A 72,089-nucleotide genomic window follows, 5' to 3' on the forward strand; every position below is an offset into this window, starting at 1 on the left:
GTGCATCCTGGGGCAACCTGGTGTTTATATCCTAGTGGTCAGTGTGGATTAAACAACATCTGTATTCCAACCAACTACGGAGGACTAAGGGGCAAGCAGTGACGTGAACGTTAAAACTGGTTACAGACGTTCTTCAATGGTTAATTTACTGTACTAACCATAACCAAGTGCTAATTGTTTTCCCACAGACAAGGCAGTTCTTATATGAGACAGCATCCATGGCCGATGAACCGTTTGTCATTTGTGGTAACATTTACGGTCACAAACTATTAGCTGCACAGGTGCAAACAGATTCCTCAATGTGGCTGTAAGGCTGGAAATTTCACTCAACATCACTCCCCTCGCTTGAGTGGAACTCAAAGCGACAATCCATCCTACTGAGCTCAGCGTTCCAGAACTATGGGCGTGCACCAAGTACGCAGGACACAGTGGAAGTACTAACCCCTGAATGGAGACTGAATAGCCTCTTCCACTCCTCTCAAGAGGAGACAAACAAGGGGAAAAAAACTACACTACCACCTTATGTATTAAGCTGTTTTAAATCAGAGGTTTGTGACTACGGTCTTTGATACGTAAGAGTACCGGTCTTTCTCGATTGGAAGGATAGCCTTGAGAGAAGGCAACCTGTATGCACCATGTGGCATAACATGAAGTACACATGCAAACAGACTTTCAGTGGGAAAACGGAAGTAACATTATGGGACGAGTGGAACAGATGTCACTGCAAGCCTTTGCTCTGTCTTCTGTATCCTCTGTGTGCAGTAAGAGCTAAATGTTGAGTTACCTCAGCACTGAATTAATTCTTGGGGGTACAAAAGCTCTATGAGAGTTAATTTAACAGATTTTACAGTGAAGTAGCAACTAATTAAAAAAAGCTCATCTAACCTGTTTAACTCATTTAAATTTTCTGCTACAGCACTAATTGTAACTACAACATCCACATCCGAGTTGTCTTTTCCAGAAATGGGAACAGGACTAGGGGAATGAGCAATAATGGCAACAAAAGCACACCACGTACAACATATGGCCCAACCTGCTGTAGTTCATATGTTAGAGGAAAGGACATCAGATATCTTGTGTGAGTGAGTGAAGTATGAGTTTCAAACGCTCCAATTTACTTGATTCCAGGAAGTCCTCCGGCTAAATAGCTGCTCAAAGATTCCCATCACACACACACACACACACACACACACACACAGATATACAGTGATCAGCCAAAACATTGAAACCACCTGCCTAATACTGTGTAGTCCCCCTCATGTCACCAAAACAGCTCTGACCCGTCGAGGCATGGACTCCACAAGATCTCTGAAAGTGTCCTGTGGTATCTGGCACCAAGATGTTAGCAGCAGATCCTTTAAGTTGCGAGGTGAGACCTCCATGGATCAGACTTGTTTTTCCAGCACATCCCACAGATGCTCGATTGGATCGAGATCTTCGGAATTTTGAGGCCAAGTCAACACCTTGAACTTAATTTTTGCAGTGTGGCAGGGCAGATTATCCTGCTTAAGAGGCCACTGTCATCAGGGAATACCTTTGCCATGAAAGGGTGCACATGGTCTTCAACAGTCTTTAGGTAGGTGGTATGCGTCAAAGTAACATTCACATGAATGCCAAGACCCAAGGTTTCCCAGCAGAACATTGGCCAGAGCATCACATTACCTCCTCCGGTTTCCTTCTTCCCATAGTGCATCCTGCTACCATCTCTTCCCCAGGTAAATGATGCACACACGCCCGGCCGTCCACATGCTCTAAACGAAAACGTGATTCATCAGACCAGGCTGCCTTCTTCCATTGCTCCATGGTCCAGGTCTGACGCTCACGTGTCCATTGTAGGCACTTTTGGCAGTGGACAGAGGTCAGCGGCTATGCAGCAAGCTGTGATGCACTGTATGTTCTGACACCTTTCTATCATGGCCAGCATTAAGGTTTTCAGCAATTCGTGCTACAGTAGCTCTTCCGTGGGATCGGACCAGACAGGCTAGCCTTTGCTTCTCACGCGCGTCAATGAGCCTTAGGTGCCCATGACCTTGTCACCAGTTCACCGGTTGTCCTTCCTTGGACCACTTTTGGTAGGTACCAACCACTGCATATTGGGAATACCCCACAAGATCTGCAGTTTTGGAGATACTCTGACTCAGTCGTTTAGCCATCACAATTTGGCCCTTTTCAAAGTGACTCAGATCCTTATGCTTGTCTATTTTTCCTGCCTCCAACATCAAATTCAAGAACTGACTACCTAATATATCCCACCCCTTGACAGGTGCCATTGTACTGAGATAATCAATGTTATTCACTTCACCTGTCAGTGGTTTTAATGTTTTGGCTGATCGGTGTGAGTGTGTGTGCTTACACGTGAGGGAAAAACTGCTGTGTTCATGGTGGTGTAAAATGTAAAACATAAAACATGAGGAGTACTGATGGAATGAACTGACACCTCAGACAACTTTCTAAAAGTATTTAACAGCTTGTTAAGAAACAAAGCTACATCATCTCTTCAACATGAGTAGCTTCAGACCATGCATACCCAAAAATAGGACTATAAGTGTAAATGCTATTACAAAAATATGTGAAATTACATCAAAAACATGCATTTATCTAACCTTACAGGTTTTTATTTTTTAAAGGCATATCAGCACTTTCAAACTGTCAACAAAAATAAATTAGATTTTTTTGTGAAAAATTCAGACTTAGAAATGTGTATTTAAACAAAATTATCCAATTAACACTGATTTAAATCACAATACAGTACATCTCCACTGACTGTTTCAGCCTGTTTGTCAGAAGGACGGCAGCAAATGCTGACTGGTTTGTCTGATGTGTATCATGGAAACGGAATGTTGTCATTTGTAGTTTTCATGCAAATCCATTCACATGTGTATCTACCCATCAACCTGGATGCCGACCAAGAAGTCCAGTGAATGCTATGTCCGATATCAGCCTGCACCAGGATGAACCACGTTTGTAGGATCAGCTCAGTTCAGAAGCATCACTCTGTGTAAAGAGAAGGGAGGCTTTCCGTTGAACTGCAGGTCCAACAGGTCTACAGCAGCTCTAGCTGCAGGGTATCACTTGGCCTCTGCAGGCATCTTGCACATCATCAGGATCTGCTTCAGAGCCTTCTGAACATCTTCATCCATCTGTCCCTGCAATTGGTCAGGAAAATAGGGCATACCTTAACTGCTCTAGGAACAGAACCACAAAGTCTCCGATTCATATATTCAAAGAGGAACTTTGTTTGGGGGGTCATACTGTGAAACCCTAATAATGACCATAAATAGTCATTCTTATATATGCTGCTTTAATTTACTGTCCAAGGACCACAAATCTAGCACATCACAAAGAGGTGACGACGTAACCCAACCTGGACAGCATATAAAAGGTGCATCCGGTAGACAGAGACAATCTCGTGGTGCTGCTTCTTTGATTCCTGCAAATAACCGGAATAAATGTCTTCAGTAGATCACCAAGACATCTGTGGTCGGCCCTCAAATTCTAGATCTTTTGACTCACCGCAAGCTGGTACTGGAGCTGTTTCACCTGCTGCTGCAGTGAGTCCAACTGCAGGTTCTGCCTCTTGGGGGTGCCGGTGGCGTAGGACAGCTGGGACAGGCTGTTGAGGGCCTCCTTCAGCTTGCTGACCTCCCGCATGAGCTCATCAATCTGGGTAGAAAGGCATTTGTCATGGGGGGCCTTCTAACCACAAACTATGGCATGATAATTTCAAGCTCAATGCTTACACTGCAAACCTGACACATTTTGGTCACCTTTTTGTTTTTGTCTCGCTCTGTACTCAGGAGCCCCTCTGTCTGCTTTCTCAGCATGGCAATCTCTTCTTGAGCCTCCTTGTATTTGCTGTTGAGCTCACTGTGCTCCTGGTCTCGCTTGCTGCGCCCATCCTTCACCTCCTGCCATGCAGCAGCCGCCTCCAGTGCCATCTCATCCTGCTTCCTTAGGGCATCATGGAGGAGCAGTGTCAGCCGCCCCACCTCCGCCTCCAGAGACTCCTTCAGTTGCTCGTGCTCCTGCTGGGACACTGAGCTCTCTGGCGGCACCTCTTTCATCGCTAACAGCTGGTTTTGAAGGGTGTCCACCTGGGAGGACTTCTGGGACAGCTGCTCCTGCAGGTCACTGACCTGGGCCTCTAGCTCTTTGATGGCATTACCCAGGGAGGACACCACTTGGGTGTGGTCAGCTAAAGCTACAGAGCCACGAGCTTGAGCCTCAACCTCCTTCCTCAGAAGGCCCACTTCCTCCAGGGCCTCCTGGTACTTTGCTTCTGCTTGGGCAGCAGCAGCTCGTGCTTCTTCCAGCTTGCTTACGAGCTCCTGCAGCTGCGGCTCCTCCACCTGCTGGGACTCCAGTTTTCCTCGAACAGCACTGAGCTCACTCCGGGCCTCGCTATAGGAGTGGGAGAGTTCCAGCAGTCGTCGTTGCAATCCCTCGATAACCTGGCTCAGCTCCCCTTTCATCTCCTCAAAGTCCTTGGCTGCAGCCTCTACTGGCACTGTGCCCCTTAGAGCCTCCTGCAGCATTCTGATTTCCTCCTGTGATTCCTTTTGGTTTTCTAGCAGCAAGGCCTTCTCGCGGCTGCTGTCCTCCATCAGCTGCTTGTATGAGTGCTTCAGCTCCCGCCACTCCTCCTCTGCCTCCAGCCGCGTCTCCAGCTCTCGAATGAGATGCACATCCTTCTCCCGTTCCTCCAGGACCCGGGTAAGTTGTGCCTTTAGCTCTTGCACCTCATGCAGGCCTCTCTCTCGCAGGACCTTGAGCTCTTTGACAGCCTCCTGGTACCTGTTCTGCAGTTCTGTCATATCATGTGGTCCAGATTCCGCTTCCGCCTTGCTGACGTGGCAGGGCGAGAGCCGAGCTTGTAGCTTCTGATTCTCCTGCAGGGACTCCTGAAGCTTGGTCTCGAGGCACTCTAGTGCCTTGCGCAGAAGCTGGATCTCCTCCTCCGCCCTGCTCTTTTCCTCTTCTTCCATCTCCTCTTCTACCTTGTGCCTGGAGGTGCTGCTCACATTCTGTGTGGATGCCTCAAACACGTCATCCTCCTGCCGAATGGCTGTCTGGTCAAAGTTGGCATGGGTGGAGTGGTAGGAGGTGTTGGAATCTATGCTGTTGGGACGTGAGCTCTCTTGTCCTCTCTCTTCCTGCAGGGATGAGCGTTTCTGAAGCAGGGGGAGAGTCACAGAAGGTACAGTATTATTGCTATTATTTGAGCATTCAGCTGATGCTTTTCTCCAAAGTGATATAGAATGATATGCAGGTTTCTATACTGTGGTTTGTACACGATTAGTGACCAAGCCCCATTTACTGGGGGAAAAAAATACAGGTTTAGTGGGGAAAAAGGAAGTCAACGTTGTCAGAAAGAAATTGCTACAGATTTCTCACTGTGACTCAGAGACTGAGCTCACTTTGACAGATACCATTTCTCTTGTGATGAAAGTCGATAAAATAAACGCCGTCCATCTGTGTGGACAGGAGGCCCTTGGAGGTTTGGCCCTTACCTTCAGTATTTGTGCCAACTGCTGGTTTTCCAAAGAAAGGGAAGCAATTTTGGCTTGTAGTGCTGCTATCTGGCCCTGGTCCTCGACTCCACCCTGTCCAGAGAGCACAGCACAGACAGACTTACTCCCCTTTCACTGTGGAGGCAGCCAGGGGGCAGGGTAGCGCTAGAGGGTAGCAGGACTTTAAAGGAATGTGCTTATTGAATCCCGATCTTCTTTTAAGTGTATCCAGTGCTCTGAGCATCTGGCCAGACATAAGAATCATAAGGATCTGCAGCAGTGCCAACCAGTAAAGGCCAGCACAAAAATCAGCCACAAGGGACTGTATTACAGTCACATATTTATGGGACCTAATGAGTGAAACAAGGGACCAGTTATGTACCTAATGGGGAGAAAGGCAGGATCACAACAACCAGAGCTCTGAATGAAAGACCCAAAGCTCTAGTAGAATGTCACTCAACATTATGTCAGTGCCATGGATTGGACCATGTTGAGCTGGCCAGGAGAAGGGAAATGGAGGGGGAACAATACCTTGGGCTGGGTTTGCTCCATGATCTGCTTCAGGTCCTCAATGGTCTCCAGTAGCATGTTCTTCTCCTCCTGCAGCTTCTCCACCTCCTCCCTCAACACAACACTTCTCAGCTCTTCATCCTGTCAGGACAGTGATGGAAATGGAACGTGAAACACTTTCAGGTAAACACAACCACCGAAGCAAACACTCTCCTGTATACAAAAACATACACAAATGCACAGGTCCTGAATACTCAGCTAACAACACAAAGACTAACAATCAGACAAGTACACACACACAAAATGGGAAACATGCTAGAAACTCCTCCTACTACACAAAACTAGAGCAGTAAAAGACTTCATTTTACCTTGTAGTTAAATCTCTTGGATGCTTCGCTCCTGCTAGAGGGCGGCGTTTGGGAAGGGGTCAGGTAGGGGGGAGAGGCTACATCAGCTGGCTGAGAGTCACAGAAGAAAAACACGTCGGATGCAGGCTGAGAGACTCTGCTGAGTAACCTACAAATAGTGAGGGAGGGGTCCAGTAACTGCACGCATGCAGTCAGACACACGCAGACGCACATCGAAGACTGAAGACCCACACCCAAAGACATACGCACATAAATGCACACAAATCTACAGGTGTAAACAGTCACAGCACGCAAGTGTGTGCACAGTTAAACAGAGACACACACGTGCCTACAAAAAGACAGGCTGACAAACACGTTTACCTGAATGGGGCTAACAGGGGGCGGAGGAGCTTTTCGTTTTTTGGGAGTGATGCTCTTGTCCTCACTTAACCTAGTGACCTGATCGTGCTGAAGAGGACAAGAGGGAAATCGAGAGAGGAGAGAGAAGCCAGATACAGAGGACAAACACAAAGAAAACAAAAGTGCACCTACGCTTTAGTGTGGTTAGTGAAAAGAGATGAACAAGAACCATTCTTTCTGGCCAGGTCGATCAACAGTCGAAGGTACAAGGGCCAAGTATTTTGGAAATTGACATATGATCCTGCGGAGCTAGGCACATGCAAGATTGTGTAGCAGCAAGTGTGTTTTAGTGACCATTAGGAGGGTGAGCGAGATGTGGATAGACACTATGCTCTTGGTTTGAATTTGACTGAAACAGCTATGTGAGCAAGGTCACTAAATGCAGAAATTGGCAATATTACATCTGAAGACTGAGTGCCTTGTTTCAGAATAACAAATCTGGTTCACACACGACACAACACTGATCAGTTTCAAAATCATTTTCCAAACTGGAAGTACTGTTCCAGTGCTCTATGTGGGAGCAAAATTTAAATGAAATAGACAAAAACTTACCTGGAGTGCTTTGGGTGACTGTGTATCTGTTCCAAAGTGAAAGGAAATCATTTCAGCAAGGACCATTTATCTTAATTCATCTGCATTGCACAGTTAAAACAAAAGCATCAGAACAGTATAAATCTAATTCCAAGCACATGGGTTATTAGATTCGTCTTCTTAAACTCAATTTGTGTACTTGATGGCATACAGTCCTGCACACACCAGTGAACCACTGTTGGTCGCAGGAGAATCACTAGGTGGCAGTGTATGAAAAAGCAATAAGAAAAACTCAGTACTAGCAGTTACCACAAGAGGGGCAGGGATCATACAGTTTCGATCAAGCAAACTTGCTTTTGGCTTTTTTCCGTTTCATTTTCTTTCACATCCATAGTATTTAGCCCCATAAAACCTTGAATCTAATAGTCTGAAAAACAAGTATCCAGTAAGTGCAGAAAAGCAAATATTGGGAGGCTGTACTCAGCAATTCAAACAGGAAAAACAGAATTGTAAATGATGACATTCATCCAGGCACTTGAAGGATAAATTATTCAGGTTTGAGTATTTCTGCCAAAGCACCATGGAGACACCGCCAACATGCTGGAAAGGAATGGCAAGGGCTGGGTAAAACCTGGTGGTAACCATGGAGACCTTACCCGAGTCTGGCTTGACCGGAAAGAAAGCAGCGCTGACTAGGGTCTGGACATCGCGATTGCCTGAGAGCTTGGCATAATGAAGAACATCCTGTCCCATGGAGTCCACTGTATGCAGATCTGCTCCTTGCTGCAGCAGAAGCTCCAGCACAGCCAAACTGCCGCTCTCAGAGGCCGCCATGAACGCCGTCCTGCAGCACAGCAACCATCGTTGTCATCATCGCCATGGACAGAAATGACCAGAGGACAGAATCACGTAATCAGTCTTAAGCATCATCGTGCTGCTGATGGTATGAGGTCTTGTAACTGTAGAAGATCTCATTTTTGGAGCCTCTACAAGCACCTTTGCCTTGCCACACTAAAGGTGGTACAAAGGTTGGCACGCTTTTATACAAACATATTATTCCCCTGTTAACACAAATGGTGAGGAATCTCAGACAATGAGGTTCCGTTTCAGGCTCAAGGTATATTTAAACACACACAGAGACACAGCTGCTGCTGCTGACGCAGGTGTGTTTGCTCAGTTCCTGTTGCTTCAAGGTGGGTATATGCACATGCAGGTGAGTGTGTGTGGGCAGGTGAACCTACCTGCCACTCTTGTCGCAAGCATTGATGTCAGCACCCCATCTAAGGAGACTGCGGCATGCCTCGACGTGGTTATGTGTGGCAGACAGCTGCAGGGCAGTGCAGCCCTCCTGTGCAGACACAGACAGCATAGATACACTCAGACCACTTCCTGTACCTGTACTGCACTGAGATAGTCAGTCAGAGGGAACAAGGGAAGTCACTGATAGGATCCCCACCCAGGGTATGTTCCCATGGAAGTAGATGGAAGAACTCAAAGTTGGAACCTTTGAAAAAGCATTTTTCTTCATTAACCCATATGAAGAAGGAAAGAGACAACACAGGCCATCTCCACTGCTGGACTGCGGTCTAAATAGGAGAGCAAACCATGGATACAGGGCTCCCCCCTCCCCCAGTTTCAGTCCAGCACAGATTAATAAAGCCAGTGGAAAGGTCTATTGTTCTAATGTTTCCTTATGGAGCTTGGCAAGTGCCCTTGAGACTCCAACTCGACAGCAGGGAGCGTAGTGGCTGGGGACCTGGACTGTTACTCAGCGGTCGGAGGCCTTTCAAGAAGTATTTACAAGAATTTGCTTTATTTCAAACCACCATGAACAACAGTGAGAGGGCAGCAGATGATGTAGTGGTTAGAACTGCCTCCTTTGGACTTGAAGGTTGAATCCCACCACTTGCTGTTGTACTCAAGACCAAGGTACTTACCCAAAATTGCTCCAGTAAAAAAAAAAAAAAAACCCCAACTATGTAAATGTTAAATTACCTTCAGTTATTTAATCATTGTAAGTCCTTTTGGAGAAAAGTGTCAGCTAAATGAATAAATCTGAATGTAGCAAGCAACATAACACAGTAACATACTGTATTTTAATCTATAAATGAAATCATGCAGTACTTCCCAGCTGAAGTAAGGACTTTCTTAGATTTACAATCCCTCCATCTGATCGCAACTCAGAACAGTACAGGTAGGGTTAAGTCTGAGAATGGTCTGCAGAGCAACACGATGATGGAAAATACATAGGAACAGGGATAAATGAAAGGAAAACAAGCGAAGCAGACCTAAGAACAGCACGGCCTGGCTGATGACACACTTGGCTGATGGATTTAACAGTCTGACATTGGAACTATTTGTAACGTTAGCAGTTGGCATTGTGTGAATGTGAACCACAAAGTGTTATGATTAGGGCTTAAACCAACATTGTACAAGTGGGGTGGGGGTAGGATATTTCCAAATCATTACAGAAACAGTGGAGCATGTTCCCCCACAAACACTCAGTCTGGTCTCACTCTTAAACCACATGGTTTCTATCCACACAGAAGATACAACAGTTAAGTGCCTCACATTGGAAGAAATGTACTTTTGGTGAGAGCGGATATTAGACTCCTATCCACCTTCAGAATTAATACTGACACATCTGGCAGACAGGAAGAATTGAGATCGAAGAACGCAACAAAAGAACCCAAATATGGCTAATCCGTCTGCGCACTTAACTCAGTGGCTTTAGTGTTTAGCCTGTTAGGAATTGTTAAAATCTTTCTGTAACAGGACCTTACAGTGCCAGTGATGTCTCAGTGTGTCCAATATCTTTAGTACATGACCATCAGAGATCACTCGGTTTGCCGCTTAACTGTTTAGTGGGATATTCTCAATATTTAACATCCTTTTTTTCTTTTTTACTGCTAGCATGAAAAATATGCGCTAAAACATTTTATAAACCATTCACAGAAGAAAAATGAGCTTCCAACCCTCCCTCTTTAGCAAAACGGTGTCAATGCACCAGTCATAGAAACACTGTTTGTACAATGAGGCCTTCCTTGTGGCATCTCATTAAATCATACAGCCAAATGGCATGTCAAAGGCTTCCAAGCTGGCCTGCCACACTCCAAGACACAAGTGGGAACTGGATTCCAGATGTAGGGTTTAAGCTGCAGGAGGTAGCCCTCCAGCAGTCTAATTACTGTAGCAGTTAATTATCTGTACTAATCATAACAATGCGTTTCAGTTTGTATACAACACCAAAATAGATATAGCCAGACCTAGCCAAAAGATGCCTAACAGTTAAAAAAGAAAACCACAGAGTAACCACAGACACCGCGTCCTTTGCATAAGAGCCTCTATCTTCCATTCTTTAAATACAATTTCAAATTCAGTTTCATGAATGCTAGGAAACAACCAGTGAAGGTTTCATAAAAGATTCATATCTTTGGATAGATGTCTAATTAAAAGCAGGGCAGGGAAATAAAACCTTTCAGTTACTTCGATGACTACATTGGGCTGCTATGTGCCCTCAGTTAATAATGTCAGGATTTACCTTGAGGGATTCATCTCCCTGTGGCCTACAGAATTTGGTCTAATGCCACTATCCACCATGTAAGGTCAGTGCAGGCTTACTTCCACTGTGCCTGGACCTGTTTAATTGATGCCCCCCCCCCGGCTACTTTTTTACCATACTTCCATTACATTTATTCATTTAGCTGATGCTTTTCCGCAAAGAGACTCCAACGTTACATTACTTAAGTTACCCTGCAATTCAGGGTAAGTATCTTGCTCAAGGGTACTATAGCTGAAGGTGAGACTCAAAACTCCAACCTTTGGGTCCAAAAGGAGCAGCTCTAACCACTACGCTACCAGCTGTCCTTAGCTCTTGCTTTACCCCTTCCCTAAATGTCTCTAAATTAAAAATCACACTGCATCATAACAGGGGGATGCGTTGCACCATGAAACCACAACACTTCTTAGCAAGACCAAGAAAACCAAAAGGATTCGTACTGAAACAGACAAGGCACAGCGTCCCCCATAAACCCCCCTCCATGAGAGCTCAGTCAGTGCTGTCCTAGAGCACCCCCTACAGTGCAGATAAAAGCAGCACTGCTGATACTGCCTGCACAAACACTCCATGCTCACCAAATCTCGGACGTCCACGGGGCACTTGTGCTCACAAAGAAGCTGCACAATCCCAGCATTCCCAGCTACAGCTGAAACCAGAAATTCAGTCAGTGATTTAAGAAGGTGATGAGTTTATTTACATTTTAAGCAGGTTAAGTTAAAGCCCCACTAGTCCCACATTAATACTGCCTACGCAGTAACTGGTATAAGAAAAGTAGGGTCCACCTAACTGTGTGTCTGCTTACCTGCATGATGAAGAGCTGTCTTTCTGGAAGCATCTACGGCATCTACTAGACACTTACTCTACAGGGAGAAACATGTTAAAATACGCACACACTTTAGGGACAAACCAGCACAATAAGAGTACATACACACACTCCTCATTACTGAGAATTCCCACTTAAGCAATTCTTTTGTCTCATGGAAAATAAACCCCCTAATGATGACACACCTCTCTTACATGACACCCTACAGAAAACAGGCTTATCTATGTGTGTTCACAGTAACATGGGAGTGTTTTAATGAGTCTTTTCACCCCCTATGGCAGATCACCTGACTGACCACAGGGATAAAGAATGAAAATCAATGGTCACATGGTGTCAATGTTGTGCCAGAGTAGGCTTCAGTCTCCTCACTGTGGAGACTAGTCAGGCACTTGACTGGGCACAGTAGGGAACACCCAACTGATTTGTGTCATGATCATAAGACACTCCCAGCATGCCTCTTATCAGCAAGAATGTCAAACCCCAAAACCACTATGCTGAACTTTAGCTGGAAACTTAAAAGGATGTTTCTTGGAAATTTCCAGCCTTTTCAGCTTCACGAGCTACCGTGTGAAGACCGAGGCGCACACACATCTAGGGAATTATCAGTGAAGTTCTATACATCTAGATAAACATACTTTCAGTCAGAAGTGTGATGCATTCCTGTCCTCCACCAGTTTAAAAGGAGATAAATCCCAGCTCTCACCTGAATTAACTTCCTAACGCACTCCTGATGGCTGTGTTTAGCTGCAAGGTGTAAAGCAGTTAGACCTAAAGGAGAAAAGTACAGTCTTCAATGACCAAATGCCATTATAGGAGATGTCTTCCAGCTCACATGACCAGTATACAAAGGCAGTGCCTGGTAGAAGCCACACCCAAAAAGCTCATAATGGTTTTGCAGGATGGAAAACTTCAAACACATGTGGCAGAATTTAATTAAAAATATGAAGAACCAGCTGGTGAGGCTGAAATGAAAAGCCATAGATGACAGGTGGGCTTACCTGAACCATCTGTCACAGACACATCACCGCCTTGGGCTAAGATGGCAGCCAAGCATTCGGTTTGACCCCGCATGGCAGCCAGGTGCAGACTGCAAACACACAAATGGGGAAAATTTCTCTAAAAGTACTGCAGCCAGAAGGCTTCTGATAATCGGTACAGTATCAAATGCTGTACATTCACATATTATGGTTTATTTGGTTCATGTTACATAGATGTGAACTCTCATGCACCTCCATATTACTACTTCACGCACAAACACAATCAAACCATCTCGACGACCCCAGAAAACCAACACAGAGCTTGTCCACTTGTCAATACCATCCCTCCACACTCTACTAGTTCATGGAAATGGCATGATTGTTAACACAGCACAGCCAGGCTGTGCTCATGCTTCCATGGAAAGAATGCCAAGTTAGAGTGTTGTAAATGAGGTCAGCTCCCAACAGTGACTCGACCATTAGCATGTTTGAAATGAGGTCAGAGCCCAACAGTGGATTGACCGCTGACTGCCTGAGGCCTTCCTCTAAACATGCTACTGTACAACTGTTACAACAGCACCCGTTAGTTTTAACTGTCAGCTCAGGATGATGCTCCTTTGAAAAGCCATCAGCAAGTTTCCAAAAGTTATACGGCCTAATGGACTGATTCATACAACTGCAGGAACAGAACTATAAAATCTACATGTCAGCTTCTAGCAGATGTACTGTAGAGAATCTTCCTGCTTCTGTTTGAATGTATTAATAGTAGTCCAGTCTGGTTCTGCACCATCACCTTGCTTCCCTCACCAACGCACACCTCCAAGGATGGATGCTCACACAGATTACGTGTGGCAGGCTTGCTGGAGGGAATACTGCTCTCTCAAATGTACTGCACGGTCACTTCACAGAAGCAGTGCTCAAATGCAAGCATTATTTTACACGGATGTGTTACCACACAACTTTATAATGGCCTAAAGCACTATGACTATCAATTACTACATTAGTACAATGCTAACAAATTATGAACATTTCCATAAAAGTATATTATCATGAATGTATTTTGTTTATTGATGAGGATGTGGGTATTTACATACTGAGGTGACCGTGTCTTGGCTTTTGAACAGGTTTGTGGCACCTCTATTAGGATAATATCATGGATTGCAGAAGTGGACACAGGGAGGATGATGGATAAATAAAGTAGCTAAAAAGACAGTCTGTGCTACAAGGAAAACGTTTTAGGTGTCTGGAATCAATTTTTTGTGCATGTATTCAGTTAACTAGTTTCTGCAGGAAATCAGTTTACATCTCTTGCCAGCATTTCTGCTACCATTCCCAGAGATGTAGGGCACTTGTAGACTGCTTTGCTGACTTCAGTCTAGTTCATTCTGCACAAGTATTACCTATTGTACTCAAACTTTTGACTACTAATAGAACACGTTTATACAGTGAAAAATGCAGGATCGTCATGTACGTATTAAGAGTTTAGTTCAGGTAGAAGATGAACAGAGCAGTAAAGGTCAGAGGCTAAAACTAATACTCATACTCACTAGGGTATAGTCTCTATGGTTACCATGACTAATTCGTGCAACGAGCAGACAGAAGACCTTTCTTTTCAGTATCCCAGGTGTTGTGGAAATCTGTACTGTGGCTCATTAGAAAAGTATCTGTCCTGAGCACAGGGCTGACATGTACAGTCTAACATGTACAGTTCTTCCTGATGTGAAGCTGAATTATAATAAAATAAAAACTTCAATTCCACTCAGACTTATGTAATATTTGCCCCACAAAGAGTTGCTAAGTGTGCAGCTCCAGAACACTGCTGTCATATGTCTCCCCATGCAAGTCCCACCTCCTTCTCTCTTTGTCCCTAGGCCCTGCCCCACCCATTCCCCGAACCCTGAGCTGCTACTGCCCCGCTCCCTCCCAAGGACCCACCCCTCCATCTCCCAAGGCCCTGCACCCCATACTCACGCTGACTTGCCCTCGCTGTCCAGCTTGACGGCACTGGCTCCCTTCTTGGCCAGGAGGGAAGTGACCTTGTCGGCCTCACCGTGCTCCACGGCACTGAGCAGGCGCTCATCATTCTTGCTCCACTCATGAGCCTGCATGTGGCAGGGAAGGAGAACAACAGAGAGGGTGTTCTGTTACAATAGGTGTCATTCTGCAAGGCAGCTGCTCTGAATCTAAGTCCCATTCACACCTAATACGCTGGTGCTGCCCGCTAATCTGGTTTGTACCATTAGCAAATGCCACAGATATGCCAGGAAAAAAAGATTTAGCGGGGGGGGGAAATCACAGTAATCCAAACCTGAAGCTTCACAGGATTCACAACGCAAGACACGTACCCAGCTGCCTAAGAGCAGGAGGAAACCTTAGATAACCAAACAGGTTTGTTTGTTGTTGAAAGCGCAATGGCTACAAGGCTCCGAGAAAGTGCTGATCCCATCTAATCTCCTGTAAGAAGAATCATCCCCATTAGGAAACCCTCTGAGCCGCCAAGGTCCGGGGAGAAAAAAAAAAAAAAAAAAAAAAAAGCATAGGTGCCGTGTTGGAACTGGCATTGCAGCAGTGCACAGGGGGTCTAGGGGCCACGTGTTCTCCTATCAGCCTCAGCACACTGTTCTCTCATTATCCATAAGACCTCTTCTGCACCTATAATTCAGAAACAATTACAGAGGAAGACTGTAATCTGGAGTTTAAAGTTGTAAACATGAATATGCATGGAGGTGGGAAACATGAAACAGAAACGCCATCACAGCCAACGTGGAGTGGGTGGGCTGTCTTTGCAGTGCTGAGACAGCAATGATGGCACCCAGAGAGTGGTAACTCTTTCCCAGTCACTATCGCTTAGTCCATTGTGACTGCTGATGTTTCCTCACTCAAGCAGAACATCATCCAGCAATGGATACAGAAATATGAAAAATAAGCAAATTAAGTTTTCCAGATGCCAGGTCCTGACAGCTTGATTTCATTCACTGCGGTTTGTGATCCCGTTTCACCCTCCTCCCCTTTGACCTCAACCGTTCTGCTGATCGTGCAAGCAGAGCGCTTTGGGAACTCTGCTGTGTGAAACTTGATCCACAAGCTCCTGCCAGCGCACTCCGTCAGGACTGACCCTAACAGGGAGGCAGCAAGACTAGTTGAAGCAGCAGGAGCTGAGATTACTGAGAAGCTAAGAGAGCACCTCCTGTAGGACCCATTTCTGGTTTGCTATTTGGCTGCATCTACAGGAGATCTGTCCCAGGACAAATCTGCACAGACCTACTGACATGGACAAGATACAACCCTACAGTGATCAAGACTGGTCTCTCCCAGGTCCTGCTGCCATTATCCCTGAATTCCTGCTTTCACACAACACACCTTTCCTGCTAAATTGTCTGCATGTTTCGCCTTGCTGAGTGGGCAGCCACTCTGAGAACGGACATGCAGCTGCAAAGCTGGCGCAGGGTGTTTGTCGTCTTTGGGATGCTACGCACCCTTGCCCGAACCAGGTCAAAAAGGGGCCAGTGTGAAGTCCTGAGGGGAGTAGGGGATCAGTGTACACCCTGGAGTTCACAGCACAGCAAAAACAGACTCTTAGGCAGGAGAAGCAAGATATTTCTGTCCCCCACTGGGCACTAGACCACATTCCACTCTTAGCTGATGTAGTCAAAATTAGTCATAAAACACACACACACACATCAGGGGAGTTTATTTTGTTTCATTACTATTTATTCATTTAGCTGGTGCCATTATCCATGTGAAGTTTCTACACTAATCTCCATTAAATTGTTTCTCCATTTATACAGCTGGGTAATTTTTACAGCATCAATTCAGGGTAAGTGCCTTGATCAAGGGTACTGAAGCAGGATTGGAATCTGACCCCAAGGATCTTTGGATTTCAAGACAGCTCTAACTACACCACCTACTTTACACATGTGGACATGTTTCCACTTGTTTCATACACCTCACACAAGAAAACTATCAGACAAGAAACAACTGTCAGTTTGTCTCTCTCTCTCTGACACACACACACACACACACACACACACACACACACACACACACAGAGAGAGAGAGAGATAACGTAGGCTCTCGTCAATTCACTGTGGGACCCAACCACTACTCTCAATGCACTGCATGCAAAACGTGGCAACACAAAACTTATCACATTTCTCGCATGACAAAGTTCATTTTGACAGGAATGAAAATATAAATTTATTTTCAGAATAGTCCCTCTTCATGAAACAATGCAGAAACTGAAAAGTGGAGCAGCAGTAATCTGTACCCGTCACTAGTTACAGTTAGGTCAAACCCAGAGCGGTTACCATTCTGTCATTTTTCAGGACAGAATGACATGGGAACATAGCTCTTCAATAAAGAATCGTGAATAAATAGACTCACAATATGTTTAACCAGCTTAACCTTGACTGTTTTGTTAAACTCTGCATCATATGAATTCTTGGGAGGAAGTACTCTATCAAACCCCCCCAGAATCCAATTCAAAACACCAAGTGTTCATTTATGAAATGTTCCTTACTCTGAACTCTATTACTGTAGGATACAAATCAGCAAACAGTTTGTCTGACCAGCAACAAAGTAGTAATCTGTAAGATTACACCAGACTATGAGCAGAACTGATTAATACAGCACAGAAAATAGCAGTGGAATTCGTCCAATCTCTGAAGCAGAAAGAGTGCAGCTCTTGGTAAGTCTCTCACTTTGAAAACATTACAAAACTCCATGAAACATCAGAAACTGCGAGATCAGCAGAACAATGCAACATCCAATGGTCCATGCGCTGAATGGAAAATGGGGAGGATCACTGATTCAAGGGAGGCCTGTGTGAAGAGGCCACACATGCACGTCGGCATTCTGGACTCTCCACCTTTTCAATCTAAAGTCCAGCTCCTTAAGCACTACATCACATGCTGCCCATTCTGTTGCAGCCTATTTATTGATCCCAGGCCAGTGTTTACCTTTCACTGAGCAAGGTAAGCAACCAGCTAGGGTGGGTAAAAGGTTAACCACCTATTTTTACAACATGCATAGCTTTGCAGACATCCATATTTCAAACACCATGACAAATGGTTGAAAGCTACACCGCTCAGAGACAGAGACGCATACTTAAAATAGCTTAGCCTCTTGCTCAGAACCTCCCAGCCGCTGCCACATTCTTCTAGGCTAATGACTGTCTAAGACAGAAACACAAATAAATTCCAAGGTTATATTTGGGTTAAATAATGGAAATGAATGGTCTCCACTGCTCCTAGAATGACGGAATATAACAATGTCTTCAGAAGCTGCGATAAATCCCATCCCCACTGCCTTAACACGGCCTGCAACCTCACCTTATGCTAGTGCCCATATCCACACTGCCCATTCTCCTGGTTGCACAGCTGCAGTTGTGGGCTTTTTCATCTCTGTATTTCAGCCTCAACCTGTCTTCTCACATTCTGAATACAGCATGGCAACTCCATTTGGGGAATGTGGAGATCAAAAGTACCTCAAGGCTACACAAAGCATGTCGTTACAGAATGCGTTTCTGGCACCCTCCCCAAAACCTCAGCAATGAAAACTTTATTTCCCCCTGATGAAGTTGTAAAGCAGGAATTTACACCCATACAACACATACCAGTTATTCAGATTCATGTAAAATAAGATCGTCATGCCAAAACTAAACACCAGCGTTACTGGTTTTGAGGGAGGGAGGGAGGATGGATGGATGGATGGATGGATGGATGGTCATGGGCACAGGACCAAGTGGGACGGTGCTGGGGTGCTTCCTGCCAAAGGATCTAATTTACCATCAGCAACAGGTACTACTAAAGAAACTGGCCTAGTTATGTTCTCTGCATTCCCTTTTGAACTCTCTTTGTGCCAGGTTCTGTAGTGGGTCAGTCATGATCAGATTAAACTGGAGTGTTTACTCAGAGGGTGTGGGTGCATCTGCAGAGGGGGGTTCTATGATGCCTCCAGGCCCTCACCCCAGATAACACTAAATGTTTCCTGTTTTTGCAGGATGCTCCATGCCAGTGGTTCTGCCAAGGTCCAGTCAAAGTGTGCCTGCTCAGACAGAGGATTGGGCCTGGGTACACCAGGCAGTCACTCATGCATCCTGTTAGTTTTTGTAAACCATCACAAGGACAACCTGATGGCTGCTTCTCCACCCGATGACCTTCAGCTTATCTTGCTTGCAAACGTATGCTTACACACACAGGCTCTGAGTAGCCTATCCTTGTCCTGAGAGCTGGACTTCCTGAGATTGAGGACTGAACGAACAGGAAAACAACAGGTCTCCACACTCCTAATGTTTCACTGTAATGGGGGAAGGGACAGAAAGGAGTTACTGATCTGGTTTTCAAGCAAATCTAGAACAGCCACCACGTAGGTGAATCTGTGAGGAGCATGTACTTCACCCCCACAATTCTCTGCTGCAAACACACCACCACAAACATGCTGCAGTGTGGGAAGAACAGTTTGTGGAGTGCTTTTAAACATGTTGGACTTGCTCTGTCCTGCTGAATGTGTTTACCTCATTTGCATGCCTATGCAAAGCAGGACATGTATGATTGATGAGTGCATCCCACACTCACAGAGGAAGTGTTGAATCTACTATAAAACATGGTTAACTTTGAATAGCTTTTTTTTTTTTTACCTTTTAATTATTTCAGCCACAATTAAATTAGCTCCTTGGCAGAATGAGGACTATCACAACTGTTTCCAAATCAGCACCTGATGCCAGCCCCTCAAAGCCACAGCACGTCTGACACTGCCTGATCAGCCAGGCTGACCCTAGCAACAACCTCCGAGAAGAGTCAGTGTCGAGCCATGCCACGTCCTCTTATATGCTCCACTAGGAATTCATCTTTTAATCCACGCATTAGCTGTTGCTCCATTTACCGTAGCTGCTTGCAAATCTAAGCGTTCCACTTCGATTTCACGTGGTGCCTGACATCCAAGCTGGGGGAATCATGAGTCGCCAGCATTTACTTCCAGCGTTTCAACTGATGAAACTTCCAAGCATTTCTGCTACAAAATGGGCCACTCAAAAAGCTCAAGGCCTGGCATGGGTAAAGCTCAAGTCACTAGACCCCAAGCTGCTTCCCCACATGGCAGTCTAAGAAACATAATGTTATCTGTAGCACTAAGAGTGGTGCTACACTCACTACTGAACTCCCTGTTTGTTTAACTCCTGCATGAAGCTACAGATCAGATATGCAGCCATAGGTATGAGGGTAAGGAGCTGCTCCAAGTCCCACGACAGATACCTAATCTCATATCAGCTGTTAGTCCTGGAAATTGCCTGACTACCATTGCTATTTAATATTCCAGAAGGAGTTTAAGGTGGAGTTGAGAAAAGCTATAGAGGAAAAACAAGGCACAGCACACACAATCAGATGGTGTTAAAAGCACCTACACAAAAGCAACGTGGCATATTGCGCCATTACAGCCAAGCAGAGTCCAGAACGGGTCCAGTTTTTCCTCCTACACACGATACGCCAGAGAGCATCCAACAGAAGCAAAGTGCATAGCACAGATGCACACAGGCCATGCTGCATTGAGATTAATGCCATCAGATATAGAGCTCTAAAAACTTGTACCAACCTCAACTCTCCGATTTGAAATCTGTCAACTTGCTATGAAAATGGTGCCCATTAACAGTGTCATTTTGACTATCTGTATTGTAAAGGCCTCACCCCTCTCAGGCCTGGGACCGAGCCAAGCCGGCTTAGCATGGATAGGCCGTAAGAGCGAAGGTTCGCAGAGAGCCTCTTCCCATCTAATCCCATTAACAGATTCTCACCAGAGCCGGGCTGGGTAGGCGGTTGATGGCCCTGTTCCTGTGAAGAACAGCAGCTGTGGAAGGCCCACTCCTTGGCTCACGCTCGATGAGGGTTGCGATGCACCTCTCTAATGCTGTCTCCCTTCCATCTGCCCCTTGCCTCCTACAAACAGCGTACAGAAGACTCCAGAATGTTTCTCTTTGAATAGTAAATGAAAAATGGAAGGGAAACACTCATCCCAATAGATCCCTCTTTTTTTTGTTGTTTTTTTCCCCCCTTAGTTAAGTAGTTACTTGCCATTATTAAATCTCAGTAATAAGCATAAAAATCTCAAAAACATGGAAAAAACTTCTGCCACATATAAGCAGGCATTGTTAGCTGCCACCTATTGATTAAAGGACAGGATTTGCTGATCATCATTTACTGGCTGGAGACTGTCTGCTGCAGTAGAGGTACTGCAGTGGTTACAGTCATTATCATTTAATCAGAATATCCCTGGTTCAAATCTGACTTCTACTGTAAAACACTTGACCTACTTACCCTGATGTATAGCTAGATAAATCATTTGAAGTTGGTCACTCGACAAAAACCTGACATTGTAAACCACAATGAAGAATCATCATGGCAAGTAGGTGGGCTCAAACTGCAAAGAACAAAGCCACATGGACCCATCAGGGACACAGGCCCACAATAAGGCCTTGGCCAAAAGACTGCAGATGAGGGCAAACCATCAAACATACTGGTCATATCACTTCTGAGATATTACGAAAACATAAAAGAAAAAAACAACTTCAGGAGACAAACAAACAATCTAATATCACTATGCCCACAGTTCAGCCAATCACTTTTGTGACTGAATTTAACCAAAAAAAAAAAAACCCAAGAGCAATTGCATTCCAGGAGGCATGCTCCACTTTATAGCTGTACCATATAGCCTTTGGAGGGAGAAGTTCATCCACCTTGGGTTTTATTGAAACATATGCAGCCAAAAATAAACATAACACAACCGCATACTCCTAAAGTTTACTATACAGGGCTGTACAAACATGCAAAGCAATGTTTACAGCACACCATACACATCATTAGCAGATCCACTGTATTGTCGAGCAGAAGAGAGCTTATGCAGCTTTAGGTTAATACAAAATGAAAGGGTTCCATTGTTCCTTCAGCTGTTGCACCTATTCAGTATATCACTGCAAGGTTTAAGGAATGCAAGTGTCTCCACTGTCGCCTTAGCAGTATGGCAGCAGACCGAGAGGACAGAAAACGGATGCTTTTCTTGTCCCTGGAATGCAACCATGCAGCCTCAAAACTACTTCTAGCCCTGCACCGTGTCCAACTCTGGCTTTTACAGCAGTGGGTAAGAATAGCACCTCAGTGCATTTCCTGATACAGGAATAGCCCTTCCCTGTCTATAAATACAGGTTGCTGAACTATGAATTGATTCAAGGTTTACAGAATGCAGCTTGACCATTAACCAACCCTTAACAATAATGAAACTCCACATGGGTTTTAAAATGAAGCATCTGTACCTAGTTATCCAGTCTGCAACAACGCAAACAAAGCAACAATGTGTTTTTTTTTTTTTTTTAATTAAAAAAAAAAAAAAAAGCACTTAATACCTCTCAATTGTACCACTGATCTAATGAAACCTTCAATAGTCAAAAACCCTCATGAGATGGGCTATTGTATGCTGGGAAATATGTCATGCTTTAGACTTGTGTCTGTTTTACATCATGAGATAATGAAATAAGGCACTACAGTTTATCAAACAACACAACCCAATGACAAGGCATCAAGAAGACATTCTTGTATCCCTGAGTGATTACCACTCGACTCAGAACCACTCTCTGAAACGTTCACTGGAGCCTGAAGGCCCACAGCATGATGCCTCTGTACCATGTAAGGAAACAGCCTTGCTGTTAAACTGTAGCTTGGTCGGCATCCCCAAGCACACAAAGAATCTCAACATTTACATTTTTCCCAAAACACAGAGCAGAAGACGAAACCCAAAACCACAAGCAAATGAGGGCAAACAAACGAGTGCCACATGGCAATCCTGAGTTGGACTGGCTCTGCTTCACAGGCAAGCTGGACTAGTCCAAAAAACCCACAGCCAGACCACTTCTCACTCCTCGCAATGAGCCTGTCCAGAAAAGGGGGTGGGGGGGTAAGTTATCGAAAAATGTCTGGACAAATAAAATTCCTTTAAGTACCAGGGCTCTGAATCATAGACTAACCATTAAAATATGCATTCTGTGGTCATTCTTCCTTCACCCGCACACTTCTGCCTTCCTTTGACTTCTTGGACTCCATCACTGCTTATCTTAAACCCACGATCTGCCTGGCTTACCTCAGCCACACCAATGAAGCCAGACTTGATTTATTTGCACTCTTCATGCTGTAGCGTGTTCCGACCCTCCCACCACGGCTACGGACCAAACATCAGCCATGACGTCACACACTCTCAACATATAGTCAATGTCAAGTAAGACCTCCATTTCAGCAAGTGTTTCCTGTAAGCGTTTCCTGCAGGCGTTTCCTGCACCCGGTCTTCCAGCAACCCAATGGGTTTCAAGAAGTCATTGCATTTATCTTTCTGTGCAGGCAAAGGCTTTCCTTGAAGAGTTTTCCCTCATGAGCTCAAAAACTCCAAGACAAACCCATCACAGGGGTTGGGGTTTCACAGCGCAGATGCTTGAGAAGGTCAAGGCCATATAAGAAAAGTGTGCATTTTGATCCAGTAACCCAGAGGGAAAGCAGTCTCAACCTACAAACAGCTGATCTTCCCTCCTCAGTGCACTAGTCATGGAGACTATGTCAGAAAAAGCATCATGATATAAAAGGAACTAGCAATGTAACTGGCAGCAGGAGGCACAGCAGCTAAGAAACAACAAATATAATGCTCTAATCCCCCAAAAAAATATTAGAAACTCTATGCTGCAGTACAGTGACTGAACAAGGATTCCTTCTGTAAAATATTTGGCTGTTAAAAAAAATAACGGGTAATCGTATTAAAAGAAAATTCCAACGCACAACACTGGTTAAGTAAATGCTGCAACATCAGCACATCTGCGACACGTGTAATCCAACATGCTCCCGGATTTTTGGGGCAGCCCTCAGATAATCTCTCCAGGCTGGTCATCTGGGATAGTGGGATGCAGCCGGCTTGGCTTCTACCCTAACACCCGCTGTGTTGCGACTCATCCGCTTTGTGGCCCCAAAAGCCAGGTCCGTCCCTTTCGAGCTCCATGGAGGTCAGCCGATCTGTGATTGGCCACTCACATCAAGCTCGCTTTTCTGCCAGCCTCTCATTGGTTGCTGGAGGCAGACAGGACTGTCCTGATCCCTAGAGACGGACCTGGAAAGCTTCCTGAGCAGGCCAGGCCAGGCAAAAGCTAAGCAAACTTCTCACCCGGGACATCATTGTAATTAATGTGGATAGGTTTGGCCAATTTTTCGACATCACTAGGCACCAACTTTTCTTTTAAAAGAAAAAAATATATATTTTTTTAAATAGACAAAAAACTAAAGCACAACAAAGTCTGACAGATGCTAATGCCAGGAAGCATAGTCCGTTAACTGCTGTGATAATAGCTCTTTGTTTTCCCTGACAGTTCACGTTATTGAGCTGAAGTGGGACCGTCACTGGATTGATAGACGGACTTCTTGGCCATTGTGCTAAATCTCTGCTGAAAAGTTAAGTAGCTATGAAGGGAAGCCCAGTATCAATGGCCTACTGTTACTACGTGAAACAGCAGGGGAAATATCCCAATTTCAGGCATACTTTTCCCCTGAACTTCTCCACAGATCTCAGGAATGTGAAGCACAGCTTTGTCCTGTGAGAACGGGTTATGTTCGCTGATGCGTTTCCACGGATACACAAGACCCCCCCCCATGTTTTTGAAGGACTTCTGTAAGTGAACACACCCACACATCACCTCCAACGCAGCCTGCTGAACTCCCAGCTCTTGCCGAAAGCAAATGAACATAGCAGATGGAAAGATGAGACGGTTACAGAACATGTATCACAGCATCTGTGTTAACATTTAGCGAACGACGCTGACATTTACATGCAACAGAATATTTGCAGCACAGCTAAACAGAAAAGAGTTCTTGTTAATGAATTCACAATCAAACGATAAAAATCAGGTAAATTGGGCTTGGTATCCCAATCTTGCACAACTACATTACAGCCATCTGCCCTATAAGAGTACAGACCAAACCAGGGATGCAAAGCCCTCCTCCCATCACCGATTGTAATCCATAAGTGTCCATCCTGAACAGACCCCTCACCGTGAGGTAGGCAGCCAAGACAAAGGGGTGGAGATGAATTATTGCCAGGTCAGCTAAGATGACTCAGGAGAAGAAAATACACAGGGGAGCAGGAGGAAGGGCCAACCATCATACAATTTTCCAAGAGTGTAAAATTGTCTGAACTAGCTCACTCAAAACACAACCAGTCTATACTTCATCTGCCACGTTCAAACAGCATGGTTATTGCCTGTCGTTTTGACATATAGTGCTATGCATCACCAATTAAACCCCCCTCCATTCCCATTGCTGACTGGCAATATAATACCACAGCCTCTTCCATACAAACAGGCATGGTCACATTTGCTTATTGTGACCTAGAAAGCACCCCTCCCCCTGCTTTTAGCATGCACCCAGCTACTCACCTCCCCCACCCATGGAAACCATCCTTGCACAAAGACCTTGAGGGATCTGCGTACCCCTGTGACAAGGCACCGGTTCCTGCTGAACCTCAATGTTCTGCTTTATCCAGGCTCCCAAGCAACGACTGCCGGCCCCACGTAGCAGTGGATTCTGCTGCACAAGTAACGTGAGCTTTCAGTTTCACTAATTGCTTGGCAAACGCTCACCTGTAAGCGGCTGCGTTACACGGCTTTACAACTTATTTGCCCAGCTATATGTTCTCCAGGGAACAAATACAGGCCTGCTCCTGAAACTGGACTCTAAATGGTGCACTGCTAATGACAGACAGCAATTCCTGTACAAGCCAAAAACCAACCCTGCAAACATATTTCCATCACGTCTGGCAGCGGTGGAAGAATATGTGCATATATTAATACAGTTTGTAACAACTATCATATTTTTGCATAAAATTATTTTAATTGTATATATTCTCATGGCCTAAGCAGACCTTTCGCTACTCCGGAGCTATGCAGCTATCTTACCATTGGATCCCATTCAATACAGCAGTTAGTGTTTGGGACAAGAGAACACCACACCCACAAGCAGATTTACATTTACTCATTTAGCAGACGCCTTTGTCCAAAGTGACAAACATCTCAGCAAAAGTACAATTTATGCATTACATTGAGAGAAGGAGACATAGCTGCAGACATGAAAGTCAAGCAAACCTAGTTTGTTCCCTACCACTTGCTACACCGAGGTTCATCATTCAAGTAGGTGCACAAGACACAGACAAATCCCGATGTCCACAGCAATTTTTAAATTTTTTTTTATTAAATATAAGATACACAAATGAGATGACACAGCCAAGGCACGGGACAAAAAACAAAGCCAAGGGCTGGAGCACAAAGATTATGGTAACGGGTCTGAAAACCCTCCTCACCACCCCCGCCTGAAACAGCGTTACAAAAGCCCTGTTAATTGGTGCTGCGGCAGCACTCCAGCGGGACAGCACGCCACTTAGTAATAATTGGTGTGGACGTGACCGCATTCCAGGTTCAATCCAAGACCCCCACCTCAAGGACAGAGCATAGCAGGCTCTTCCTAGCCCAGTGAAATTGCTGCTTGTTATCATGCGAGAAGGTTTTCACCTACAGCAGAACGATGGGCAGCCAGGTGTGTTGGACTGCACTCTAAATTTAATGCCAACTGTTTAATTAAGGTCACCTTGCAAGGTGTGCCATGTGGGGGAAAAAAAAGGCACGAGCTGAAAGGCAGCTTCAAGCATGAGATTTTTCATGCATCCAACTTCACCCACACAAGTGCTACACCACTCAAAATATTGCCAACTTAAGGAGCCAAAACACTGTAGCAACAAAATGCAAAATCTGTCCATTTGCTGAGATTAAACACACTCCTTGAAGCACGCCGACTATACAGTAAATCGTGTCACAGCCACGAGGAGGCAGCGGAATCACATGACCTACAGGGCTGATGATTCAGTGTGGCATGCATGTCTAACTGGGCCCAACCTGAAAAAAAGGACATGTTTGAACAGGACAGGAGTCACAAAGCATCAAGGATCCACAGATACAGCCAAGTTGATGTGCACTTGCTGGTCCCATGTGGATTTAGGAACACAAGAGCAGCAGTGGGGGATGGGCAGTCCTTGGCGTAGCTTTTATTCACACAGCAATGCGGACGTCACAGGGGACAAAATGAGCTTCCGAGCCTCTGTTAACTGAGACTGATTGTTCAAGCGCAGAGGAACATGGAAATTAAGCCCACACAGACGTGTATGTCGATACCAGCACGCTCACAGCTCCGCTCAGGACAAAAACACCAGCCTACTCGCTCTTTGCCAGAAGGGGTAATTACTGACAATACAGTGGCAAACATCTGAGAATCAAATTCCTTCACAGCATTGCCAGATACTTGAAACCCATTTCACAACAAGTGCTGTCAACAAACTACTGGATAACTGCTAGTTCTCCGTGCTGAAGACCGGTGCTGCGGAGACTCACCCTGGCAGCTCCTAGTGTTGGTCTCAGCCTTTGTAACGACTTGAAGGATCAGCAGCACGTTTCGGCGACACCCACTATTATCAGTACTATTCACAGGGGAATCATTACAGGAAACTGCACCACCTTAACAAATACACAGGCACAAAACATTTTATTTACTGATATTTTGAACATTCACGCACAGGGTAAGAACACAGCCAAAAAAAGGAGCTCTCGGGTCAAGGTTCCTGCTCAGGAGATGTAAAGAGGAGTTTAACTGAACGGTGAAAGGCCCTGAACTCCCAGCAAACACTGAGATGCATAAACAGAAATGAAGTGGGAAATAAAAGAGAACAACATTACCACCCAGACCTTTAAACCCTAAGTGGAAGAAGACCATAAAACATACTTTGACAACATATCCAGCAGAGCTCAAAGACAGCTGGAGCAAGATGCAGTAATAATCCCCACAAAGGAGGAACCGGCAACACACAGACCAGACAGGGCACATGACAGGGTGTGTGCCTATGTCTGGGTGAACACCAGACACAAACACATTATCAGGAAAACCCTTTTTTTTTTTTTTTTTTTTTTTAAATTCCCCCCCCCCCGCAAAGTTGAGGAACACACTACTACACACAGATCCATCTGCCGCTGTGCGCAAAAGTACAACTCTTCTGGCAGTTACTAATTCACATTTAAGTAGCACAATTAATTTCTCCCCTTGATTATGTGCAGATGGTTGTGCAAGACAACAGTCTGAGTAATTATAACCATTTGACATTAATATATATTTTCTATGTTTGCATAATTACAATGGATATGGAACATCTGGTACCAAGTTTAACTTTGCTTGTCACAACCCGTGAAAAAAAACCACAGATGCCATAAACAGAGTGAAATGCAGATGCACCCTTTTGTTTAATGTGGATTTCAGTGTAGGAGTTTATACACTGACAACTTCTACATGATTCAACCTGGTGGACCGGAAACAAGGCGATCACGCAACACCAATCTTAGTAACATTCACAGAATACCGCAGGAATCATTACACACATGCCAGGTTTATAAATTTGTAATAACTATAAAAAAAAGATCTCTGGCATTTCTGGACTTTTGGCTCAACCACATGAATCTGGCTTTCCTACAAAATCCAGCAAAATTTGGGCTGACAGCTCTGCTGCACACTACCACCCTAAAATAGAAACAAGATGTTATTTTCTCTCACTTTGCTCCTGAACGCCTCTCCTTAAAGGGCGTAAGACTCTCCTCTGTGCATGGATCTACCATGAGCAGCACTAAGATCTCATGCAAAAATGCAAACATCAATCAATCGAACTAGGTATGCAGGAACTTGGAAAATCTTATCTGTAAAATTTCCTAAGAGCTGATGTGTCTGGTTATATACAGCTTTATGACATTGCAGCCTGGTGCAGAAATGGGGAAGGAGAACAACCCCACAAAAATCACGTAACACACAAAGTCACACCCACCTGGAAAATACCACTGTCTCAGTGGTGCACTATTTCATAATCACAATTTATAGGACTCCTTGGAGATATCGGTTTCCCTTTTGGGAGGAGGATGGTGTTGAGGGGTCACACAGCAGGTCACTTCCTGTCTGTGTCAGGCTACTGCTGGTGTCTGGAAACTCTGCCACCCCCCTTCCCCCACTGTACTGTGTGCTCTCCATGAGATAGATGAGCGCCAGCCCTCAGTGAACTGAAGCCTCAGTGGTTCTCCACACTGGAATTTTGGACCTTACCCTTCAGTGGCACAGTTCACAGCCACCATGGAAAATCTCAGCATCTCTCATTCACCCCATTGCATCAGTGAGGTTCCAACATGTTTAAAGTCATACCTGTGAGGGTCCAGTGATCAAAAGCATGCAGGCCGCTGGCCTCACCTGCAAGTACACATGAACCTAAAGGGTACTTAGGACAAGCATGAGGATCTCAGCAGTTTATGGAGCTGTGGAGACCTTTGCTGCGACAAGTTGCGAGTTCCTGAGCAGTGAGAACAAGCAGCACTGGGGAAGATAGCCACAAACCTTACGCAATCCCGAGGAACATATTCACAGGTGTTTGACCCCCTACCGGGAGACTCTGGGGCAGAATTTACACTCGTCACCACATTCAAGCACATAGAAACACAAACCCCAGTGTATCACAAGATAAACGCAGACCAACATTGAACAAGGATTTATAAAAAAAAAAACGGAGGAGGACATAAGCACTGCAGGCTGCAAGACCCCAGGAGACTTCAGAGTTAGTTATAGAAGCACAGTGCTTTGAGTAACTGGCGTCAGACTCATTTCAAAATTGCAAAAATTTAAAAAGAAAAAGAAAAAAAAAAAAAAAAAAAAATTTACTGCTGCCAGGAGTTAAGTAGTAGGTACATGGGTGGAATCATGGGTAAGCAGACAGGATTAAGGGTGCTCCTTAGTTACCAGCCTATGAACCCAACCATCATTCCACATGAACCGAGACAGCTGCCAGGGTGTGCAGCAGAGCCATGTGCTGGTCCATGCAGTCTTGTCCTGTTTGAAGCAACAGTGTGATTTCAGCCCATTATTTCTGTTTTCAGCATTCAAAGAAAAGGGTGATTCGGAAAGATCAGAAAAATAATCCATTCCTAAGATGGTCCTCACTGCAGCAGGAAAGCGTTCCTTCCTAGCCAGGAAATGATAAATGTTGCTGTAAATATTTTGAGTGATGAATTGGAATGACTTTCTGGTTTGAGACCTCCCAGAAACTGCAAACCCCCACGTTCCCTTTTTTTCCCACATCCCCTACAGCTTAAGCCTGATTCATTCCAGAGGTTTTGTTTGCAAAGGTGACTTGAAATATAATAGATTAACATAATTCATCTGCATGGCCAGACTAACCAAATTATCTATGGAACGGCATGAGAGAGGGCATGTTCCCCACAATGAACTCAACACAGAAGAGGCCCAAGGCACCCGTGAAGAGCTGTGGTTAGTGAGCGATGCTGGAAAGAATGGACCGCAGGATATAAGTAGCACTGCTTTTAGGCCACCGGTGGAATTCGTGCAGACGTTGGTTCAAACAATCGACAAATGAGCAACATGTGGTGGACTGCACTCGAGATCAGGTAAATAAGTTCAAAACTTTTTTCAACTGCAAAAGCTTTTTAAACCAATTCAGGAAAAGGAGATTTGAGGAAATCCACAGAACACCCTCTTCAGTCAGACAATTCCTTCTGACTTAGTCACAGTTCTTTAAATGACCTCTGTACTCTGTCCAAACATGTTACAGTAGCAATTTTTTGAGTAGTACCATCACACTGAATGGCATTAACTTAAGAGTAGGCAAGTTGGCCCACTTTCCATATCACCTTCCAACATCATATTTCCATATTCCCTTAGTCCATTTTGATAAAGCAGCTTTACTACTGATCAATTTTTATTTTTTATTTTTCTTTTTTTTTTTTTTTTTTAAAAACCACAGTCCAAAACATTCTCTGGTCTGAGATAACATGTCCTTCACAGCTAGCTGTCCAGGCAGCTAATTCACTCTCCCAACCCCCACACACTTTCTCAAAATGATCTGGACACTTGATCCAGAGCACCACCAAGTACCTCAAGTTGGCTTAATGCTCCAGTCACAGAAGCACGGTTCAGCCAGGCCTCAGCACTTCCCCTCTGGTCACTGTCGGGGAGGACGAGTGAGTCACCACAGTCAGGAGCCAGTCACTTCCTCTGGAGTTTTCACGGCAACTCCCAGTGTGGTATAGAAGCGCTTGGAGCACCGACTGAATCAGGATCCCTGCTCTGACAGCTTATCCAGCCACAAGAGAAACAGGCTGTTCTTGCAGGCACAAGGGTGTATAACGTGGGTTACAGTGACCAAGAAGCCAGGCAGTGTTTCAAAAACCAAAAATGCCAAAGGCATCTTCACCATGTTCCTGTTACTCATAGTGCAGCAGCCACAGCAGATTTCCTGTCTTATTAGTTCAGATGATCCCCAACCCAAATGCAATTAAAGAAACCCCAACCTTCACTCCCGTGCCAAATGGATGTTAGACAAAATTAAAATGTTATTCTTAAGATGCTTATCAATGTTATCAGGAGCTTTAGAGGAGATTGTATTTAAAGCCCTTCCTTTTCATATATTCCTCTGTAAAATGAGCAATCAGATGTTGCACGGCATCGCCGGGTCTGTCGTACTTAAAAGAAGGCCATGTGTTCTTGGAATCACAGGCACGTTGACCTCGAGTGCCCTCTCTGTCAGGGGTGGGCTTCTGATTAAGGAACATGATGATGGGGGAGGAGAATCTGGGAACTTCATTCTTCTGTTTTTGCAACAGGACTAATTTCAGACAGTTACTAAAAGCAGTCTGAGCACTTTGATTCCACCCCGTTCACGGAGCTCATTCATGGTTCCTTCAACTTGTCAGAAGCCACAGGCTGACTTACGTTTCATCAGACATGCCGTAAATCAAAGGGCTGAACTGCCCCCGGGTCGAAGTGCTGCCTTAGATGCATGACACAAACGGCTGTCATGGGGGTATGAGCTCTGATGAGGTCAGAGTTTGTCACTTTAGCTCTTCAAATAAATGTAAGACAAATTAAATAAGCAAACTCCACATGGCAGTATGTTTTCATCGTAGGCGATAAAGGCAAACTGTGTATTCACGGGTCCCTAAATGGGGCTGCGGTCAAGGGAGCGCATTACTGACCCTGTGGCTTTGCCGTTTTCCCAGATGTCCCAGCAGCTGAAGTACAGGTCCCAGAAGTTACAGTATGTTCACACAGCCTGCACTGACCCCCCACCCCATACTGGGTACGGTATCTGCAAACCAAATTGCCCACCCGTTCACTAAAAGCAAAAGTGGTCCTGTCAACTTTGTCACAACAGCTGATTTGAGGAGTTTTAAATGTTTGACTTGGGGGGGGGGGGGGGGGGGGAACACAACGAAAACAAAAACTTTATACTCTGCAGTATTATTTCCACCTTGTCCTATAGCCTACAGTACTGTACCTATGTCCTATACTCTACAGTACTATACCCAACATGATCAATACCCTAGAGTAGTATACCATACAGTATTATACACACCCTGTCCTACAGTACTGTACTTACTACATCCCATACTCTACAGTACCCAACATGATCTATAGCCTAGAGTACTTTACCTACCCTGTCCTATACCCTACAGTACTATACCCACCCCAGGCTGTACCTGTACTCTGTACCAGAGGTGTTTTAATTCCCCCACATCAACTCCAAATCAAGTTTACTTACATCACTTTTCCTGAACTTCGCCTTAAGACTCTTCATGTTAGTCCATACAGTTTCAACAGAGTCCAGGAAAATCTGTGTAGATTTGTCGAGAAAGAAAGAAAAAATATATTATGTGTGTGTCATTCATACTCCCACTGCTGTCACTTATACGACTGAACAAAAGAAGCATACAGGCACCGAGGCAAATATAGTTTTAAAAAAAAAAAAAAAAAAGTTACCCAAATCGCCCAAATAAAGTACCTTGACGAGTATAATCGTGTAGCGGGTGCTTTTTGGAGGGAATTAACAGATAAACCGTTGAGACGGGAGGGCGGAGAGACACGAAGGCGAACAGAGAGACTCAGGGCACTTCACACCTACTACTCCACCACCATTTCCGAGCCTTACTCTCTCGCCTGGCTGTTCTCCTTAACTTTTTGCAGGACACACGGCGGGAGAGCTGCGCTTATAAACGTGAACACCGAGCTGAAATAAACCCCTGAGCAGGACACACAGTCGGAATGTGTAAGCGCCACCGAGGAGGTGCCCGCGAGCTCACTCAGCCGTCTGGCCGCACGAGCCTGAGAGCTCGCGCGGGCGCCGGGAACGAGCGTCCTCTTCATTCGCTGGGCGCCAATGTAACCCTGCGCTGCTTTGTGAGCACTTCACAAGTTCACGCGCTGCTAGCCGGACAGCTAACCAGCGACTTGTGCTGAAACAGCACACCTGAGCCATAAACGAGGAGTAGAATTAGTCGAGTGGACATTGTCTGTTTAATAATGGAGCTGTAGGCGGCGCGCGAACAAGCGCCCTATTCAGAAATCATCGCCGGCGCGGAGCTCCTCTCATTGGAGCGCGGAGCTAACAGGCTAACGGCGCGCATCTCATTGTGAAGTTCACACGGCGCTCGCGCAACTCACCCACTTCGCCAAAGTTGAAGGAAAAGGGGGGTTCGGTTCCGTCAGACCTGTTGAGCGGATCCGGAACTGGAGCTGAGCGCGGTAAATGGAGCAGTGAAGTAAGAAAGAGCGCGGCGACGGCAGGTTCGAGTGGGCAGGCTGCGCCGAGCGCGTGAAGGCTCCGGGAGCGCTGGAGTGGCCCGCGCGGCTCCTCCCTCCCCGTCCCGCAGGGCTGCGGCCAGCGGCGTCTCGAGCCCCGCTGCTGCGATTGTTCGCCGGCTCGACGGGGTGACGTCACCGCCACTTCAAACCCGCGGCCACGGCGCGGGGGGTCAGCGCCTAGGTCACATCTCACCCTCGACGGAGGAAAGACATTTCTGGCATTCAAGAAAATTCTGCGCTTCGCCAGTCTGTACCCAAACTCCTCATTTGCTGTGAAATATGACATTTTTGTTTGTTTAGTAAAAAATGGAATGTCAGTATTTTTTGTCATAATCCAGTGGTGCAATTTTACTTACTACAAATTGCCTCCATGTCATGATGTTGTAAATTTCAATTCAATTTTAATTTATTTTTGTAGAGTGCTCTTCTCACACAGCGGCACGGAGCGCTGAACAAAGGGATAAGACAAATAAGATAGTTGACTATATATAACTGGAGTAATATGCAGTTACTAAGCTACAAGTGTGCCTGCTGGCCATGCAGGAAAGGAATAAAACTCCCATCTGAAGTGAAGGGAGGAAAAAAAAAAACCTCTGGGGGTCCACCCATCCTGGGCATTCTAGATTAAACAAGACGATTAAGTCAATTTACAACTAATAATAACATTGTAGCTCAATGTTCACTTGATGTCCCAGGTCAAATAGGTATATCTCATCCATCGTGGGAGGCGGTCATCAGCCTCAGTCAGCATGGGGTGCTGGTATGACGGCCTGCCGGCCTCCTCAGGTCATTTCACCAATACAAACCTGTTTTTCAATAAAAGTAAACATATGGTGAAATTTAATGTGGACTAGTGAATATTTTGTAAGTATAAATACAGTATATTGTAAATTAATTATTGTCTTAAAGTGGCCCACCCTAGAGTGTCCTTGCTGAAATATATTAATTGTAAGTCTTAGAACTGTGTTACAGTACCTCGATATCTTTGCTTTTCCTGTCTTCGTGGTTATTTGTAGACCACTGCTGTAATTTAAAGATACATAGTCACTTATTATTTTCCCTTCTGTAGACAATTAATAAAAAAGACAGTCAATTTTTGCTCTGCTCTGCTCTGCTCTCAGGACATTGCTCTCCAAAGGAGAATAAAAAACCTTTGTCTATGTTTCAGTGTTACACACAGTGGCATGGAATGTACAAAATTTATTGCACAAAAGAAAAATTTTACTCAAACGTGTGGGGCCTGAGTGGGTGTGTGAGTCCATCATTGCAAGTTAAAATCCTAGGAGGGCCTGTTTCATAAGGCTGTGAGCAGCACACTAATCTTAGTGCTTTAGTAAAAACGTGGAGCTGTATAAATGGACACAACTGTAAGCTGTGTAAGATCTGGGGAAATCCATCTGGGAAAATAAAAAACGATTCCATGATTCCACGGTTCTTACGATTCTTATGGTTCTGTATTTAAATGAATAAAAGTGTGCATAAAATTAAAAGTAATAAAACTAAAATTCTTTAAACTATCAAGACAGGGTCCGTCCGAACCGCTCGCCCCATACGGGGCACGGGGAACCGGAGCCTAACCCGGCACACAGGGCGTAAGGCCAGAGGAGGAGGAGGGGACACACCCCGGACGGGACCCCAGTCCGTCGCAAGGCACCCCAAGCGGGACTCAAACCCCAGAACCACCAAAGAGCAAGACCTGGACCAACCCACTGCGCCACCGCACCCCCCCATCAAGACAGGGTAATGTACCTTAAATGTGTGGACATCTGTTAATTCAGTTACTACGGTACAGAGAGGTTGAGTGGCTGTTTGAGAAACAGCTTTCGACATGGAGCTTTGTATCTTCTGCACAGTCCAGTTCATCAAAGCTTCAAATGCCCAGTTCAGAAGCCATGCGAAGAGCACGCCTCACCAAGGAATGATCTCAAAATTTGCACTACAAGCTTCCTTTAAGACACCTAAGACATAGTCCTAACACTGTGATTCAGCTGAGCTCTCTTGTCACCTATTACCAGGAAATGTTTTGCGGAGTGTCTTTAAGAACAGCCCTAAGGCCATGAGGACAGTACTCTGGTTGGCCTGGTGGCCATACCATACCCCAGGGCCAACAGGCATGGATCCATCCCGGAGGTATGAAAGACAAACGAGACTCACAGGTAGAACTGGCTGCACTGCAAACCATAGTTCGATGACTGCAATTCCACGCAGCACATCGCTGTGGGACATGGTTCTTGTCTGTGAAGCTGATGTGTGCACATTCAGCAGGGTGCAGGTGGGGGCATGAACTTCCCACAAGTGCAAGTGTCAAAGGAGCACTGTTACCTCTTATATTACCACTGATGGAGCGGTATAAACAGCTGGTATAGCTGATAGTGTAGTGGTTACAGCTCCTCTCTTTAGAGCTGAAGGTTGCAGGTTTGAGTCTTACCTCCAGCTATAGTACCCTTGAACAAGGTACTTACTCTAAATTGCTCCAGTAAAATTACCCAGCTGTATAAATGTGTAAATATTTGTAAGTTGCTTAACATTTCAACTTACTACAGAGAAAAGCATCTGTCAATGTCAACAACATACTGTACCTGTTTGCAATGAAGGGGAACATGTTTGCGACACTGGATTCCTCACATTATGATATGAAGGAAAAACATGATACACACAGGTATGTGTACAACAGCTATGTTGCGTCGAAATTATATCCCTCTGACTGATTGCTTTGCCTTTAGTTACCCTCCCCTGTTTACTTGTCTTTAGAACGTATATTGCTGTCTGCTACTTACTCTTCCTGCAGACAGCAGGCAGTCTAGCATTAGTAATATGCTATAATATATTCATATGCAAGGATCTACCATCTGGGAGACAGAGAGGAGGGCCTGCTGGGAGGGCAACAAGGGTAAAGCTACTGTTTTTCCCTCTATCAATAGCATAGAATAAAACAAACACCCACACACACAATGTGTCACTTGGTTGTAGACTGATGGACAACTATGTGTAGTTGAGTTTCGCCAGTGAGTTGGACCGTTGAGGGGTTTAGGAACATTCAGTGTGAGCGGTTCCTGGCCATGCTCGGTTTCAGTGGCACATCCCAAAAGGAGCTCCAGCGATTAAGGTTTCAGCAAGAAATACAGCAAAAATCCAAAGAGCTGAACAGCAACGCTTGTGTTTCTTTGCCTTCTCCTTCAAAACCCCAGCGAGGCAAAAGTTGGAGAACATATTTCATTCTCAGTGATTTGTATCGCTTCACCACGGTATCCTTCACCCATTCCAGACCCCTTTCTCCATCGGAAGCAAAAGTGATGACTTGCTTTTAAATTTACCCAAGGCATTTTTAGAGGTGAGGGCCACATCAGCACAGCGCTCTGACTGGTCCCTTCAGCTGTTAAAGCAGCAGTTGTGTAATATTCAAGCGTATTATACAGTCACACACTTGCTTGGTGTCCCAGTGTTGCGTCAGTGGCCTTCTTACACAACACAGATAAAAATCTAGTAGGTAAATATGTATAAGCAAATCTTTAAATCCAAAAAATGGCCAAATCCTAACTGAAGTTACAAATCCCAAGTCACATTTTCTCTCATGTATAAGTATGTGAGTAGTAAATGATGAGGGTGTCGAGGGCGGCCTGTTGCATGGAGTCCGCAGCCACTGACTGATGCCGAGGATTAGTGTCCATCAGAAGAAGAACACGGAGATCGGTCCATTTATTGTCCAAGCTGGATTTTTGAACCTGACATGGCGACAGAGTTAGAATAATAAATTAATAGATTTATTCAGGTGTCGAGGGGGGTGCGGTGGCGCAGTGGGTTGGCTCACAGTCCTGCTCTCCGGTGGGTCTGGGGTTCGAGTCCCGCTTGGGGTGCCTTGCGACAGACTGGCGTCCCATCCTGGGTGTGTCCCCTCCCCCTCTGGCCTTACGCCCTGTGTTGCCGGGTTGGCTCCGGTTCCCCGCGACCCCGTATGGGACAAGTGGTTCTGAAAATGTGTGTGTGTGTGTGTGTGTGTGTGTATTCAGGTGTCAAAATTCCTTGATGCTCAACAAAAACTGAAGCCGATCCATTTTGTCCGAATGCGTCATAAAACGATGTTGAGCACATATTTATAGCAGCCGCCCCTGATAATCTGAAAAGAAGGTTCAAAACAGATTTAAAGTCCCCTATGGGCTCAAGAAGATCAAAGGAATCTCTTCACTGTCTTTTGGGAAAAGAAAAATCCAAAAATCAAAACCAAAAATGTTACTGAACGTCATTGTTCTTTTGGTATAGCGGTTTCGGCGAAATGTAGAAAATCATGACCTCTGGTGGAAAGGATTTACATTTTTGCACAAGCAGCACTCTGAAACGTGGCCCAAATCCTTCCTGGCAGTTCCTGGAATAATCATGCATGATTTACTTTTAATACCTTTATTATATCTGCCTGCTCATGACCAAACCAAACAAAATGCCATTACGAAATATTATCGGTTGTTTAAAATACTTTATCCTTGTTGAAATTACTCTTAGTGAAAGCAGGAGTGCACTTGAGTCTCACAGTTATGTTAGAATAACTAAGCCATTTTCCTAAACAAACTGCAAAATAATTTTCAACATTTCAAATACCCTGCCTTACACTGCACTTTTGGGTATTTGGAGCATATCCAGTGACGGGAAGCAGGTTACAAAAGTGGGTAGGAGACGTAGCATGTAATCCAAAAGTTGCCGGTTCGAGAGGAGCAAGTCACTTAACTTTGATTGCTCCAGGAAAACACCTGCTCATACAAACACACAGAATTGTAAAAGACAGCTATTTAGGATATTCGCTTCATAAAAATTCCCAATGGGACTGAAGACCTGGAACAGGCCTTGATTTACTCACTGTTGATGCAGAGTGAAAAACTGAATTAAATACACACACACACATACACATCGTCCAAAACCACTTGTCCCATGTGGGGTCGCGGGGAGCCGGAGCCTAACCTGACAACACAGGGTGCAAGGCTGGAGGGGGAGGGGACACACCCAGGACGGGACACCAGTCTGTTGCAAGGTACCCCAAGCAGGACTCGAACCTCAGACCCACCAGATAGCAGGAACAGGGCAAACCCGCTGCGTGTGGCTTTACATTGCAATACAAATGTGTAGACCTAGCTCTCCTTTAACTAAGGACTTACTTTACACATCCAGGACGGGACGCCAGTCCATCACAAGGCACCCCAAGCGGGACTCAAACCCCAGACCCACCAGAGAGAGTGATTTAAAAAAGACTAAATCTAAAATACATTTTACCAGCCCGTACCTTAATAAGAGACAGATGAAATGTAGTCGGACACTACATCATCACACACACATCATCTGAAACCGCTTGTTCCAGGCAGGGTCGCGGGTAGCCGGAGCCTAACCCGGCAACACAGGGCAAAAGGCTGGAGGGGGAGGGGACACACCCAGGACGGGACACCAGTCTGTTGCAAGGTGCCCCAAGCAGGACTCGAACCTCAGACCCACCAGAGAGCAGGAACAGGGCAAACCCGCTGCGTGTGGCTTCATACTGCAATACAGATCTAGCTCTTCTATAACTAAGGACTTACTTTACACACCCAGGATGGGACGCCAGTGGCACCCCAAGCGGGACTCGAACCCCTAGACCTGCCAGAGAGCGGAATTTAAAAAAGACTAAATTTAAAATACATTTTACCAGCCAGTACCTTAATAAGAGACAGATGAAATGCAGTCGGTTACTATTAAAGCGTAATACATAAATCTACCAATTGTCTCCTAGTATATAATGAATGAAGGGGGGCGTGGTGACGCAGTGGGTTTGACCAGGTCCTGCTCTCTGGTGGGTCTGGGGTTTGAGTCCTGCTTGGGGTGCCTTGTGACAGACTGGTGTCCCGTCCTGGGTGTGTCCCCTCCCTCTCCAGCCTTATGCCCCGTGTTGCCAGGTTAGAATCTGGCTCCCTGTGACCCTGAATGGGACAAGCGGTTCAGAAAATTTGTGTGTGTGTGTATATTGAATGATGCAGTCAGCAGAAGCGGTTAAACTGAATTACTTCCTAGTGATTCTCATGTTGTGGGTGTGTTTGCGTGCTTTCAACAGCGCATGTGGTCTGAGATGAGCTGAGAGAGGCTGGAGTGGGGCGGATGGGCTAAAGGTGAGCCGTGAGGGTGACGCAAGCGGTGCGAAATGCTCTGTTCTTGGACACGCCGGAACCACAGCATCAGCACCACAGAGGCTTTCGCACCATCAATCACAGAATGCTTCCTCCAGGTGAGCAGGCAAGAGGAAGTCTGAGTGTCCCCCATGTCCCGCTTATCAGCTCTGCAGTTTTCTTCAAACGGCCAAATCACTTGCAGAACACTTGAAATAAACTGGGAGCGAACGAAGGTCTTGTAAATGAGTGATGCAACTGGCCTGAAACATCACTAGTCCTGCCCGTGTCACAAAAGTGGCAGCTTTGTCAGCCAGTAGGGAGGGTCCAGGACTTGTGGCCAGAGTGTGTATGGCTCCAGAGGAACTGACTGTATAGTACTGCTGTGCTGTTTACACAATTTGGAGAACTTAGTAGTCACGGAGATTCTTCCCATATAAGCACACTTATCCCCTATTATCTGGTCCTAATTTGTTCCTGAAAACGGGCCGAACGTGGACATAATGAAATTTCTTAGTGGGACAGTAATGAAATGTGTAATGATTAATAACAACACACACACATTGTCTGAAACCGCTTGTCCCATGTGGGGTCGCGGGGAGCCGGAGCCTAACCCGGCAACACGGGACATAAGGCTGGAGGGGGAGGGGACACACCCAGGACGAGACACCAGTCCATCACAAGGCACCCCCAGCGGGACTCGAACCCCAGACCCACCGGAGAGCAGGCACAGGCCAAACCCGCTGCACCACCACATCCCCCTATAATAACAATATTATATATTAAAAATTAATTAATTAATTTCATTAAGTAAATATACCGTTCCACTGTGTATGGACTTGTTTAGAGGAAAACAAAGGCTACACGTCACATCTGAACAAATGAATGTCACAAATCAAAGCACAAAAGTGACAGAGGATGCAAAGACAAACACACGAGCGAGCAAACAAGAATATACAGCATCAGAGCAACCGAGAGCGTGGGTACACGGATCCCACAATGCAATGCGTCTTGGTCTCCCCCGCGCAATCGCTGGGCGCAGTTTTCAAATGCAGTCTCAGTTTGTCATGCTGGACTGAGTGTCACAGACCAAACCACATGCAGCAGATCGTAGAAAGTAAAATCAAAACGGATTGTCTTTTTTAAATTGTCTGGTGGTTTGGAGAAAAGCTTTGCTTAATGAACAAATGTACATTGACAAAAATATACTAATAATACATTAATATATGATTAATAATTGCTGGCTTAATAAGGGAAACCTGGTGTTGTGAGATCAGATAGTGGGGGAGAGTGTAACTGATGGTAAAATTAGACTATGTTTTCTTTTGCAATGGGGGGCGCGGTGGGTTGGACTGGGTCCTGCTCTCCGATGGGTCTGGGGTTCGAGTCCCACTTGAGGTGCCTTGTGATGGACTGGCATCCCGTCCTGGGTGTGTCCCCTCCCCCTCCGGCCCTACGCCCTATGTTGCCGGGTAGGCTCCGGTTCCCCGCGACTCCGTATGGGACAAGCGGTTCAGAAAGTGTGTGTGTGTGTGTGTGTTTTCTTTTGCATGGTGAAGGAACACAATGAAACAATTCCCACATTGCTTGTTTGCAGAACATGTGTCATTAACTGGAATGTGCTACATATGTGATATGATCACTCTTTAACTGATATGATCACTTACTATCTCAAGTGCTTAGCATAGCTGTCAGAGCACATGCCGCCCGGTCAAAGGACCTGGGTTTGAACCCTGTTCATGCTATAGTAGCCCTGAGCGATGCATTTACCTAAAATGCTATAGTAAAAGTTACTCATCTCTATAAATTGATACATAATTGTAAGATGCTTGGCATACAAGCCCAACATTGTAAATCACTCTGGAAAAAAGTGAAAAATAAAAGATACACACACACACACACACATTTTCAGAGCCGCTTGTCCCATACAGGGTCACGGGGGAACCGGAGCCTACCCAGCAACACAGGGCGTAAGGCCAGAGGGGGAGGGGACACACCCAGGACGGGACGCCAGTCCGTCACAAGGCACCCCAAGCGGGACTCGAACCCCAGACCCACCGGACAGCAGGACTGCGGTCCAACCCACTGCGCCACCGCACCCCCAAAAATAAAAGATAAATAATACATTTTTTATTCTTCTTCAAAGCTGACATCCAACCCTATGGGAATATTTTATGCTTTTATCTATTTGAGATGGTAGCCGGTGACCAATCCTGGTGGAGTTACTGAGGATGAGAATCAGTTTCTGCTGTGATCTGCTGAGGACTGAAGATGTTCTCGGAGCTTCTGCTATGCATAAGTTCGACCAACTAGGATTTGAACTTTTGCTTCTGTTACTCTGCTGCCATTTAAGTTCCTGATGAAAATTGACCAGTCGGTTTCTGTGCAGCTCTGCCGCTGGATCGTAAAGTTCCCAGCGGGTTCGAAGTTCTTTATTTGACATTATGAGTTCAGAAGACTCAATGCTTTTCCTACCTGTGTAAAAATAGCAAGCGAAACGGCAGGTCATTGAGTCAGAGACCGTAGTTAGCAGTCCTCAGGGGACGCTGGCTCTTTTAGACGGCGGGAAACATTTTGGTCGGTCGAGAAAGTTGTCCTAAAATTCTCGTTCTGCTGTCTTTGGAAGTAACCAGACGATGGGATCGTGAAAATATTCCAGGCTCATAATGAGATCATTCATCCAGTATGTGTATAAATGATGAATTTTGACTGACACATTCTTTCTAAAATATCTCTCTTGACATGTATTTGCTTACTGATCACTTTAAATTCCCTTCCATAAACCAAGGGAATACTGCTTAGATTAGCTGTTCATTATAAGACAGGCTAAGGCCCCCGTGCGATCGCTTCTAACCGGTTTTACCAGCACAGATGCATTTCTCTGAGAACATTTTTATTACGAAAAGCTTCCTCTTAACTGCTTTGCATGCCCACCTTGCACTTGCTGTCATCGAACGGAAAAAAAGTTCATTGTCATTTGAAAAGCCGGGCTTTTGCTCCCCTTGAATAATGAAAAGTAAAAAAGCAAATAAAGCAGGGAAACATCTCTCTGTTAGCCTTAAGGCCAAGGTAAAATTGCAGATTTGACCTTTGCCGCCTGTGGGGGCGAAACCCCAAGCACCCTCGATTCAGTCAGCGAAGGGCTATTTATTTCATTTCAAAACCGGCACTTGTTTTTCTAATCTATATATTCAGCACAGATTTATTTTGCCATCCTCAAGGACTAAGATACATTCCCCTTTATAACCTATCTCGTTGCTGGGCTCAAAGGGTCTTCATCAATGACTTAATCATAGCACTTAACTGCTCTGTCTACATTTCATGATTCACATGAGACAATATGAATTATGTCATCAACTGATAAGGATCGTTGTAGCAGAAAATTAAAACAACAAGGATTCCGTTTCTCATTTTCTCAGTGGTGACATTTCCAGTCACTTAGGACATAACATTTATTCGTTTAGCAGACACTCTTCTCCAAAGCAGGCACACACACACACACACACACACACACACACATTATCTGAAACCGCTTGTCCCATACAAGTCGCAGGGAGCCAGAGCCTAACCCGACAACACAGGGCGTAAGGCTGGAGGGGGAGGGGACACACCCAGGATGGGACGCCAGTCCATTGCAAGGCACCCCAAGCGGGACGCCCCCTACTTTTCTCCAAAGCAACTGACAAATTTAAGTTGCGTATGATTATTTACCTAATTATAAAGCTGGGTAATTTTACTGAAGCAATTTAGGGTGATACTACTTGGTCTGGGGTACTACAGTAACAGGTGATAGTCGAACGACCAACCTTCAGATCCAAAGGTAGCAGGCGCTCTGGTTCAGCATCTCTGGCTGCTTCATACTTGACCAGTAGGGGGCAGTGGTGCCATGTTGCAATGTTGCTCATAGGCCTTGCGCACATGTTGTCCTGCTGTCCTAGCGCTTCGTCCTGGTGCCGTAACTCATCTGAAGTTATGATGTGTGATGGTATGTGTCTGACAGCCTTCAGGGGCTGGTGACTGAAAGGTGCGCTGAGCTCTGGGCTGCACTCAGCACTCACCTTGATTAGAATCTGCTCTGTTCTGCTGGCTGCCGTTCAGCTGGAGCTGCGGCCGTACCGCTTTATGTTGTTGAAATGCGGAGCGCCAGCTGCAGGCCGGGAGATGGGTTTTGAAGCGCAGTGATTCACCAGTTTTTTTCCCCTCTCATTTGGCCTCTCCTTGGAGCAATTCATTATGGGATCTCCGCTGAGCCCTGCAATGCCTCGGTGACCCTTCTCCGAAAGAAGGTCCTGTACCCTCTCCATGAAGGGTGGTCATGTGAAAAGGGTATCACTCACCCTGTCAGTCACCCATGCGAAGACACACCTCCTAACCTTGGAACTGGTGGACGAGCCCTTCATCCTTCCAGCTTCGTGATTTTGTTAAGTGGCACCTTTGAAAAGACTAGAAATTGCAATAGCGCAGAGAGTCACGCTGGAGATGGACTGCTATTCAGCCGAAGCAGCGAGGGCATCTGTATAGACTCACTCACCTTATTGTGACGGAGATTTGAACCCTCCTAGAAGGAGATGTACACCTTGCCTGTCATCAGAATAGATATGCGCTTCTCTACTCAGTGGACCATGTAGACTTGGTTTAGATCCCTCTGTTTTTACATCTGACACGTAGATCTCTATAAACCAGCTCAGTAGTACTGCTCTCTATACTCTAAATATTTTTGGTCAATCGTATTTTAGCCGTAGGCTACAGATTTAATGAATTCCTGTAGGAATACCTGACTGGTGCCAAGGTTGAAGAAATCAAGATCATTTTACTTACTTATTGGATCTTATTCAGTTGTGACATTGCAATATCCCTTGTGAGTAGTTTGGATCACGAATGGAATTTTAATTATGAAGTAATTGCGTCCTAATGGTGTTTTCTTATCACTTGAGATGTGTTGCTGGGGATTAAAACTGAAAGCCTTTCTCCAGAGAAAAAAGAACTGCAATTCACATTGTCTCCATATGTAGTTTTTGTTTTGGGGATATTTTTGCATTTCTCCGAAACAAAGTCTAATTACTGAAAGACAGCTTTGGATGCGGTTATTAGCAGCTCTGGAGACGGTACTTGGGGGGAGACACAAAACCGACATCTATATCCATCAGCCCATCTGCCTGTCCATCCATTCATCCGTCCATTCGTCCGTTGTCAGTAACAGCTTGTAAAGTGCAGGACCGCAGTGGTTCAGAGTCTATCCTGGAAGTGTGAGATATGAGGCAGGGTACATTCAGGACAGGATGCCAGTCCATCGCAGGGCAGATAACTGCATTTCCTTCACAGGGACTTCGCACGCATACAGAGTCCCTTCATGGCATCTAGTTCACAGTGAAATATAGACATGGATTCTGTGTTGTCATTCTTTGCTTAAAAGCGTGCCGTCTGAATAATGAGTGCCGCCTCTTAAAGATAAGAAGCATCAGCACAAACACGAGAGGCGCCCTAGGCAGCCCGCAGTCGGCATATTATCCTTTCGAGTTATTAATCGGAGGTAATTATTTTCAGCTCTGACGGGAAGATAATTAGCCACTAATGGGTTATTATCGGATTCATCCCACCGAACGCAAAGATCACCAGTGCTATCGCTGTCCAGTGTAAACTGTAGAAGATAGCATCAGACAGTTGCCAGGGTGGTTTCATCACAAGGACGACAGAGACAGGTCCATTCAGGCAAAACAGTTGGCGGAAAAAATCATCTCAGCATGATATTCTCCGTGCATGGAGCTACGCCACACTATTACAACTAATTTCTGAAATGGTCTCAGCATAACAGAAATAGTAGAGCCTGATCCAATTACCAGAGACAGGAAGGGTTTAAAAAAAAAATACTACTGACAACAATGAAAGCTTTAAAAGTCTTGTCATGTGTCCAGTTCCTTCGGCGCTTTGGTACCTGCTGCCAGTCTGGTTGTGTTGGTGAGGAAACATTCATTTTCCTGCAGGCTTCTTGCTGCGGTGCATGTAGTGTGTGATCAGGGCAAAGCATACACAGGCCAGAAAAGGGGATCTGCTGTTTTGTTTGAAACTTGGCACTTGAGTAACGGTAACCCTTGTACCAGCCATATCAGGGTCTGCCAGACGATCTGGAGGAAAAGATGCCTGTTGCCTTCAGCTGTTGGTGTTTAGCTAGATCCCATCAATCACCAGCCGCTGAATTGGGCCCTGAAGTGAAATGGCTATAAGAGCAACGTGAAAGGGTGTCAGCTGTTGAGACCAGCATGAAAGGATGCTGGCATGTTAGACTAATGTGGAAATGTTCTGGATGGTAGCACTAGAGTGAATGCATTCAGGCTGGCCTATAAAAGTGACATGAAAGTATGCTGGGCTAAATCAAAGACCACAGTGAATGTATTTGAGCCTGTGGGACCAGTGTGAAAGTGTTCTGGGACATTAATCTCAAGTGAAAGTATACAGGTCAGTGCAAACAATGTGAAAGTGTCCAGAGTTAGAAATCTAAAGTTAAAGTATATGAGCCTGTGTGCCGTGCCCATGCTGCCGAGCCAACGCGGAACACCTGGAGCACGGCGTAGACTGATGCATAAAAGGTAGCGTCAGACCAGGAGCTGATGCAGAATCTTGTTCAGCCTTGTTGCTTGCGACCGACTCCCTACTGATCCCTGTCCCGTAACCCTGCTTCTTAGTCCTTGAGCCTCCTTATGATCGTTGACCTCTTGCCTGTGTACCAACCTTGCCTCTTGGACTGTCCCTTTAACGACGTTTGCGCCTCGAAGACCTTTTGCCTGTCCTATGACGAAGTCTCTCGGATTTCCCTGAATAAAGCACAAATTCCACTCCGCACTTGGGTCCGCCGCTTCCTTCCGGAACCAACCATGACACTGTGGGACTAAGGTGAAAGTTTTCTGGGATATTAGTCTAAAGCGAAAGTATACAAGGCCAGTATGAACAACTTGGAAAGTGTTCAGGGTTAGAAATCCAGTGTGAAAGTATATGGGTTGGGGGGACCAATATAGGAGTTCTGGGCTAAATGAAGGACCAAAGTTAAAGTATAAGAGCCTGTGGCACCAGTGTGAAAGTTTTCTTGGATGTAAGAAAACTTTCTGGGGCATAAGGTGGTCACACTGGCCTCTATACTTCCAATGTGAAAGTGTCCAGGGCTAGCAATCCAAAGTGGAAGTATATGAGCCTGTGGGACCAGTGTGAAAGTGTTCTGGGATATAAGTCCAGAGTGAAAGTAAATTGACCTGTGATGGGGTTTTGTAGCCAATAGGCTGTGACAAAACGCAAAACAAATTTCAACAACAGACAATAATGTTTACCACCATTCATTTCTCTTTAAAATGTTCTTGAGGATTATTTTCAGAAATGAAAATCCTCCCTCTGTCTACACACATTGTCTGAAACCACTCGTCCCATGCGGGGTCACGGAGCCTAGCCCAGCAGCACAGGACGTAAGGCTGGAGGGGGAGGGAACACACCCAGGATGGGACACCAGTCCGCCGCAAGGCACCCCAAGCGGGGCTTGAACCCCAGACCCACCGGAGAGCAGGACCCAGTTAAACCCACTGCACCCCACTCCCTCTGGCTAATATTATTCAAATGGGGTCTGGACTGATCTGTTCATGAGACAAATGAACAACCTATCAATACACCATGACCATCCCAGTTTTGTCAGGCCAGAAGGGGAGGACACAGTGCCATCACATAGCAGTTATTATATTGATAATAATCACAGTGGTGACCACTAGATGCTGTCTACCTTCTGCAATGTGCTCCAGCAGTGACCTCTGATCACCCTGCATGGGGACTGCAATTCCTATGCTGGAGATCACAGTGAATACTGGTGTTACCCTCCACCCTGTATATGTATTTTTTTTAAATGAAACCTTTGTACCAGAAGAAAAGAAATGTGTGTTTAAGCAACACTTTGAAACAAACTAGAACTGCAAGAAATGGAACATTTAATAAGCCAGCAATCAAGCTTTACCCATTAGCAAGGTCTAAAGCTGGAGTCTGTACTGTGTACTGTGAGGAACGCGATGCTTTTTTTCACTCAAACTTTTCTTTAAATCCAATCATGGTTGGACCGCAGGCTCTACTCCTCCAAACTCTGTTGCTCTGTGATTTGTCTCTTTCTTTTTTAAAGATAACTTCACGAAATTGAAGGTCTTGCAATTTCGCTGTGATGCTTCTCGGAGTTTTCTAGAGGGGCCCAACATTCAAAATTCATAGGAGTTCATTCAGTATTCTTGGGTGAACTTAGAATGAAAAAGGGCAATTTAACAGTTCTGCCTTCTCCACTCCTTGAAGAAATGGCATCCAAGTCTCTGCTCATTCTCCCAGCCCATAATCCTGCTTTTAATCTCATAATAACCATACTGATAAAAAGCCTTGCAGCTTAATCTTTCCTCTCTTCTACAGCCAACCCAGAGCTCACTATCAGCCCCAGAGATACACACCCTCAGGGGATGGAAAAATACCCTGAAATTTAGCAAGAGTACAAATTACCAAGAAGGTAACTTGATGTCACAAAGAAACTGACATCATTACGAACTGAAGGCTACGGTCTGTCTAATACTCACTAGGTGGCATGGTGGCTCAGCAAGTAGTACTGCTGTTTTACAGCATGTGGGTGGTGTGAGAGAACATGAGTTTGATCCCTGCTCAGTTTGTGCGGAGTTTGCGTGTTCTGTTTGTATGGGTGTGCTCTGGTTTCCTCCCACACTCCAAAGACATGCTGTTCAGGTTCCCCCACAGCGTGTAAATGACACAGAGAGAGTGTGTTCCACTGATGCATGGATGAGTGACCCAGTGTAAGTAATAGATCTAGTGGTGTACGTCACCTTGGTGAATAAGGCGTATAGGCTAGTAACACTATGTAGTATCCATTGTAAGTTGCTTTGAAGAAAAGTGCCTGCTCAGTGGATAAATGTAATGCCCTCTCACTCCCTGAAACTCCCATACCTTCTTCTTTCAAGGATGTATGTCAGTGGTGCCCCATAATGGTGTGGCTGAGCATGTGCTGTAACTAAAGAACCTCTGAAGACATCATCAGATGGTTTGTCTTTTCTTTTTTCTTAATAGGACCTGCTGTAATGGGACCTACATATTCAGACATAACTGGCTTGTATCTTTTGCAGGAAATTCTATAATCACAGTAAATGTCATCTAGAATCTCAGCCCAGAGTTTTAGTGTTTTAGTCACATCCACATTGAATCCTCCTGTACATGTGCTTGATGGCAGGTGATGCTCTGGTCATTCACTGCGAATGTCCTCTGGAGTGGAAGTGCTCTGCCCTTGAGTGGGGTGCTTTACCTAATCTACACCCTTAACTCCACCTAGATGTGTGTAAATTATAATGCAGCAAGCATTGTAACCATGGCGTGTCTTTCAGCAGACGGACACGTAAGAATGTTTCAGCAGATCTGGGTGACCCAGTTTTTTTTTCTTTTTTTTTTACAGAATCTTTACTTTTTTCTTTTGAAAAAGAATTGCATCAACTGAAAAAGCATGACAAGGGGAAATCAATTCCTTATTAGAACAAAAGCAAGCAATTCCCAGTAGTACTTTGGTTAAAAAAAAAAGCGGATGTTGTACGTAGATGCAATTCTTGCCTTTTACAAAGCCTGTTCAGTGATCTCTGAAAATCAGAAAGTAGAGAAGGGCTTTCAGCTTAGCTACCGACAAGCAGGTTGGGGAGGGGAGTGTAGTATCAGGCCCATCGATCCCCCTCCCCTCTTTTCTGCTTGCTCTTCTCCTTGAGGAAATGGTAATAGGACAAAGGACAGAAAGACCCCCGCTGGTGCAAGTGTAAACCGCAGTCATTCCCCCGCCATAGACATAAAGCAAACACATACAGAAAAAGAAACACATTTGCACAGTGACGTTTGAAAATATACTCAAAAAATATACTCAAACATGCACACACACAATCAAATGTTTGTATTCCAGCAGTCAGCCTCCCATCTTTTCCTCAAAGAATTTTTTTTTTTTTTGCAGAATTTAGGAGCAGGAAGGCCCCCAGGTCTCACCACCAGTCCCAGTGGTGCTGTTGGATCCCTTCTTAATGACATTGCTGATCCAGGACAGGATCTCACTGGTGAAACGTGTGTACACGCCAGGCTTCTTCGGGTTTCCGCAGGGCAGTCCTCCGCCACTAATCATGCCCACGAGGTTGTTCTTGCATATCAGTGGACCTCCAGAATCACCCTAGAAGATGCCAACAAATTGGTTACACAAAGTGGACTGAATGGATTTTCCCACCAAACACACTTCTGGATCTTCAGATTGTGAGCAATTCATCTATGTGGTATATACAGCCATCTATGGCTGGTAGTGTAGTGGTTAGCACTGTTGCCTTTGGACCCCCAGCTTGCAGGTTTGAGCCTCACCTCTGGCTTAGTACCCTTGAGTAAGGTACTTACCCTAAAATTGCTCTGGTAAAATTATCCAGCTGTATAAATGGGTAAATAATTGTAACCTCAACACTGTAAGTTGCTTTGGAGAAAAATGAATTAATGTAATATACAGCTGTGTTATTTCTCTCATTCTTAATGAAAGACTAAAACAGTCTTGTTAAACATGTTGATATTCACAGTCTAATTTGGAAATGTAATCCTGTAGATTTAGTAATAAGTGACACACTGTGACACGAGTATGCCACAGTGGTCACAGACTTCATTGGGTACTGTGTAAATGTCTGCATACCACATAAAAGAGTCCCCTCATTCGCCAACCAAAAACCGCGGATAACTGCCGAAATCTGAAATTTGATCCGCGTTTCGGTCCGGAGACACGGACGCGTACAAGAAGAGCAAGTACGAGCTCCGCAAAGCCATCGCCAACGCGAACCGGGAATGTAGCAGGAAGGTGGAATCGGAGTTTAACTGTACTCAAGACGCACGTAGGCTGTGGCAGGGAATCCAAACTTTAACAGATTATAAACCACAGAAGCGGTCATTGACAGGTGCCGCTGCGTCTCTGCCTGACGAACCGAATGTGTTTTATGGCCGCTTCGACTTTGAGAACGAAGACCCTCCGCTACGAATCCCCGCAGTACACGATAACGCCGGTCTCACCGTCTCTGTGGCACAGGTGAGAAAAACTTTTAGCCGAGTCAACATCCGTAAAGCTGCTGGTCCGGGCGGAATTTCAGGGCGAATTTTAAAAACATGCAGTGAGCAACTGGCTGCTGTCTTCACGGACATTTTTAACACCTCCTTAAAAAGCTCAACTGTACCCACTTATTTCAAAAACACCACCATCATCCCCGTTCCTAAGTAGAATAAAGCGAGCTGCCTTAATGACTATCGCCCAGTGGCACTGACCCCCATTGCAATGAAATGCTTTAAGAGGCTGGTGCTGGGACACATTAAGGACACCATCCCAGACACTCTGGACCCACTGCAGTTTGCCTAACGCCACAAGAGATCCACTGAAGACGCATTATCACACGCACTTCACACCATTCTGTCTCATCTGGATAATAAAAACTGCTATGCAAGGCTATTGTTTGTAGACTAAAGCTCAGCATTTAACACTGTCATCCCAACCAAGCTGATTCAGAAACTATTCGGGCTGGGATTGAGTGCTGTATTGTACAATTGGATCCTGGATTTCCTCACCAACAGACCCCAGCGTGTGCGGATTGGCAGTAATACCTCCTCCCCACTGATCCTCAACACTGGCACTCCACAGGGAAGCGTCCTGAGCCCGGTGCTATACTCCCTGTTCACACATGACTGTGTGGCCAGTCACAGCTCCAACACCATCATAAACTTTGCTGACGATACCACCGTTGTGGGTCTGATCACCAAAAACGATGAGACGGCCTACAGAGATGAGGTGAGGCTCCTGGCAGAGTGGTGCCAGGACAACAACATGTCTCTCAATGTCAGTAAAACTAAGGAGTTGGTGATTGACTTCAGGAGACAGGATACGGGTCATGCACACATCTGCATAGGAGGGGACATTGTAGAGAGGGTCAACAGCTTCAGATTCCTAGGGGTCACCCTCACTGCCAAACTCACATGGACTGAGCATGAACCATGAAAAAAGGTCCATCAACGCCTCCACTTCCTCAGGCATCTGAAGAAAGCCAGGATGTCCACTAAAGTCCTCATCACTTTCTACAGGTGTGCTGTGGAGTCCGTCCTCACAGGGTGTATTACATCCTGGGGTGGCAGCTGCTCCATGCAAGACAAGAAAGCCCTACAGAGGGTGGTCAAAACAGCTCAGGAAATTATTGGCACACAGCTACCAGCAGTACAGGACACCTACATCACACGTTGCCTCAGAAAGACGATGCGCCTCATGAGAGATCATAGTCACCCCACACGGGTACTTTTCTCTTCCCTGCCATCTGCAAAGTGGCTTAGGTCTATTCGAACCCGCACAGCTAGGTACAGGAACAGTTTTTACCCCACTGCTGTAAGAGTATACAACACTAACCAGTGTGCTACCTTTAGTAACTAGAGTTGGACTGCTCCACCCAAGCGCATTGGTAAATTATACCGCCACTTTAAGCATTCTCATTCTCATTCTCTCGTTCTGAGTTCTCTGACTGTCAACTGGCATTATTGTTACTACTGTTACCATTATTTATTGCTGTTGCACTACTCACTGTCATTGTCATTGTTTTGTTTGTGCAGTATTGCTATTGTCTTTGTCCATAGTCTGTGGAGAAGCGTTCAGGAAGATTTTCATGATACATGTGCGTGGTACTTGTATCTGTGACAATAAACTTGAAACTTGAAACATATCCTTAAGTGGCAACAACCTCAGTAATGCACTTCCTCTAATTGCTGATACCACTTTTGCAGTGGTTAGTTGGTTAAGTGCGATTTTGGCTTCATTATGCAACAGCAGTAGGGCTGTGGTGAGAATTCTGACTTGACATTCTACATTTGCATTTATTCATTTAGTAGACACTTTTCTCCAAAGCGACGTACATCTCATAGAAAATACAATGTGTGCATTAAATTAGGAGAAAGAGAGACATAGGTGCAAACATGTGATTCTTAAGTACAGTTGGTTTGTTTCTTTCCACCGTATTCAGGTTCATCACAGGACTAGCTGCATGAAACTTTCTGAATCTCGACAATTCCTGATCATCTTCCTACTAATTAATTCATTTTTTTTTTGAGATACACAAACATTTAGGTGCATTACTGGAGTAGCGGCTATACAAAGGTTTATCCAGGCATGATCTGAAAGTTATGGTGTATGAAAATTTACACCTTACATGAACTTAAGAGATGATGGGCAAAGTGAGTCTGGAAGAGGTGAGTTTTCAGACCCTTTTTAAATGTGGACAGAGATTCAGCAGTTCTGAGTGAGAGGGGGTGGTAGTTCCACCACAACGGAGCCAGATCCGAGAACTTTCGTGCTTTACCTCTCGTACGCAGGACCACCAAGCGGGCAGAAGTAAAAGAGCGAAGTGGTCTAGTTGGGGTGTAGCGGGTGATAGTCTTGTAGATAACTGGGAGCAACCCTATTGACGCATGTGTAGGCCATAACCAGGGTATTAAATTTGATCCAGATTGATTATGAACCCTTTTTCTGTTTAAACCACTTTGTCGTTGACTTGCTGCTGTGTTTGAGGTCATTGTTATGACCCAACTTCTTTTGAGCTTCAGATCAGAGACAAATGCCACAATGTTTTCCTGCATAATTTCATGACACACTTTGGAAGTCGTTGTTCCCTCAATGCTTGCAAACCGTTCATGACCTGTGACAGCAAAGCAGCCCCACAACATGACACTCCATCCACCTTGCTTAAAAATGCAAGTCTTGTAATCTGTCCTGTAAAGGAGAGCTAGGTCTACACATTTGTATTGCAATACAAAGCCACAGACAAAAAGCCGAAAATATATATATGTTTAAGAAAGCTTACAGTCCTCTCATATGATTTAATGTTTGAATTTTTGTTATTTATACCGCTTTCTATTTGTTTTTTTTTTTTTAACATATCACAGTTTGGAATAAACAGAAACCATTTTGGGACCACCATATGGTTTCTGTTTCATTCTTACTATCATAAGAACTGTGACAGTTAGTCCATAAACTTTCCACTTATCATAGTCATCTTTACAACTCATACACACATCCTGTAGTGGTCTAGAGACATCCTATCAAAGATAGTGGTCTTCAAAATGAAAGCAGTGTTGTTTAGTTCAGTACTCTTTGTGAATCCTTTGTAATGTGTTCTACATTTTTTGATTTGTTAAATTGCTCATTCTTGACATGGGTTAAAATATAAAATATTGATCGGATGAATGTTTGAAATAATTTAAATCATTATTAGTGTAATTTCTGTTGTGTACTGTGATTGGATAACAGAGTCTGCTGACAGAATTAAAAACCTTTCTTTTCTGGCTCATTTTTGATTGTGGTTGGAGTAAGGTTTGTAAATGAGAGCAAGTGTAAAGGTATGTTGGAAACATTTTTTGGGTATATCCATCCATCTATCCATCCATCCATCCATCTGTAGCCCACCCACTTAATTCTGATGTTTTTTTTTTTTTTTAACATTACTATGGGAGGTGAATCAGTGGTGTCTACAACACAACTTTGGGATGCGTCTACTGTTGCTTCCTTAATTGCAGGGTATGACTCTCGCTAGGGTGAGGAGAGGCCCAGTTAGCGTCGTGCAGCTATGCTGTTATACTGTGAGTACAAACCTCCCATGCATCGCACTTAGAAACCTCAGTCCCTTTTCCTTTCCCCCCCAAAAAAAAAAAAAGAACCATTCACCCACACACAGAGACTGTCACAACATTCAGGTGAAATATAAACCCAACAAACATTTAATATAAAACTACGCTCGCACAGTTTATCGAAACACCCGAGTGAGAACGAACCCACACTGGCTCGTTCTCCTAGCCCGGTCTCAAAAAAAAAACTCCCTTTCTCCCCACGCGGTGTTCCAACTCTCTTTCCTACTCCCTCTTCTTCCCCCTCTCTCCCAAAACATCCCGCCCCACAAGGTCGCGAGCACTTTCCGCACCAGCACCGATTGGGCAGTCCCTAAATGACATTTTTCCTACCAATAAACACCAAAAAAAAAAACGTACAATATAGGAATTAAAAAAAAGCATCAATTTACAAAACCATAACCCTCTCCATATTTATATAATTATTTTACACCCCAAATACCCAACTACACATGGGAACAGATTGCATAGGGGCTACACATCCATCCATCCATCCATCCATTCTCAGTAGCTGCTTGTGCAGTCCAGTGTCACATCCCACAAGGAAACAGCATGAAGCAGAGTACGCTCTGGGTGGGACAGCAATGTATTACAGGGCAATCACACACACTCACTTATTCACACATACACAAATTACAGGCAGTTTAGTGTCACCAGGTCATCAGCAAAATGGTTTTGGACCACAGGAGGAAACCAGAGTACTCAAAAGAAACTAACATAAACACAAGGAAAATATGCAAAAACTGCGCAGACTCAGTCAGATTTCATTTTAGGACTGAATTTTGAATCTGGTGGTTGAAGTCTGAGCACATTGACAGAGCTGATCTTAGGTTAGAAAAATTAAACATATGGTTTTCAGGTTGGAGGATATGTCTCGAAACTGTAGAAAACCGATTCAAATTCTGGCAATATTAATTGAAATTAATGAAGATGTGAGAAAAGCTTAAAAATTTTTGGGAAGAGCTTAAAAATATTAATTTAAAATTTCAACACAGACTGCAGCTTTCATTGCATGTACCTGGAGCACCCGACTCCAAAAAATGCACTGAAGAAGTCATTACCATAGAGGTTCACACGCCTTTTCCAACCTGGACTGTGAACGTTCAAACGATATATTCAGTGTGGACAAGAAGAAGTACAACTGTTTGTGTGTTATTAGTTACAGCATATTGCTTGTCAGTTACTGTGATTTAGCAGAGATCAGAACACATTTTAGGAGTAATTAATGGAGAAATCCAGCCAAATGGTTCACATCCTTTTTCTCTCTCTTTTTTTTTTTATTGCAGTTGTATATTATGCTTGGCACCAATTATCTCTTTTCTTAACAGGATGGAACAAAGACTGAACCAGAATGTGTTCTTCTGTCTGTGTCTTGACCTGCGAGCTGAATTTTGAATTCTTCGTATTTCAATTTGAGTTCTAAGAGTACAGAGTGTACCGGGGTGGGAGGGACTCACCAGACAGCTGTCTGCACCGGTACGAATATTCCTGGCGCACAACATGCTCTCAAGGATGGCGGGATTGTTGTTGTGCAAACAGTTACAAAGCTCCCGGTCCACCACGTAGACGTCCGCCTCCTGCAGCGTGTCAGACGGGTTTTTACTTTCCGAGGAGGTCACCCCCCAGCCCGTCACCTTGCACGCGGTTCCCGCTGGGATATCTTTGCTTGACCTGGGGAGGTCGTGCACCTTCGCTGTCTTGAGCTTGATCTTCTGCCGAAGCTGTGGGCAGAGATTGAGAGAAGCTGTCTGTTAACAGCACAGGCCAAAAATTATCAGCTGTGGCAAACCGTAGCTAAAGGTACATCGCCGGGATGAGAGAATAGCGTCTTTGATGTGTCGCATTAATTTTCTTTCATTATGTTTCATGCTTGTTTGGAATTCTTCATTAATGTTGCATAGAAAACGTCTGTGTTTTTTTCTTTTTTTTTTTTTTTGTTACTTTGCATGGACGTGAAGCAAGATATTCGCGGTTAATTCCCACCTGTTCTTTCAGTTCCGTGTGTCCGCGTGTGTCTGTATGCATGTATGAGTTTGTGTGAGCTCACGGAGCTGCGCTGCACCTTGAGGAGCATGATGTCGCCTGCTTTGCTCTTCTCGCTGTAGGTGGGGAGGGTGTGGCACACTTCGATCCCCACACGGCACACTCCTTTGCCTTCCTTTTCAGACAGAGCATGAGCTCCCAAGACGGCTGTTACAGATTTGAGAGACCCTCTGAAGTTCCTGCTCAGAATAAGAGACAAAGGTGTGCAATGAAATTTTTTAGGGTTACGAAAGTGTCCCGTTCAAGTACGAACTTCTGCAAATAGGGAATGTGAACATATCTCCTGTTCCTCTGCTGTAGCACATCACAACACACAAGTGTGATCCACACACACACACACACATTGCCTGAAACCACTTGTCCCATGCGGGGTCCTGGGGAGCCGGAGCCTAACCCGGCAACACAGGGCATAAGGCTGGAAGGGGAGGGGACTCCAGTCCATCGCAAGGCACCCCAAGTGGGGTTCGAACCCCCAGACCCACCGGAGAGCAGGACCCGGTCAAACCTACTGCGCCACTGTGCCCCCCTGTGTGATCTACAGCAATCTTCTATCTTCCCAACACACCCACAACTTGATCTTGTGTACCTTTTCTTAACCCCCCAGACAGACAGATAGACACACACACGCAAACTTTTGACGTACTTCTTGCAGTGAGCCGCAGTCACCACCCACTGGTCTTTGATCAGGATTCCTCCGCAGGTATGGTAACCGTTCACCTGGATGGACACCATCCACGGTCTGGAGTGCGGCTTCACCTCCTTCCCTTTGATAATGGTCACGCCCGAGCATGCTGGGAAAATACGGAGAAAAGCCAAGGGCCTGGAATGAGAGGTCTGTAGCTCAGAAGCAGAAAGAGAAAGGGAGTGATGGGAGGAAGAGTGGTGGTACCTGCTGATTTCCATGAGGAGTACATGCAGAGAAGGGCAAACACAGCTGGGATCAAACACCTCATCTTAGGACAAATTGTTTCTTTCTCTTGTTTGGGTCCTAACTGATTAAAGTTTGCACGCACCTCAGAGTTACATCTTCGTCGGTGGGCGGAGGTGCAATATTTCAGACCGTCATCTGTGGTTGCTCTTGAGGTTGGAAAGTTTGCACTTGTATGAGACAACAGCTGAAATGCGACCCTGTGGAAACATGATGAAATTGTAAAAAGCAAAAATCAGGGAGGGGGGCAGGGGACTCGTACTGCGTTAGACGTTGACCAGCTACATGCTTCTTTCAATTTTTTTCTTTGCTTTATTGTGAGATCGTTACTGCTCATTTTAATGAGAGGGAAAAGGACTGTTTTTCTTTTTTTTTTTTTTTTTTACGGAAAGGGCTGCTGATCGTTATTCTGAGAAAATCATGATCTTTAGCCAAGGAACGAGGATTGTTTGTAGAAAAAGAAATTCCTGCACACTTGTAACTGCAGAGTGCATTTTTCTTTTACATACAGCTGTGAGAAACATTTGTGGATAATTTAGAATTATCTGGATTTCTGCATGAATAGCTTGCAAAACGTGATTTGATCCTCATCTGAGTCATAATAATAAATAAAGACAGTCTTAGTTAACAAACACACACAGTAGTTTACATCTTTGCTGAAAAAATGGTTTAAACAAACGGCACAGTGGTGCAGTAGGTATCACAGCAGGTTTCAATCTCTCTCAGTATGTTCTCCCCATGTCTGCGTGGGTTTCCTGTGGTGCTCTGGTTTCCTCCCACAGTACAAACATATTCAGCTGAACTGGGGACACTACATTTGCCATAAAGAGTGAATGTGTGTGTGTGTGTGTGTGTGTGTGTGTGACTACTCTGCAAAGGACTGGTATGATATCCAGGCTCTTTCCTGCCGCAACCCTGAGAAGCACAAGTGGTTAACAAAGTCAGTATTTGGTTCAACTAATCAAGGTCCTTCATGGGAAAATTATGTAAACCTCAAGGAAAATGACATCTTGAAAAGAAGATAACTGGAGACAGATGTTCCAATCAATGAGTCTGGGGTTCCATTCAGTCGTGTGTACTGTGATGAAGATACCTTAGAAAATCAATGGCTTGAAGCTCAACAACAGGTTGAAGGTGGTCCCATGGAAAAATAAGACTTGGTGAATTTATTTATTATTGCATAACAGGATGCTACACTAAATCGTTTTTGAGGGGTCAAAGGAGAGGTGGAATTTACATTTATTCATTTAGCTGGTGCTTTTCTCCAAAGGGGCTTACAATTATTTACCTATTCATACAGTTGCATAATTTTACTGAAGCGATTTTAGGGTAAGTCCTTGCTCAAGGATACTATAGCTAGAGGTGGGCATCGAACCTGTGGCTTTTGGGTCCGAAGTAACGCTAACCACCACATTACCAGCTGTCCTTGAATTTGCTGTGGGATCATTCAGCTCCTCAGACAAAATCATTGCTCAATGCGCTGGGCACTTCTGAACTGTTACTTCACAAGGTTCCCTATATGCTGGGCAGTGAGGAAAAATGGAGATGAAACACATTTAACCACTTTGGAGGTTTAAGGACATCACCAAGTAGCACCAGGTTTTCTGGGCAGTTCTGCAACCCAGGTGAATTGTACAAGGAATACCCTCTTTAAGTAGGAAATACTTACTTATTCTGTAATTTTGTTGTATTGCACAGCAGTACAATGACAATTAAAGTCTTCAATTAAATTCAATTCAACTGAAATATGTAACACCGGGTAGAACAGTAGCATAGCAAGTAGCACTACTGTCTTACAGTTCCTGGGTGGTGAAAAAGGATGTGGGTTCCATCCCTGCTCACTCTGTGTGGAGTTTGCATGTTCTCTCCATGTCTGCCTGGGCTTCCTTCGAGTGCTCTGGTTTCCTCCCACAGTCCAAAGACATGCCGTTCAGATTCACCCACAGTGCGTGAGTGACAAAGAGAGAGTGTGTGTGTTCCACTAATGTATGGATGAATGACCCAGTGTAAGTAATGTATCTAGCAGTGTAATTCACCATGGTGAATAAGGTGTGTGGGTTGATAACACTACATAGAGTTCATTGGAAGTCGCTTTGGACAGAAGTGTCTGCTAAATAAATAAATGTAAATACGTTCAAAACAAGTTGTCTCTGCTGCAGAACCAGCGGTTCTTTTTCGTAGATACGTTCATAACTCCCTCGTCTCACAGCAATTTCGCCAACTAGTAGAATACTACAAAGGAGGCTCATCTAAGATTCACTCTCGTTCTCAATGAAGGCTCTGAAAAAAAGAGTGCTGTTTTTCAATAATTCCCACATCCCCTCTCCAGGTCATCGTTGCCATCGATCGGTTCGCGCTGGACATACGGCTGAGATACAGAATTTCGTACCCCTTGCTTCTGGCTGTGTTGTCCGGGTTAGAGCCACTCACAACATCCGTTTTGATTAACAGCTCCTGTTTTTCACAGAAGATCTCATGGCGTGGCAACGGCGATGGGTGTTTCAGGTGAGTAAGTGAACGTCTAGCGTGTGAGTCTAGCGCGTGACTTCGCTACAAGAAGAACAAGAGTGAAGTCAGCAAGCGGAGGCAAGCTATCAGTCTTTTCTTCTGGGCCCAACGTTCATCGTTTCATTCTCGGAGACCTGTACCAGAGAAACGCAGTAGTGAGCTGAACTTCCGAAACATCTCACGCAGACTTTGTGCAGTGCGAGAGCGAAAGATTTAACCAGCTAATGCTCTTCCTGCAAAACCGTGATCTGATTTACGGCGCTGGGCTCGAGAAAGACGAGAAGCCAGATTGAAGAAAGGATCATTCAGAAGAGGTAGTTATGAGTTATGTCATTTTGTTATATTAGGGCCCTTGAAGGGGGGGGATGAAAACCGCTACAGACAAATGATTCAGAGATGGGGGGAAATTATACAGCTATTCCAATGTGAATACTGTAATATTTAATGTTCCGCCGAGAACCCTGCTGCCCCGGTGCTTTTCCTTAATTATAGCGGGAGAGATAAGGAAAGCGTCCACGCTGTATTCATTTTTAATCAAGCTTATGGCTGAAGGTATTGTCTGCTGCTCCAGAGATGAGGGGTGAGGCTCACACACACACACACACACACACACACACACACACACACACACACACACACACACACACAAACACAGACGGAGGTGTACGGCTGGGGCCTGCGAGCCGGGGGGCACCTGGATCCATCAAAGGTTATGAGCCTTGCTATAGAGCTTTTACCTCAAGGTTGTGAATTTTAGCTCCAGGAGAGGTCGTGCTGTAATGCATGGCAACAGGCCTCTTAAGTTGATCTGATTCAATGAAAATGTTCAGCAGTATAAACTGGTAAATACTTGGCTAATCGATGAAATGACAAATGTGTCCCTTGTAATGCAGACACTTGTTACAAGGACATCTACTTATCTGGACTAGACAAATTTGCGCAACTTTCCCTGGTCTGAGGATTTCGCCAACAGTTATCCGGACTTTTTGTTTCAAAAGTGCAACGAGTCGAGGATGAAGTGCATCCAACCAGATGAACCAAGTGAGCTGCCTCTGCTGCATTTGTCTTTTCCGCTTTGGTATTCCATTTAAAGAAAGTATTACATTCCATATATAATACAATAACAGGGCAACTAGTCTGAGAAGGTGGACCTTATATAAAACTGAGTAATATAGTCAGTATAATGAAGTTACAATGAGCAATAATGAGGCTAGACTAATGTCATTTCTGGTTGTGTATGTTGTGGGGAATCTTCAAGTGAGCTTGTGCTGGTGTGGGAAGGGATTGTAATTTTCCACTTAAGAAATAATGAAAACAGCTTCTTCTTTACCTGGGAACGGGTCTTACGGATGGATTTTACATTGATTCATTTAGCTGATGCTTTTTTCCAGAGCGACTCACAATGCTAAGGTTACGGTTATTTACCCGTTTATACAGCTCGGTAATTTCCCTGGAGCAATTTAGGGTTCGTACATCGCTCGAGGGTACTACAGCCAGAGGTGGGGATCACACCTGTGACCTTTGGATCCAAAGGCAGCAGCTCTAAGCACTATGCTACCGGCTGTGATTCTGAGAAACTAATTAGTTCTGGGGAGAAGGGTGATAGTGTTCCTGTTAAACCCCCTCCAGGTGTGGACTGGAACACACGGGTGGAGCTCTAGGAGCTGAGAGTTTGCCGCCTTTGCTTGTGTCACCTGCTTAGCTCAGGCGGGTGCGAACGGGGCCATTGCAACATCCTCGGCCTGGTCTGTGAATGAGAAGTAAAGCGCCGCAAGAGAGACGCAAGGTCTTTCTTAATCTCCCACGGCCGCTGTCAAAAATCGAAGGCCCGTGAGTCAGCACAGAAGAGTGGATTATGCTTAAAATTCCTGTTGACTCTCATACAGATTATTTCAGTTCCTGGTCCCCTCCCTCAAAGTGCGTCAGTCGAACACGATCCCAGCGGGAAGGCGAGTTGCTCCTGAAATCAGAGAGGAGCATTCGGCGGGAACAACATCTTTATGTGCTTTTCAAGGACAAGAACACTCTCCCTCGCTGACTCAGTACAGGAAATTGGGCTCGTTTATTTAAGATCAATTCCAGCAAACACTGTCGCTCTTTTGTTTGGGCTCATTTCTACCACAAATACGACCAGGATTGCTAATGCTTGCCTGTGTGATCATGCGCAAACCTCGCAACGATGACTGCGGAAGATAGATGCCTCGTTCCCGGCCGAACGCTGATCGACAGCTCAGAGGGTTTCCCTGAGAAATAAACACTACAAATAAAGCAATTTCAGCAGAGACAAACAGACAAGTTGACTGATTGCCCAAAAACGTGGCAAAACGTTGAGCTTTTTGAAACTGCTCATGGTGAAAGTGAAATAAATCACAAAGGCGGAATAAATCAAAATCAATATCGACTCTGCAACCATAACTGGAGAATTCGGGCCTTCAAATGTGAGCCTGTTGAATAAAGACAATGTCAAATTCTCAGATGAAGAGCCAGTCGATGAAAAGAATAAATCAGAAAACGGCACAAAATCTACGGTAAAAAGAGATAGAAACATGCTTGTTAGAAAGCTGCTTATGTGTACAAAGAGCTCCCTCCAAGCCTTTGAATTTCTTTGCAGTGGGCAAGGCGAACCCTCGGGGACTGTAGGGTGAAAGCACACTCTCAGACAGACAGCATATTCTTTACTTCCAATGAAACTGCATATTCATGCCTCAGCCATGAAAACCGAATCACGAGAGACTCTGTCATTGCTCTCCATCTCGCCGTCACGTCGTATGGCGATCAACACCAAAGAAAAAAGATGACCTCTGTGAGAATTCATCGATCTTACATTTATTCACTTAGACACTTTTCTCCAAAGCAACTTCCAATGAACTCTATGTAGTGTTATGAGCCCACACACCTTATTCACCGCAGTGACTTACACCCCTAGATACACTACTTACACTGGGTCACTCATCCCTACATCAGTGGAACACACTCTTTCTGTCACTCACACACTGTGGGAGGAAACAAGAGCACCCGGATAAAACCTACACAGACATGGGGAGAACATGCAACCCCACACAGACTGAGCAGGGATCAAACCCACATTCTCTCCCACCACCCAGGCGCACTAAGGCAGCAGCCTACTCACTGTGCCACCGTGCCACCCACGTTCTTAATTGTTTTGACACACAACATCGCAGCATTACAAGCCAAAGAGGATGCAGCGATGCATCTGGCGGAGATCAAATTTTACCTGCAAACTTTAGACGTCAGGAAAGCACTGAAGGCTTTCGAGTTCATTCGCTTTCCTTAACCGCTTGTCTAAGTCATGGTGGTCTGCCAGCTATCCCAGAAGCACAGTGAGAGAACACCCTGGATGGTATGTTTGAGTGCGTTACAAAGTAGCCACACACACACACACTCTCACACTATGGGCTATTATGGCAACTGACCTGAAACACAACTTTGAATGTTGGGAGGAAACCAGAGCATCAAGCAGAAATTGACACAGACACACTGAGAGCTCACAAACTCCACACAGACTGAGTTGGATTTGAACCTACACCCATACAGTCCAGGTGCTCTGAGGTGAGAGCACCACCATGTCATCCCTCTCTGTATTCTATTTCCTAATTTCTAACAGAGCAAGACATTGCATCCAATCACTTTCACATCATCCACTGCAGATCAATTTCTTGCTTCACTTGCGTGATGTGCAGAAATAAAAAAAAAAAAAGCAATGTGTTGAAGAAACATAGATGTCTTTGGCAATATTTTCAAAGACTTTATAAGTTAGCGAGGGTGACATTGCTGCTGTGTGTAAAACGGTGGGAAGCGTTGAAGGATATTCAGCAGCATTTAGTTCCCTCCAGCTCTGCAGGCGGTTCCCTTGAAGAAAAGTGAGAACGTGAGCCTTTAGTCTTCAGCGAAGGACGGCTGTAATTCTGTCAATCACGCCACAATCCATATTTAACAGTTAACAGGGATCAGGCTCCGTTGACCTCCGGCAAGTTCTGTCAGCTGTTGACATCCTTCATGGAAAGACGAGCTAAACCCATCGCTGTTCACTAGACCACAACCAGCGTTTCGGCCCATTATTCCATCATTACTCACCGCATAAATACTTAGTCTAGAATGCACACCGATGTCACAAAGTATGAGCAGACGGTGAGCCTGTGTCACGGTAACAGCACCACGTTTGTGTGATTCGTCCTGACGGCCGGGCGAGGATTAGTATGGAAACAGGTGCGCGGCTGAAACTCTCGGCGCCCTCGACACAGCGGCGCCGAATTTCTTCACCGCCGACCTGGTGTCACCCGAGGGCAACACTTCACACTGCTATTTAATAACTTCAAATTATGAAGGCACCCCCCCCAGCGCCTGGTCCTGTACTTGGTGGCAAAACGGAGCGCTTGGCTGAGCGATAAACCCGTTACTACCCCTTCTGGGACTTGAACCTGCAGCCTCCACATCACAGGTCCCGTTCCTCCAGTGAACCGATTAAACATTTGTGTTGACGGGATGTCGCAGGCATGGGATCCCTACTCTGCATCGCTGAAATGATATTGCAGCTGGCAGGTTTTGAGCCTGTTTCCGGAGCCTGCGGAGCAGGTGCCTGTCAGCACCCTGATAAGGCAGGTGTGATCAGTCCCACCCGGAGACGGGTGCAAAGTGAGGGCCGGTGCTGGAAAATGCAGCGCTTTGATTGACCGAGGCTGTCTGTGCGAGACCCATTCAGTCGCCTCCGTCCGCTCGGAACCTGGGAGGAAGCCCGTTTCTGGAGGTGACAGGCAAAGAAAAGCGAAACGTTTTGACAGTGCAAGATGACTTAGCGCACAGGGGAGGGGAGAGTCTGCGGCCACAGATAGACTCGTGTGTTATACACCCTGCCACCTCTCTCGGACATCCTTATTTGGCAACCTGGGTGATTCCGTTTCGGTGTTTTGTAACAAAAGATAATAAGCCGAGGATTCTCCGAGTGGGATCGAAATATGCGGATGAGATGGAGATAATCCTTCCCTCCCCCAGGCTATAATTTTGCCTATAAACTGGAATCATTTGGATGTGCAAGCTCTGGATAGAGGTCTTGAGGAAGCCAAGCAGCCCCATTATGAATTTAAATGCACTGTTTTCAACGACTTCTTAAAGACAGGTTTCTACATAGCAAATTGTTGCAACGCAGGTTGTGGGATGGCATCCGGACATTTTATAACCACTCATCTTTTTTAAATTATCTTTTATTAAAAAAAACACTGAAAGCAATTTCCTGAGTATGGCAGGACAATTCAGAGCTCATTTCTTTCAAAGTGCATCCCAGGTGCGAGAGAATGGTGCAAGAATGATGAAAAAATGAATCGCTGATTGTGTCTTTTCCCATTGTGAGAATCCAAACATGAGGACAACTGCAAAGATCACTAAATCCTAAACTTCTTGACAGTTTCAGTACACTGGGTGTGTTGCCTTCTTCAGGGAACTCGAGATCTTTGATGGCTCCGTTTGCCATACTGTGTCCGGCTTTTGGCAGGTTCTTCCAGGGCATGTGACAACAACAGGTCTCCCATGGAGTCACACCTTGAAGCGTTGACCGCTACATGAACCCTCCCGGGGAACAGCTCAGGGTACGAGTCACAGGATGGGCACAGCCGAGCTGCCAACTGGTCCTCCTGCTGGGGAAATTCATCCGTGAACAAACGAACCTACCGAGTTTGTAAAGGGGAAAGGAAACAAGAGGGAAGTTCAAGCAAAAACAAAAAATTACCTTTATGTTGGAAGCAGCTGAGCGCTTTCCGGTTGTTGCTGTTGTAATGATGGGTTGTTATGATGTGTTTATCCCTGGGGATGGATGGCGCAACACACATTTTTCATGTCCACGCAGCGGATATCTTCAACTCTGTGCTGAAAGACACTACAGAACATCCCCGATGACCCTACGGAGCAGCACATTGTCCCTTGAGCTATGTTAAGTTAGACAGGTGATTTATGTCCACTGCCAATGATAATAATAATAAGAATAATAATAATAATAATGTTGTTTGTTGATAATAGTCATAATAATTAACATTTTTATGTAGCAGCTTATCATAGTGCCCTACATTAAAATAAGGATCTACTGGGGCAAATAATGATACAACAAGAACAGGTTTACAATAAATTTGAACAAAACATTTAAAAATTAAACAACCAACTAGAACAAAAGATAGCGGAAATAATTTTGGAGTAAATGACGGCAGAGAGGGGGGAAAAGGACACAAACGCGTTGCCTGGAAGTGATTTAGAACAATATCGGTCTCAAGCCATGATGTGATCTGAAGCTCACTTAGACTCTTTGGGTTTTCTTTTGCTACATCTCCAACCTGTTCAGTTCCCTTCCCAACAATATCAGGGAATCTCCAACTCTGGGCTCCTAAAGGTAAGATAGGAGTCAGACGAACAAAGACGACAAGGTGGGGGACCGACAGATACAGTAGGTCAGAAAGATACAGAGCTGTTACTCCAGGTAAACTAGGTAAGCATGGGGGGGTATTAAGTCATCTTGAAAACCTTACAAAAAGCCAGTGCAGGGATTCACTCGCAGGTGTGATGTGATCGCTAGTGCAGGACTTGGTCAGAACTCCAGCCGCTGAATTCGGAACAAACTGGGGCTTGTTTAAAGTGGATCTGAGGGCTGCAGCAAGGAGAGCGTTGCAGTAGTCAATTCTGCAGAAGATGAATGCATCAGAAAAGGACATGGGATGCAGCCTGGCAACGTTTCTTAGGTGGAAAAAAAAGCGGTTTTGCACTGGTACTGAATTTTAGAGATGAACCTACACAAATATATCATTCTCCTTTCATCTTATCTTTGTCACACAGAAATCTGTTGTCTCTGTGTATTTAATACCCAATTCTTGTCTGTACTATTGTGTGTGGCTTGCAAAGTTTCTTCCTTTGTTCGTTTTTCACGCTCACTTTGTCAGCAGAAAGATTTTTCATCAGACGGAAGCTATTTCCATGCTGAATGGACAATCTGCAACATAATTAAAAACAAGGCCATGTGCAGAAATGTGCAGACAACTGTATCCTAGTTGTGGCATCAGTGGCACCATTGAATTACAAAACTGGAAAAGCTGGGCGTCCTCATGTATTACATGGACGTTACACTATTTTTCTCGTGGATTTAGTAAACATTAACAAGATTTCTGATTCTGCAAACTGTATAATTATAGCTTAATATGTATACACACATTTTCCTACGCTTCTAGAAATTTCCACAGCTTAGTTTTTCAGCTATGGGGGCGTGGGGGCATGGTGGTGTTGTGGGTTTGACTGAGTCCTGCTCTGCAGTGGGTCTGGGGTTTGAGTCCCGCTTGGTGTGCCTTGTGATAGACTGGCATCCTGTCCTGGGTGTGTCCCCTCCCCCTCCAGCCTTATGCCCTGTGTTGCCAGGTTAGGCTCTGGTTTGCCACAACCCCACTTGGGACAAGTGGCTTCAGACAGTGTGTGAGTTTTTCAGCTGTTTGGTTATGTCACTGGAAATAATTAACCAGAACACACGCACACGCGCACATTTTCAGAACCGCTTGTCCCATACGGGGTCATGGGGAACCAGAGCCTACCCGGTAACACAGGATGTAAGGCCGGAGGGGGAGGGGACACACCCAGGACAGGACGCCAGTCCGTCGCAAGGCACCCCAAGCGGGACTTGAACCCCAGACCCACTGGAGAGCAGGACCTGGTCCAACCCACTGCGCCACCGCGCCCTCCTATTAACCAGAAGACACGTACCACAAAAGCTTACGGAAGAAAAAAAGACAAAGAAATAAAGGAGGTGCTATGTTTGAGGCAGAGCTGTCTATCACAGCTAATTCCCATCCTGATCACAGCCAAACCATCCTCTCATGTCCCAACTGAGCTTCCAGCCCTACAATAAGCCTGTCACGTCCACGCCCACAACTCAACCGACAGCACCTGACTAACTGCTCACCCTTTAAAAGACCCTCCTCAGCTCCCATACCTTTGCGGAATCTCGTCAGACACAACCGCCCTCCCTCGTGACGTCCAGTGCACGCTCAACACTTTTGGTCCCTTTGCTTTGTTTCCCGACCACGTCCATGGATCTTCGTTCGAACGCCGACTGCCGACCGACAGACCTTTCGCTTCGTCCCCTGACCTCGTCCATGGATCCTTGCTCTGCCTCCAACCGCCGATCGACCGACCATTCGCCCGTCCCCGACTCCGAGAACTTGCCTTATCCCCTGAATCCAGACAAATGACTTCGCACTCGGGTCCTGCCGTCCCGGTTCTCTCGGCCCCACATGACGAAACCCCACTGATGAGCAAGCCTCTTTTTTCAGGCCCAAGGGAGGCAGAAACAATGAAAGCACACAACAGATGAGCTGCAGACCTGTTGAACCCCACACTTAAAACATGTTCACAAAAACCATACGGAGACCCCAACCCAGCTGGTAGGAGACACATGTAGGCCGGCTGATTCCTCGTGGATCTTTTGCACCTCGGATCCTCATCCCCTTATAGCCTTGTGTCCTTGTTAGAACATCTCACCATATTCATGAGGTGTGCGCAGACTCCATGAAAGGGCAATTTTATTAAGTTCATTAAAACAAGAGCCGACAGAAGAAACGCTGTCCAATGCTGGTGACAGATGAGGACGTACAAGTTAATTGTGGAGTTCTGCATCTGAGCTGCAGCAGGGAGCTAATTCGTATTCGCCGTGCAGTTTGTCCATCAAACTCATTAGTCACAGGAAGTTTACTACCAAAAGCCAATGTTCTTGAGAGAGCCAAGTGACTAAAATGGATATTCTCACACTGTCATATTTCACTCTCTAAAAAAATCTTTCTCTGCAAATCCAAATTCCAGAGAAGCTCGCAGAGTGGCGATGGAACAAAGGCGTCGATGAACCAGATCTTTCTTTTTCACCTTGTCTGTGATTTAGTTCCTTAGATCCACAAGAAATACGAATCGTATTGATTTTCTGCTCTAACCCTTGTGGAGGGGCCAAACAGATTTTGCAATTTTTTGTGATGCTCTGTGAAGTACAATAACCGTCATCAAACCTTAGGCCCAGAGAAACATCTGCTTTCTGAAACAGTAGGCATCACATGCCTCATGTTCTGACCCCTCCCTCAGACCTTCTGAGGAGCCCCAGTGGAACCAGCAGCAGAACTTCAGAAGCTTTGTTAATGAATCACTGTAGGTAATTACCATGGTGCCGTTCAAACCCAAAGCACCGTGATCAAACACTACGTTCCTAAACTCTGCAGACACATGTAACCCTGCAGCCACTAAAAACATACAGATCTGATTTCCTAACATTTAATTTACAACTAAAAACATATTGAAATTTAGCTGACACTTTTTGCCAAAGCAACTTACAACTATTTACTCATAGCTGGGTAACTTTAATAGAGCAAGTTAGGGTAAATACCTTGCTCAAGGGTGTTAAAGTTGGCGATGGGATTCAAACCAGCAAGTTTTGGATCCAAAGGCAGCAGCTCTAATCACTACATCCCCCAGTCACCCCAGATGTTCAAAGGGGGATCATCCACAGTAATGTTTTTGCAAACTTTATTCTGCACTTCCAGGTGTGAGACAGAAGCGACGTTGTTGGTGCGTAACGCTCCAATTCTAACAAAAAAAGAAAAATTCTGCCAATGAAAATTGATATGTGGATGTCGCCATCTTCAGTGTCATTACCGCATAGAGATAAACCAACTTCGAAAACTTTAATTAAAATGAAATTTCAATTTAAGCATGACTCCCAAATAAAATGAGAACACAAACATTTATTTAACGCCTCTGCATAAAGAGTGGAAAACTCAGGTGTGAATTATCAGAAGTTCCCAGACACTAAATTCCATCATCCTGTCCTCAGATGACCTTGTTCCCCCAGTAATGTAACCCCCCCCACTTTCCTATACCTTCCAGGATGTCAAAAAGAGCCATTTTGCAGCTGCAATTGAAATGGAGCTTTTCCAAAACACTGGACATAATAAGAGTATGTCTGCAGTCATTCTGATCGTGTCCTTTTCCAAATGCTAGAGCCATACATTTATTATTTAGCAGATGCTTTTCTCCAAAGCGACTTCCGATGAACTCTCTGTAGTGTTATGAACTCACACACCTTATTCACCACGGTGACTTACACTGCTAGATACACTACTTACACTGGGTCACTCATCCATACATCAGTGGAACACACACACTCTCTCTGTCACTCACACACTATGGGTGAACCTGAACAGCATGCCTTGACTGTGAGAGGAAACCAGAGCACCCAGAGGAAACTCACACAGACATGGGGAGAACATGCAAACTCCACACAGACTGAGCAGGGAATCAAACCCATGTCCTTTCGCATCACCCAGGCGCTGTGAGACGGCAGTGCTACTCGCCGTTGTCACCGTACCTATAGCTGTGGAAAACCCCTCAACCCCTCCAGGAGCAGAGAAACCCCACCTGGATACTGCACTGTCCACATAAACCTCACCTAACTGTCATCTTGATAGACCGTCATAATAAAAACATGTGACAAAACCATGCAAGCATGTTTAAATCCGGGTGCTGGCCAATGCTCATCATTGACTCTGCTCATGGTGTGAAACGAACCCAGGGCAGCAGAGCCCAAGGGTGGCAACAGCTCTGTGTGTTTTTCTGATCTTGTTAAGAACTGAGACTCTGTGTGTGTTTTAATTTATTCATTTATTGGTAAAACCACTCTTGAAGCTGCCAACTTCAAAAGCAATAGAGAAATAACAGGGGACTCATTATTTATGTCAGGTTGCCTGTCCTTGAAGATCTTGAGTTGTTGCATGTGGAGACATTGATCGAATGCACCTCACCAGCGGTGGAAACTGATTCTAATGCAGACAGAGTCACGGATTGGTCCCTGCACACTTCACTCTTCGACCCCCCATCTCAGGGAGAACGGGTTTGCACTAAGGCCTCTGGCTCCATCCATGAAGCTGTAGTTCATTTGCATCTACATGGACATTTATTAATTTATTTATTTGCTTCTCGTTTAGCGGATGCTTTTCTCCAACGTGATACACAGCTGAGAGTAAACTGAATTACCATACATTTCAGAGTAAACAAACAACTTCAGATACCTGCACACGATCGCCGAGGCACGGTTTTTTCTTTTTTTTTCCAGGGCACATTTCACGAATAGGAGCCTGTAGAATCGAGGCAGATACGCAACGATATTATGACGGAAGGTGTGAGACAAATTTAGGAGAGCGGGAGAGAAGCGGGTCTGCAAGAGGTGGGTTTCGACACCTTTCTTCAGTGAAGGAAGACACGGAGCAGTTCTAAAAGAAAGAGTGAGCTCGTTCCACCACGTTGAAGTGGTATCACCAAGAGGCCTGAGGTGGAGGAGCGCAGTGTTTTTGCTGGGGTGGAGGGAATGATCAGGTCTTGGGGGTATCCGGTACTAGCTCTTTGGGCCTCCTGCAGACCATAACCAGAGTCTTGAGCTTGAAAGAAGAAGCGACGGGAAGCCAATGGGGAGAGGCGAGAAGAGGAGAGACACGCAAAGACTTTGACAAGTCAAATATACCGGAGAGGCTCGATGACAGAAATCAACAGGACGTGATGTCATTGCCTAGACTTTTCAAGGTGTTATTTTCACTAGGGTAGGGGGTGCGGTGGCGCAGTGGGTTGGACCGCAGTCCTGCTCTCCGGTGGGTCTGGGGTTCAAGTCCCGCTTGGGGTGCCTTGCGGCGGACTGGCGTCCCGTCCTGGGTGTGTCCCCTTCCCCCTCCGGCCTTACGCCCTGTGTTACCGGGTAGGCTCCGGTTCCCTGTGACCCCGTAAGGGACAAGCGGTTCTGAAAATGTGTGTGTGTGTGTGTATTTTCACTAGTAATAGTAGAGTCATGTCCTGAGATACGTCAGTTCGAGGTACGAGAATTCCACGTTTCGAGGTTTCCGTTTCATAACTCTACTTCAACTTTTGAGATATTTTCTGGAGTTTACAAAGACCGCACTTAAATTTTGCGTCCTAACAGGGACGTTAACGTTTATTCGTCGACAAACCGCTTTTCTCGAAAGCAACATACAGTTATTGTTAACTAGCAAGGCGACTTACGCTGTTAGACACGCTGCGCTAAACCCACTACAGTCATTCACACGTCTATATAGCAGAGTACAGTCAAATACGAGGACATGCGCACACAAACACACACATACTTTTTCAAGCACTCCTTACCATCCTTGCCCCGTCCAACAGGTACTCACCCCCTAATAATCACCTGTCAGCCCCCGCAATGGTTGGAGAACTAATTGACATTTTCCCACAATTCCCAATATTTTCAATAAACATCTGTTCCCGGTTGAACATAACAACCCTCAGTAAGAGCTGGTGGTGTAGTGGTTAGAGCTGCTGCCTTGGGCTC

At 45.2% G+C, this 72,089-nt stretch overlaps 2 protein-coding genes across 4 annotated transcripts; both read right to left on the reverse strand.

The window, feature by feature from the left end:
* Positions 1 to 2,740: 2,740 nt before the first annotated feature.
* rai14 (retinoic acid induced 14) lies at positions 2,741 to 33,556 on the reverse strand. 3 transcript variants are annotated; one of them, XM_018748683.2, is made up of 18 exons: positions 33,269 to 33,556; positions 32,370 to 32,441; positions 14,649 to 14,779; positions 12,699 to 12,787; positions 12,404 to 12,468; positions 11,680 to 11,737; positions 11,453 to 11,523; positions 8,560 to 8,666; positions 7,975 to 8,162; positions 7,340 to 7,365; positions 6,749 to 6,835; positions 6,389 to 6,478; positions 6,042 to 6,161; positions 5,511 to 5,603; positions 3,768 to 5,171; positions 3,514 to 3,663; positions 3,365 to 3,430; positions 2,741 to 3,146 (listed from the first exon to the last, which is right to left on the reverse strand). In XM_018748683.2, exons 2-18 carry the CDS (start codon positions 32,403 to 32,405, stop codon positions 3,069 to 3,071), a joined length of 2,859 nt encoding a protein of 952 aa, XP_018604199.2. In that variant the 5' UTR covers positions 32,406 to 32,441; positions 33,269 to 33,556; the 3' UTR covers positions 2,741 to 3,068. The 3 variants fall into 3 exon arrangements, with proteins under 3 accessions (XP_018604199.2, XP_018604179.2, XP_018604189.2); XM_018748663.2 differs by lacking the exon at positions 33,269 to 33,556 and adding an exon at positions 20,464 to 20,605 and having other exon boundaries at positions 32,370 to 32,384; XM_018748673.2 differs by lacking the exons at positions 6,749 to 6,835; positions 33,269 to 33,556 and adding an exon at positions 20,464 to 20,605 and having other exon boundaries at positions 32,370 to 32,384.
* Positions 33,557 to 49,112: 15,556 nt separating this feature from the next.
* Positions 49,113 to 57,252, reverse strand: LOC108933992 (granzyme K-like). The gene is made up of 5 exons (XM_018751457.1): positions 57,170 to 57,252; positions 56,924 to 57,071; positions 56,300 to 56,459; positions 55,695 to 55,958; positions 49,113 to 49,732 (listed from the first exon to the last, which is right to left on the reverse strand). Exons 1-5 carry the CDS (start codon positions 57,231 to 57,233, stop codon positions 49,526 to 49,528), a joined length of 843 nt encoding a protein of 280 aa, XP_018606973.1. The 5' UTR covers positions 57,234 to 57,252; the 3' UTR covers positions 49,113 to 49,525.
* Positions 57,253 to 72,089: the final 14,837 nt, after the last annotated feature.

The sequence above is a fragment of the Scleropages formosus genome, chromosome 6 (assembly GCF_900964775.1).
Source record: "Scleropages formosus chromosome 6, fSclFor1.1, whole genome shotgun sequence".
NCBI lineage: Eukaryota > Metazoa > Chordata > Actinopteri > Osteoglossiformes > Osteoglossidae > Scleropages > Scleropages formosus.

What these genes read in the sequence shown, in the direction of transcription:
- rai14 (XM_018748663.2), bottom strand. An exon ending in GCGTTAGGAAGTTAATTCAG is followed by an intron (nt 11,738 to 12,403) that starts GTGAGAGCTGGG and finishes TTCTCCCTGTAG; the next exon opens with AGTAAGTGTCTAGTAGATGC. An exon ending in AGTCACCCAAAGCACTCCAG is followed by an intron (nt 6,836 to 7,339) that starts GTAAGTTTTTGT and finishes TGTCCTCTTCAG; the next exon opens with CACGATCAGGTCACTAGGTT.
- LOC108933992 (XM_018751457.1), bottom strand. Translation starts at nt 57,233, where the DNA reads ATGAGGTGTTTGATCCCAGCTGTGTTTGCCCTTCTCTGCATGTACTCC. An exon ending in ACTGCGGCTCACTGCAAGAA is followed by an intron (nt 56,460 to 56,923) that starts GTACGTCAAAAG and finishes TATTCTGAGCAG; the next exon opens with GAACTTCAGAGGGTCTCTCA. An exon ending in GCGACATCATGCTCCTCAAG is followed by an intron (nt 55,959 to 56,299) that starts GTGCAGCGCAGC and finishes CTCTGCCCACAG; the next exon opens with CTTCGGCAGAAGATCAAGCT.